Here is a 72,089-nt window from a genome sequence, read left to right as displayed (position 1 = left end):
GGATGGATTCCTCCAGAGTGATTGAAGGGAAAAGAAAATCGGAGATACGCCGGTTTTATAGACGGGAAGACATTTAAGATTTTAGAATCAGGACCACTGAACAGCTCTTGGTCAGCAACAAGCTTGTGAACCTATATGCCGTTCCTACAATCTCTAAAGAGATTAAAGGGAAAAGTTTGGGACAATTTACACGGACTCCAAATATATAGCTAATGTGGTGATACACACTTTTAGGGAAAAAATAATGGGAAGAAAGGGGATTAATCAACTCACAAGGAAAAGATTTGATTCACCAATGTAGCTAATAAAAAGCAGTTTTTAGTTTTGCCTTGCGGCGAGGACCTGTAAGGCTAGCTTGTAGTACACCTAAAAGGACACCCAAAAGGGGATAGACCTATAACAAAAAGCAAGGGGAAACTAATGCAAAGGCAGATCAGGAAGCTAATGCGGGCTGCATTACGAGAATTTGTGGTTAAAAGGAAAGGGAAAGTGGAGCCATTGATTGCCCGAATTGGAAATTTTCGTACTCACCCCAAAAGAAGAACAGAAACTCGCTCAAATGGGGGTGCACTAAAAATAAAGAAGGGAACTGGCATTTACCCTGATGGAAGAGAAGTTGTTATCAAAATTGAAATAGCTTTCCAAATTTTAGATAATCTACATAAGTGGACGCATTGGGGTAGCCAAGCCCTAATAGGATCATATTTGCGGGACTAAATATATGTTGGTATAGGGCTACAATGACCTGGCAAAATATATTACTCAGGGATTGCCCTACGTGTTCTACAAAGTTAATAGAGCTGTACGAAGACAAATGCCAATGGGGGAAGACCCTTAGCAGTAAGAACCATTTTCTAAAGTTCAAATTGGATTTTTACAGAACTCCCCAAGGTAGGGAGGTTAATACATACATTTTAGTTTCATTGTAGACCATCATACACATTTCATAGAAGCCTTTCCAACCACCAGGGCCACCGCACAGACAGTGACAAAAGTTCCATTAGAAAACATATAATCCCTAGATATGGAATAACCGAAGTTATTGATTCGGATCAAGGACCACATTTTTACATCCAAAAATCAATTAAGAAATCTCTGGCAGAAGCCCTGGGAATAAGATGGGAAGTAAGAACCACACTCTGTGGCGATCCACAAAGTGTCAGGCCTAGTAGAACGAATGAATGGGGAACTTTAAGAAGCAATTAACAAAATTGAATGCTTGAGACCAAGCTCTCATGGATTAAGTGTATTTCCTTTGGCATTGTTAAATATTAGAGCCCAACCCAGAGCCGACCATAGGAGTATCTCCTTTGAAATGTTATACGGAATGCCATATGATGCAGGAATCCCCATGAATCACCCGGGAATCTCAGATAAAATTACTTACACATACATCCATAAAACTGATGCAATATCGACAAGAACTTTGGAAGGAAAAAGGGGCAACTAACCCAGAGACCTCCTCTCTGATATTACATTACACCCAGAGTCAAGCCAGGGGATTGGGTGCTCATAAAAACATGGAAAGAAACCACTCTACAACCTCGCTGCGAAGGGACCTTACTGGGTGCTCTTGACTACTAACACAAGCTATTCGAACTGGCTGAAAGAGTGGTGGACTCATTGGCCAGCCGTATTAAAGGACCAGTGAGCAATTAAAGAATGGGACAGTCACTAGCCCTGCAGGAGACTTGAAAGTTTAAAATATAAAATATTTGTCTAAGAAACCTATGCAGCAAGAGAGGACATTATAGTTTGATGGAAATAGGAGTGATCTAAATAGAACTTTTGAGATTAAATATTTTAGTTGATTGTATTTGAGTCTGATGAACAAAAGACCATTTATAACAAAAACGTGAGCATTTTATGTACAGACATTGGTTGTAAGGGTAAATTGTTATCCCATTTGTTTGTGTTTTATTTGTTTAGTTTGCAAGGAGAAGTGGTGGTGGACCCATTGCAGGGAAACGGATATCCCCCCTCGAGGGGGGGTTTGTGCCACCGGCTGTGTTGGACCACTCCAAGAGAGCTAACTGATTGGGTACTAGATCAAAGGGTGGAAAGTAGGAGATTTAAAAAAAGGGAGTCAGCCGAGTGTTGGAATTATATTTGCAAAAGGGGTAAAATCCTGGACCTATAACTGTTAACACCCGAACGCGCCCCGACCAATTGTGGCCACTGCGATAGTGGCCTGGACTGTGTCGCCGAAGAGTGGCACTAGCGAGCTGCAAGGTCCCTGAAGTAAAAAATCATTAATTGGCACTCCAGTATAGACTGAGGCTCAACCAAACAGGGAGAAGAAAAGTTACCTCCTGAAGAGTACTCTTGCATGACCTAGAAGATGGCTCACCCCGTGGCTCAAAAGCCAAACCGAGTCGACGGTGCGAGGCAGATGGAGTAGTTTGAGCAGTGGAGGAAATTCTCCTGTTGTCAATCGTGGATTCACGATGTTTATGGTCCAAGAGATGCCCCAAGAGTGGGGAATATATTTTTTTTTTTTTTTGGGAGATGGGATCTCCGTTATTGGAATGGGAAAGCCAACGGGGTCTTTTGTTAATCTGGATTACTGTCCTGGAAATTTATTGGGAGTTTACGGGAAATGATGAAGTTACGCATGAACCCTTTAAGTGGTTCCCTAATTAGGGAAGAAGAGCAGAAAGTAGTTCAGTCGGTAATCACTTCAGGGGTGCCCACTTCATAATGCCGGTTTCTTGAGTTAATCTCGATAGATCAGCCGAGTGAACGACCAGTTTTTATATGCCCAGTCCTCGAATTTCCTGGGAAAGGATATTGCAATTACCCGGAGAGAATTCTATTGTGGATATTGGTGTTGTGAGAACCATGGCATTAGGATTTACGCCCCGGAGGGGGCCCCAGATCCATATATTTCTGTATAGGTGTGGGGAATTCAACCCTGGCACAGTCACTAATTTTGGTAGGTATAAAGTGGAGACTTGGGAGACTTGGGAGAAGCAGTTCACTTGTGATTGGTGATAGAAATTACAGTGAAATCTCAAACTTTAACAGATCTCGGTTGGTATTATTGGGAAGGACATGGGGAAATCAGACTGTGGGAACCTGGAAAAGATCGAGGGGGACACTTTCTTATAAAGAAAAGAGAGAAATTCCTCACGATTTACCAGAAGCAATAGGACCCAATAAAGCTTTAAGGACAACCGAAAGTAAAGCCAAAGAAAGAAAGGCCCTGCATCTAGTGATAATACCCACTATAACTATATCTAAAGAAAAATATGATATCAATGATGCTGCCCACAGAACATTCACCCCCTGGAGTATATGACACTTTCTGGAAGGGAAAGATTATTGCAGGCAAGCTTCAATGTTTTAACATCAGACCCCATCCTGAATTAACTAAAGAATGCTGGTTTATGTTACGACATTCGTTCCTCCATTTTATGAAAGCAATAGGGGTCAGTAGCTAATGTGAGAAGAAGGAACGGAAACTAACCCTAGGAGAATGTTCATGGAATCGGGAAAAAGGAACCCCAGGGATTACAATAACGCAAGTTACCGGGACAAGGGTTATGTAATAGGAAAAGCTAGACCTCTGGAACAAAAGTACTTGTGTAATAAAACTATAAAAGTACAAAAGAAGGAGGGTCGCCAACTGGGTTTAGTGCCAGCTTAATAAATAATAAGTGGATATGCTTCCAAGCTAGGGGTTAACACCGTGCTTAGTCCACCACAGTATTCAATGAAAAAATATGAATATTGTATACAGGTAATCATTGTCCCTCGAAAATATATATCATCCCCAAGAGTATGTAATAGACCATCAAGAAACAGAAAAACATCATTTAGTAAAGAGAGAACCATTTACACAGCACTTACGACTGCAGTATTGCTAACGGTAGGAGGAGTTTGGAGCAGGAACAGGTATAACCTCTCTAGTATCCCAAGGAGCTGGGCTAAAAACATTGAGACAATCAGTGGATGAAGATTTGCTAAAAATAGAGAAAAGCTATTGATGCCCTTACTAAATCAGTACGGTCTTTATCCGAAGTAGTCCTACAAAATAGGAGAGGATTAGACCTTCTGTTAATACAACAGGAGGATTATGTGTAGCCTTGAAGGAACAATGTTTGTACATATGTGGATTCGACAGTGAGTAGCAGTTGACACTATGGCTGAGCTTAGGAAGCAACTCGAACAAAGGGAACGAGAAAGAGGAATCTCACCAAAGTTGGTATCGCAAACTGGTTCAATCATTCTCCCTGGCTTACCACCCTCTTGTCAACAATAGCTGGACCAGTTATTTTACTTGTTCTAAAAACTTGTTTACTTGTTGTAAAAGATTTAACTTTTGGTCCCTGCATCTTCAATAAAATAATAGCAATTGTTAAGAAGATACTAGAAGCAGCTCATCTGATGCTAATACGAGCAAAGTATGAAGCCCCATCAACCCAGGCCCAGATGAAGAAGAGTTAGAATGGAGTAGGCAAGAACTAAAAAGGTTTAATGAACAAAGCAAAGAATTATCCTAGATAGAAAAGGGGGACTGAGTTATGAAGTATGTTTGTTCATTAACAATGGATGTGGTTATTGTAATAGAGTATGTTTGTTTATAAGATGTGGTTAAGTAATAGAATGTAATGTGCTTGTTAAGTAAGATGTGGTTAGAATTGTTTGTAAAGATAAACATGTTTTGTGTAAGTGGTACTTTCCAGAAACCAAGAGAAATAGAAGTGAAGCAAGAACAGTTAAATGCCCCAGCAACACCTCAAAGCATGCGCAGATTACTCCGGAAGTATCACAATGATAGGCTTGTGAGCGACTTAAAAGGACCGACTGGAACTCCAGTAGGCGCGGCAGTTGAGCAGGACGGAGATCCCCCTGTCACCCAGCACTGCATTGCCTCCTTGTTTTGCTTGCAGAATTAATAAAATTTGTTGATTGGCTTCTTCGACTCTGTAAATTAATAAAATCTATAACACTGAGCAACTAGTTAACCATATACTAGCCAGCTACATGCAATCAGAAAGACTTTTATATCAGGTTAACATAGATACATGAAGTTATGATTCAGGTTATATTGATATCTGTGATACAGATATATCAGGTTATATTGATATCTTGTAACTCTACCTATTATAAGCAGCTTGTAAACTTTGACTTTAAGTTCTATAGGCATCAAACAACCCCCCAAGACATGTGATATTTTTCTTTCTCATCCCTGTTTTGGGAGGAGGCGAGCTTTTGTCTTCCCTGATAAAAGCACAGTTTTGCTGCAAGGGAAACACACCCTGAGGACCAGTATGACCCAAGCCTTCCCTTTGCTTCCTTTCTTCTTCCCTCACCTGCTGCACAGCTCCTTTGTGCCAGAAGCGCAAGTGCTGCCTCACCTGAGGATTCAGAGCTGCCTCCAGGCCCTTCCAGGACAAGTCCAGATCCTCAAGAGCGTGAAGCTTCCCCAGCAAGTGCCAAGAAAGTGTTTGCCACATCTGGACTTGAGGTTTCATCAGGCGAGCCAGGCACACACAAATTTCAATTCCAGCCAGAGCTCATGATTCCACCATTTCCTGCGCACCATCAAAGCACTTCTGCGGCCTCTCCAGAGAGCAGCCAGCTGCATTTCTCCAGAGCAGCAGTTGCCAGCCAACATCCCATTCAGGTACGGAATGTGTCTCTCCCCCGGCTTTTCAGAAAGATCACAAAAAAGTGACTGAAGTATTTTGCCACGGTGCTCTGTCATGTGTACATTTGATTGTGAGAATCAGGTAGCAAGTGTCCAAGGGTACTAGGAAGCAGGATCATGAATATTAAAACAATCTCTGTCTGCTTTTCTGGTCCTTGCTGCAGATTTGGAGGGTGTTCTGGGCATTTTCCAGACAGCCTCTGTGTAGAGGTCAAAGGGCGAGGCAAAGAACATTTATCCATAACCGGTAGGTGTTAGGTGAACTCCCATTTTTCTTTAAATGAAGCCAAACTAGGACTCTGATAGGATATTGCAGAGTTTACAGATTGCCTTTTGTTGAGATGAAATACAAGGGATGGGACCACCATGCTTTGAGATGACTTATTGCTTAAGTAGCCCAATAAGATATGAGTCCCGAGGCATAGATTTACAGGCAACAAGTCAACCATAGCTCGAGGAAGTTACGAGTTTCTTCTTCCGCATGGCAATATATAACTTTTTAGTCCAGTAGACAGTTGACACAAAGTTTGTTTTCACTTATTAAACCCTATCACCTTTACTTGATTTTTCCGTACTGCATCTGTCTTTTAACCAATAAGCTAAACAGGGCACGTATTCACACACACTTCTGTTACAGTTTCTAGATCTCTAACTTACTTTATAAATCACACTATTTACCCTTTATACCTCAAACTATTTTACTTAATATAATTTCTTACTTACTCTAGGCATATTCTTACTTGCAACTGTAAAGAACATAGGTTTATAATTCCTCTACCTAATGTCTGTGTACTTTCATCACTACATCAATCCTGGCTTTTTCTAAGGCTGCAGATTTTCGATTTCCAACAGTCTCTCCCGCAAATAATGCTATTAAATTTCAGTGCACGCTGTGAGTCCCCAGAACAGTTGCAGCTGCAGACTATGGCCTCACCTACATGGTTGCTCTTTAGAATAAACTCGCAGTTTAAGTTTAGCATGTGTGTCTGCACCTCTGGCCTCTTCCTGGGTGAATGCACTTTCTGTGGTCTCTTGTGATGAGAAACTCAAGCAGCCAAATCCCAAAGCTGCTGGGAAGATGCAAAAGGCTGTGATTAAAGGTGATTATGTCTCTGTGTATGTCTATATCGGTTTTCACAAGCCATACTTTAATCTATGTACACGTCAATTAGGATAATACTTTTTAAGGGAAGAGCTCACTCTTCCAGTTCCCTGGGAAGTTTTTAATACCTTTCTGGAATTGAGGTTGCTGTGCGCTTCCTGTGATGTTTGATCCAAGGCAGCAATAAAGGTCTGCGTCCCAAAGCCTCAATGGAGCCTCACCGATGTTTTTGGATTCTTCCAGTGCCCCGGGCACTTCAGTCCCCAGTGCTCCAGCTGGCAGTGCTGGTTATGCAGCATGGACAGCCCCAAGCTGGGTATGGAGTACTCCTGGCGAAGAGGAATTGCCACCACTGGATCTGGACCTTGTTCTGGAGACACTGGAGGAGATGCTTTCACCTTCTCTGCCTGAAAGGTCTCCCTCTGCCTCAGGTAACTCCATTGGACAGGGATGAGATGGGGCTGGACTGAGAGCTTCTGAATGTTGTTGCATGCTGAGAAGCAAAGGCTTCTTGAATTCAGCTGTGAATGGACATGGAAGGATTTGCTTGGTAAAGCAAGATTTGCTAAGGAAGAGGGAATGAAAAGGGGGGGGATGCCCCTTAAGTGAGGATGAGAGATGTTTGCCAGGTTTGGATGCTCCTTTTTCTGGGAAGAATCCCTCGTGCAGGGCATTTGTGGGGAGGAAGTGGAAGCTTTGTGGGTTCTAACAGGCTTTGTTTGATGGGAAAGAAGGTAAGAGCGTTTGGAGAATTGCCACTGAAGGCAGAGTGGGAGGGGCATGTGAGAGGTGCCAGCAGCAGATGTGGGCTCTGCCTCTCTTGGGCTGGACGGCCAAGGCAAAGCAAGGGCTGGACTGCAGCTGCTGCTGTGTGAGCCCTGCTGTGCGTGTAGGCATTCGCAGAAGCTGTGTGTGGGGATGGGCTGGAGCTGCAGCTTTCTTGCCCTCTCAGTAACCTGGTGCCTGCAGTCCAGTTTTCAGCTGGGAAGTCCTCAGCTGGGCAAAAAAATGGCTCTCTTCATGTTCCAGAGCTCAGTCACCTTGTGGGAAGAAGAGATGTGTGTTCCCAGACAGCCCCTGCAAAGCTGCAGCCTGCATGAGACTGTTCTGCTTAGGGCTGCGGTGGGAAGAGCACATCCCTGTGCCAGGAGCTAGCAGTGCCCACTCCATGGGTTGAGTGTCATCCCCACGCGTCAGCCTTGGCAGCTCTTGGACCTGTGTTTGAGAAAGTCAGTGTTTTTGAATGTTGAAGGCCTCTGGAGCCCAGACCTCCTTGTTAGGAAGAAGGGATTAAGTGTGTGAGCCATGGAGTCTTCAGGGGGCAGATGTATTGGTTTTGAGGCCCCGATGACTTGCGTGATTGGTGAGAAGGACAATGTTGGTGCTGGACATGAAATGGTTAAGGACTCCTTTAAGCCCAAGGGGCTCCTCCTGTGTTTGAAGAGCAGTTCAATCAGGGCCCATTAGTCTTTGTATTTGACAGTGTGAAAAAACGAGGGTTTCACATAATTTTTACAGAATTTAAAAGTTTAATAAAAAAACAATTAGGAGAGAAAAAATAAAGTAAAACAAGTATACAGATACGGGCCAGGTGTCTCTGCATTCAGCTAAGAGAGCACACACTTACTAACAAAGGATTGTCCCTTAAAAACAGAATCCTACTAAATATCCATAAATTCTCATACATATTCATACATTCTTCTTAGGATCTTTTGGTGTGTTCTTCTGTTTAGTTTTCTCCTTGCCCCTTTTCCCAATAGATCAATTCTTCTTGGCACCATTGAGATTTACATTCTCTGATACCAGGATACGCAATAAAATCCTCCCCCAGAGCTCTGGTCACTGCTATCTTCATCTGGATAAGATAGTTTACAAATGCAGGAGTTCTCTAGGTATTTTTTTTTCTCAGTCTTTGGGGTTATACAAACAAAGACAGTTTTTATTTTTAATACTATGCCATAACCTAACATATATGTATTACACTACTATTTCTAAATTTCATCAATAACAGAAATAAAGGAAAAACTATATGAATACAACAAAATTTCTCATTCTTATATGTTATAAATTTGTATTGTGATATTGGCTTTCGCAGATGAATATTTATATGTTAAATACTTTTTAGCTATGTATGTACTTTTTTCTTGCTAACAAGTCTTAAGCTTAAAAAAGAATTTCCTAGGTACAGGCAAGGAAACCCCAGGAGGGCAAGGACAGTGGGGCCCAAGCTCTTATCAAGAGAACAATAGAGGCCAAACTGTTTATCAGCGTAAGATATGAAAACCCATCTGTCCTCAGGGGAAGGATGACGGCCCCCGACTGTTATCTGCCCTGACCATTTGCAAAAAGAAAGGAAACCAAACTCCAGAAAAATGCCTGACCAGCAAGAATAATGATGACCAGCAAAAAATATATGCGACCAGCAGAAAAATAAAATTTGAAGAGCATGATCCAAGAAGGCAGAAACACCAGGGAGAGGACATGCTTGAATATGCATTAACCCCTCACAGCAAGGGGGGGGTAAAAGGGGGATCCCTTGGGATACCAGGCGTGCTCTTGGCAGCGCGCCAAAGGCACCCGGCCGTTTTAACCCTTTGCTTTATTTCTTTTGTCTCCTAATTGTTTTTTTATTTATATAAATTTTTTTTTTAATTTATTAAGTGGATCTCGTTTTTAAGAATTTTTGGGGGGCTCGTCGGGGGAATAAGCAACCTCACCTCTGGGACCACCGAGAGATCCAGAACGGGGAAAACAGGCGCGCCCCTGCTGAGTTCAGCAGACCCCGCTCCGTTTCTCCTAGCGTGGGCCAAGCGGCTGCAGGTCAAAACCCCGAGGACAAGAAGGAGAGGAATAAAGCAAAGGAAAGGGGGAAAAGGCTCCCTAAAAACCGCGGTATTTTTGCTCCATAATTCTTGTGCACGAAGACCCAAAGAAGAAGACGGACTGTAAGTAATCTTTGGGGGAGCGGGAAGCGGGGGTTGCAAGATACCCCCGGGGTTACTGGGACTGGGTCCTCAGGGGAGGGTTAGCCCCTCGGGAAAGGGGAGCCCAAGGTTTTCCTGGCACAATCCACTGGGAAAAAACAGAGTAAAATGTGGAATTCTCTAAAACTTTGTCAAGTTGAGGATTAAATCCAAGAAATTTGGGACATAAAAACTGCCAAATTGAGGGAATAATCCAAGAAACTTGAGATATTTGACCATATTACAGTGCCCAATGGGCGTATATTAACAAGTAAATGGGAAGTAAAGAGCACCTTATTGTCTTGCTGTGACTGGGTGGAGTTGAATGAACAGATGTGAGAATGCGTAAATAGGTGTGATTGTTTGGCGTTAAAGTTTGTTTGTTTTTTTTTGGAATTGTGTTGCTAAAGAGGGAAAGGTATCCTGTGTGCCTGTGCTGGAGTAAAGATGTGAACACGGGTCGATGTTTCCACTGGGACTAGATCTCCGGTGGGGGACAACATGGAATGATTGGCTTCCTCCCTGCGAGCTCCTGTCATGGAAGCCCCGGACGGGGGGGCAAGCAGAAACTGGGGCTTGTAGCCCAGGAGCCTCGCGGGGGGTTTCGGGTGTTGTATCAAATATCTGTTCTCATCGCGGGTCTGGTCTCAGAGCAAAGCAAGGTTATTTTTAGTGGAGATCTTCCCCTCCGCACCTTTCCTCCCCCCCCCGGGCAACAAAGAGCTGCTTGCGGGGAGGGGAGGGGGATCGCTTTGGTGAGATGGTATGTGGTTCAGCGTTTTGAAGTTGTTTGTTTTTTGGTTTTTTTTTAGAAGTTGTTTTGGTGGTTTTTTTTTTTTATTTTTGCCCCACTGGTGGCGAGCGGTTGGAAAAAGGTTTTCCTGGGGAGGTCGGTGCTCCCAGGGCTACTCCCTGCCGAGCTATTGGGACGGAGGGGGTCGGGTCAAGCCTCAGGAGTTGCAAGGGGAACTCCTGGAGCTCCAGCCGGCGGTGAGTCGGGCCGAAACCCTGATAAGATCAGGCACGGAGGGTGCCCTGAGGGGATGAATTCAGCCTATCCCTTTTGATTGTAAAGGCTGAGGGCAGGGGGCCGTCTAAGTCTTGGTGCCCCTGGAATTTGGTTTAAACTTATTTTGGAGCTCTCAAGCCGCCAGAGCTGTGTTTTGGGTTGGCTGCCGGCAGGCTGGATTGAACCACAGATGCTGGTTCGGGTTCCATGCTCCAGGCACAGGGGGATGATCGGAGGAGCTCTCAGTGACTCCTGGAACCTCCTGAAGCTGTGAATACAGGCTGGGAACATGCCCAGTGGTGAGAGAGCCAGGCGAGTCCATCTGGGACCCAGGTTTTCTATGCCGGGGTCTTATGAGACCTTAGGCACATTAAAGTTCTGTGATTCGAGAGTAAGGACTGGTGTCAAACTGTCTCAGAGAGCTTTTTCTTAGCCAGATGTGTGTGAGTGAGATATGGAGCAGTATTGGCGGTATGGTGGTATCAGCTCCAAACCAAGGGAGCTGCAAGTTGCAAGCTTTGGTTTTAACGGGTTCTGAGAGAATTCCGTGTTATGATGGTGCTGTAAGCTTCTCTAGCAGTAAGCTGTGTCGGTGATTAAAATTTGAGATTTCAGGAAGAGCAGAGAAGCTTTAGAGAGCAAGCTTAGAAAAAATTCCAAGAAATGCATCCTGGAGAGAGAGAAGTGGCGAAAAGAAGAAGTAAGCTCTGTTTGTTTTGTTTTTTTGTTGAGTGACTGCAATATTTATTTTGTCTAGAAGAAAACAAACCCATTTCTTAGTATGCCTTCTAAGTTCTTTACTTTAGTGAAGATCGTAAAATTTTGTAGTTGATTTTAATTTTAAAGGCAAGTTACAGTTAATTTGCATAGTAGTCACTTCTTAAGGTGAAAACTTATCCGGTTGTCAAATAAGTGTGAGAGCTGTTAGCCTAATGTTGTTTGTGTTCCCGTGCTCATGGGTGCAGCCCATGGTTCTTAACAGTCAGAAACCTGTTCCCGCCTAAAAGCATAAATTCCTATGGATTGTTGTAAATCTTTTTACTGCTGCTGAAAATTATTTTTGTCTCTTCTTTTCACAATATGAATGATGATCATCCTCTTGATGATTTCTAAAAAGATGTTATTGTGATGGTGTGTGTTTAAGTGAAGATCAGGCTCAGAAACTGCCATGATTTCTTGTTCTTTTGAATTTGCAAAGAGAAAGCGCACATGTCTCTAGGAGTGCATTGTGTTGTTTTGCAGCTGTTGCTTATTACAGAAGCAGAAGTGGACCAGTTAAAATGATTAGACTTTAAGATTGTTGGTGTTTCGAATTGAGAAGAAAATATTGGTGGAGACTCTAAACTTGGTCTATTTTTAATAAGTGCATGTGTTTTTTAGATGAGTCTTATTTTGTGGAAAGAAGAGTTTGAAAACAATTTTAAGACTGGTTCTTGCTATAGATTGTTCATAGTTTATAAGCTGCAAGTGTTGTTGAAACATAAAGATATTGTCAGAAACTTGTCAATGTATCTAAAATTCTGTAAAAAATAAAGACCTGATCATATCTTGTCATAAAAAAAAAAAAGTTACACTAGAGTTTATTCACATTAAGCAGCTGTGTGAAAGATAGATTCCTTTGTACTTGTAGAAGAAAATTTTAGAAAGAATGATGTCTGTGTCTTCATTTCTAGCTTGACTGAAGATCTGTTCAAGGCAGGTAGAAAATAGTAATTGCAGGTTTGTTTTAGTTGGTTAAAAGTAAGCTGGCTTAGCTGACTGGTCTCTGTGTCTAGCGCCTTTGGGGTTTTGGAGAGGATCCCCAAAAAGGAAAGTGTTAGGATTTTGTAGTTGATTCTAAAGCAAAGTAATTTGTGTGTAGTGGAAGATTCTGGAAAGATGTGGTGTAAAGAGTGCGAGATGATAGTGGCAGAGAGAGAGAGAGAGGTTTGCGATGCCTTTCATTAGAGTTGTAAAGATTTTTAGAAAGAGAGTGAGAAGTGGTTTGTTGGCTCCGAAGAGTGTGCACTGGCTTGTGAGGAGAAAAAAAACTTTCAAGCGGGATTAGAGGTGAGAATTGTGCCCGAAATAGGAGATGTTAGGAGCATCTGGAGTGCTGGGTTAGGAGTTGCTAGGTTTAGGTGTTGTTTTATTGCTTTTATGTAAAGCGGCTGTAGCAGGACCCGGTCCCTGTAAGTGCGCGAACAGCGGGGCCCCGGGTTTTGGGTGGCGGCTCCCGGTCCTCTCCCACCCGATGTGAAGGGTGCAGAGCGCGGTTCGTGAGGGGAGCTGCTGGAGCGGGACCCGCTGTGTCTGTGCGGGGTCTCGAGGGGTGCGGGGGTTGCCGGCAGCGATCGCCGGCCCGGCAGCGGTGCTGGGTGAGGTTTGGTGCTGAGGAGCGAGCTGGCCCAGCAGAGGAGCCCCAGACCAGAGCACTGTGGACTCCGGGCTCTGCCCCTCGGCTGTGGTGGGAAAGCTGAGTGTGTTTGAACATGCCAGTCCTGTGTGTGAAGGGACGGCACAGCAGGGGAAGAGGGGACACGAGCTTTGCCCCCAGGGTCAGCACGCAAGTGACAGCCTATGGGCCCCTCCCTGCAGAGCGAGCTGCTGAAACAGCCTGCTTGGCCCAGAGCTGCGGCAGCAGGAGGGGGAGAGAGAAATAGCCTGAAAAACTGCTGTGAATGGGAAAGAAGGAACGGAACAAGGGACGAAGAAACAGACCGGTGTATGATGAGACCAAAGCAAAAGTAGTCTAGCTCGTTAGGTTCTGAAAACCCCATCAAAGTGTTTAATTTCTTGAAATAAGATCTCTTTTTCTCTTTTTTTTTTTTTTTTCCCTTTCTTCCTTTTACTCTTGTGTTAAAAGGAAGGGGTTTGTTCTAGAAAAAACCGAAAAAAGAAGTTTGTGAAGCTAAACAAGTAAATATTAACCAAAGGGTAAAAAAGGTAATGGAATGTAATTTATTTGAAGTCAAACAAAACCTAGCCTTTCTTGTTTAAACCTAATTTGAACGCGCAGAAAGACATTGGCTCCTATGTTAACTGTTAAATTTCGCTTAACCCAAGAATTTTAAAGAATACTGATGGAAAAATTTTGATGTGATGTTTTCATTCTCCCTGTGTTATTAAGAAATTGTTTTCAGGTACTACTGATAATTAAGGCAGAGAAGCTGCAATCTGGACCAAAGGACGGTGAAGTTGGATTCACACCAACAAGATCAAAAGACCTGAGGTTTGGACTGTAACACCCAAAACAGAGTGATACAAACTGGACTCTTGGATAGAGGCCAGTGGTAATGAACTGAAACAATCCAAATGACCCAAGGAATGAGCTAAGAATCACGCCTAACTGAGAAGTAAGACCAAGCCTGTATCAGTAGTTTCAAGTCCTGCCTGGACAAGTTTGGGACACTTTCGATATCCACCTTGGGGAGGAAAAATCCCACTCCAAAACAGGAGGACTGGGGCTGTTTTTAGTTGGGAAATTCCTCGTATATTTTTTGGCTTTTGCCTGTGATTTGTATAAAGGAGGGGGGGGAGAACCACAACTTCCATCAGTGCCACATCATATACCTTATCTAAATCATCCCAATACGGGACATGCTATCTGGATTAAATATAAGTGTTTAAATTAGAGAATAATAGGTATTATGTTTCACAAAGTTAAGCCTCTCGTTGCAGGAAGTGTTCGGTGCCAAATCTATTAAGAATAACTTAAAATGATAACTTTTTTTTTACAGATGGGAAATTACTAGTGCGTGTTGAGTGGGAAGTACCTGAGGAAACGGTGAGAAAACTGCTGTTAAAAGGTGTCAAAAGAAATTTGCTTGGAAATTACAAAAGAGGAAGTGACAAGGAGGGAAATAGGGGGCAAGACCAGACTGACCACTACAACTCGCCACCAAGAAGAATATAAAACACCTGCTGTGAGCTGCAAACCTCATAGGCAGGATTGGTGGGGGTGTAAGTCTACTGGGACCCCTATTATTCCTTCTTCTGTCACTTATCCTTTTCCCTTTTGGGGGGACACCAGCAAAGCCATGTTACAAATGCTATCAAAAGCTCTACATGGAATGACACCGGGTTTTCCTTCTTATTTACCCACACCAATATCAATAGTCACTGACTATAACCCATCCAAGTTAAGTGCCTGTATACATAAATGGGAAAAATATTCTTTTTGGGATCACAGAAAATTAAGAGTCAGTGGTTACTAGATTGGGAAGCACTTGCCCAAAAGGGGAAAAATGGATTTGCTTCACGGGGGGCGGTCAAGGGAAAGACCCAAGAATTGATAAAAGAGCAGAGTGATAAGAAAAAAGATAAAACCAACACAGAAACCTAAACCTAACTTAACCTCACGTCAGGACCTGTATGCAAGGCTCAAAACAGCAATTAAAAGGGGAAATAGATATCTCAAGACTAGGGAAAAACTGTTTGTGGATTTAGGGGAGAGGATAAGTATAAGAAACTTAACATAACGAACAGCTGGGTCTGTGGAGGAGCCTTGATGACGGAGGAATGGCCATGGAAAAGGTAGTAGCCATAGGCCCGGTGGAACTCCTTAAGTGGAACCGGACCAATATAAGAGGGGGGACTCGACCAGAAAGATGGATTCTAAGTTCAAACAGTGATAGGGGAAGAATGTTTATGGCGAAACTGGTAAGGAATTTATTAAAGAAATAAGGAAAAACTCCCTGTAAAAGGTATAAGGTTAGTAATGGAACTTCTACATGGTGGATCCCAGAGGAGCCAACTCTGTATTGGACTCAAGGAAAAAGTAAAAGAAAGAATTGTGTGTATAATTATCGAACCAGACTCTTCAGATGTAATGGTAAAGGGAAAATCCTTACTCTGGAAATCCCAGAAATATCTAAATTTTGGGAAAATATAAATCAACAGAAAAATGGACTATTGGAAGGCACCAGATGGCTTATTTTGGATATGTGAAGAAAAGTGCATACCAAAGCTCCTTCGCAATGGAAGGGGAGTTGTACTCTGACGAGACAGGGAAATCAGTTGGGGGTGTTAGTTTGGAGGTCCTAAAAAGAATAAAAAGAGAATGGTTTTGAGCACCTCAAAAATGGGGAGATGAGAAATGGCCCCTGAACGCATATTGGAAACATTCTTGGGCACCAAAGATGGGAAGTTGGGGATATCGAACCCCAATTTTTGCATATGAAACTCCAAGCTGTTGTAGAAATCATAAACCAATAAAAACAGCTGGGGCCTATGGGGAAACTAATAGCCAGTCAGAGATGAAAAGCCAGAGCTGCAATATATCAGAGTAAGGTGGCTTTAGACTATTTATTAGCTAAAAGAAGGGGTGTTCTGTCAAAAAAAATAATAAATAAGATTATTGTTTTCAATGACAATAAAAATGCCATTTTAGATATCGCCAAAAGATATCAGAAAAATGGCCTATGTGTGGTTCCAAAATTAAAAATCAGTAATGACCACTAATTGATGGGATAATGTATTGGGGATAGAGTAGTAGAAGAAGCTAAGCTTCTTCCCCTTGTAGCAGTGCTACAGCTGGTTTAATAGTTCTTCTTTGTTTAATCCCCCTGTTTAATTTGGCTGATCACCAATATAGTTCAAAGCATAGCCAAATGCCTATAGAGACCTGAAATTAGCTACATCTAGAATGGCAAAAAACAAAAACAAAAAAAATCATAGTATTAAGGAAAACAAAATAATGTGAAAAATCTGTTGGAAGAAAGCTAAATTGATTTGTGAATAAATGAACGAGTGCTAGAAGCTAGGAAAACAAGAATTATTGCTCAAGCCAAATGATTTATAAAAAAAAGAAGAGGAGGGGTTGTTATAAATTTGTATTGTGATATTGGCTTTCGCAGATGAATATTATATGTTAAAATCTTTTTAGCTATGTATGTACTTTTTTTCTTGCTAACAAGTCTTAAGCTTAAAAAGAATTTCCTAGGTACAAGGGCAAGGAACCCCAGAGGGCAAGGACAGTGGGGCCCCAAGCTCTTATCAAGAGAACAATAGAGGCCAAACTGTTATCAGCGTAAGATATGAAACCCATCTGTCCTCAGGGGAAGGATGACGGGCCCCCCGACTGTTATCTGCCCTGACCATTTGCAAAAAAGAAAGGAAACCCAAAACTCCAGAAAAATGCTGGACCAGCAAGAATAATGATGACCAGCAAAAAAATTATGCTGACCAGCAGAAAATAAAACTGTGAAGAGCATGATCCAAGAAGGGAGAAACAAGGGGAGGGGACATGCTTGAATATGCATTAACACCCTCACAGCAAGGAGGGGATAAAAAAGGGGATCCCTGGGATACCAGGCGTGCTCTTGGCAGCGCGCCAAGGCACCGGGCCGTTTTTAACCTTTGCTTTATTTCTTTTGTCTCCTAATTGTCTTTTATTTATATTAAATTCTTTTTATTAATTTTATTAAGTGAATCTCGTTTTTTTAAGATTATACACATAACATTCATCTTAATTATTTGCGAGAAAGCCAATAACATTAAAATGTATCTATAACAACAGATTCCTTCTTTGACTTTGGAATCCCTTTTTTTCTTAAGTCTTCTCTCTTCCCAGATGTTGAGGGTTGGGTTGTCCTTTTTTTTTTTTTTTTTTTTTTGTTTTGTCGTTCTGACCTGCCCGTGGAATTTTTACCCATTAGCTGCGGAGACAACCTAACTGTGGGTATTTAGTAGGTGATTGGTAAAGGACAAAGAGTGGTCGGACCCAGGGGGGAAGGGGGCAGGAAAGGAGGGTGGGGACAGTTTTTGGCTGGCTTTCTTCGGCTTCAGGAAAAGACATTTCGTTTTGCTGGGTCGCGGAGCTGCTGCGGTGGGGAGAAGGGAATTTTCGCCATCACCCAGACGGAGCTGCTGCTTCTTCTCCTTCTTCCCTCTTTGTTAGTGGCCTCGCACCCCCTGTCCTGCCGGGACGTGTGGCAGTGCCAGGCACCGCCGTGGAGCTGCTGATCCACCTCAGCCACCAGCCCAGGATCTCAGCTCATCCCTGCTGTTTTCCAGCCGACTGTTCCTCGGAGCCCTGCAGGAGCACCGGGACTGACTGCCTGAGGGGGTTTGTGAAAACAAAGCCCTCTCCCCCATCCCATCTCAGCCAAGAAAGCTGTCCCGGGGTCCCTGTTTCTGTTTTCTTGTTAATGCTGTAGTTATTGTTGTTTGTTTGCCTGGTTATACTAGTAAAGAACTGTTATTCCTATCCCCCAGCATCTCTGCCTGAAAGCCCCTTGATTTCAAAAATTATAATAATTCGGAGGGAGTGGGGGTCTACATTCTTTCATCCCAAGGGAAGCTCCTGCTTTTCCCTAGCAGGCACCTGTCTTCTAGAAACCAAGACACCAGACTGGCCTGGAGTGTCCAGTTTCTGCATTGGCACAGGCCTTTTTGCATATTATTCTACAACTTTGCCAAAGAATTTCTCTTATTTCATTTAATATGCAGACCCATTGCATCGGTAGATTTTATTATTGAGGAAGGGCAGGACTGGAGGTGGGGAGGGGGATTTTTTGGAACTGCCCAGATCTTATTGCCAAGCGCGATGACCCTTTGCCTTCTGCAAACTCCTGCATACCAGTTTTCAAAAGCAATTTGTTTGTGCACAGAAGGAAATACGGCAGGCTCTGATTGTATCCCTGCAGAATATATTGGTTGATCTTTGCGTTTCCTTCTTTCTGTTTTTCTTTTCAGGTCAATACTAGTGTTGCCCGTGGGTCTTCAGGAGGGGAGGCTATGAACAAGGCTGCAGCAGAGGGAGCTTTGCCTGGTTGCGGGAGCTGTGTGAACGTTTCCCAGGAGACCGAGGAGCTTGGTAAGGAGTGAGCCTGCCCTGGTTTAGAGAGATGTGAGACAGCTGCTCTGAGCCTGCCTCTGACAGGAAGGGAGATCAGAAGAGTTGAGTTTCTTGTCTGCAGGGTTGGTGCTTCCTGGTGCCTTTAGTTCAAATCCTGCACTGGCACACCTTCCCCAAGCCCTGCTCCTCCATGCTTTTCCAGAGGCTCTGACACCGAGTCCTCTGCTGTGGCAAGAGAGCCGGGGATAATAAACCTGAGCTGGTGGGAGTTGTGTCACCAACCTGCGTGGTCCCAATTGGGTCACAACTCACAGCAAACCTTCAGCTTCAGCCACTGCAGTGAGGACTGACGTCTCTGCGTCGGCCCAGAGAAAGAACAAGGCTGGGCTTCTTTGTGAGAGCTGGGACTGTCTGTGTTTCAAGCTCTCGTGGGTGCCATTTGTACTGTGAGTGTTTGTGAATTGATTGGCGTACTTCAAAAACTTCAGAAGACTGGAAAACTTGGAAGGATCCCTGTTCTTTTAAAGAGCAGGCTTCAGATTTCTCAAGTGGAGAGTGTGCCTTTTCAGGGCATCTTTTACAGCCTTTGCTAGCAGGACAGTTTACTTTCCAAAGGGAAAGACACACGGATGCCAGCATCGACTCAGAGTTGCCTTTCCTTCCCAGATATCCATGTGATCTACCTTGCCAGAAGAGCTGCCCTGCGTGGGAAGAAGGATCAGAGAGGGAGAGCCTGTGACCATATACATCTGTATAGTTTGTATGTATAGTTATGGGATGCGATAGGGTTTAATTTCTATGTATAGAGTTACATTTATAGATTTTTCAGATTTGCCATTTATATATGGTACGAGAGTAACATTTATATGCACACACAGTTACATTTATAAATTGTGCATAGTTATTTAGTTAGAGCTATATGGATGTTTAGGTACATTAGATTGAGCTGTGTAGGGCCTAGGCTGCATTTTTTATCTTTTCCCCTTGGCTGCCTTTTTCATCTCTTGTTTTTTCCCCTGTACCCCTTCTGTCCCCCTGTGCTGGGTCTGAGCTGGGGCCGGGCCAGGCAGAGCAGCAGTTCCAGCCCCGGCTGTCCCTGGAGCGGTGGGAGCTGCCGGTTGGCCCCAGGCACTGTCCCCTGAGGCGCTGCTGAGGGACGGTGAGAACTGAGGGGGCTGAGGAGGCGGTGATGCTGAAGGGACGGAAACCTTGAGGTGTTAGGGGCACTGAGGGCTGTGGGGGAGCAGAGGGCGATGGTGTGGCACTGAGGTGACAGAGGCGCAGGCTGAGGGGGTGTGCCGCCTCTGAGGGGACAGAACGGGTCAGAAGGGACTGAGGGGGGTGAGAGGCCTGTGAGGGGCCGAAGAAACTGAAGGAGGGGCTGGGGGTTTGCCGAGAGGACAGCGGGGCTGAGGGGATGGAGGGGGCCAGGAGGGAGCAGAGAGGGGTCAGGGACTGCAGCTCTGCCAGGCCTTGGAACCAATTCCAGAGCCTCCACTTTTGCTACAGCTGCCCTGAAGACCTTGAGGCCAGCCAGACACTGACAGGAGCCAGCAGGGAGAAGCTGAAGGCCACGAGTAAGAGCAGTGAACAGGGAGCTGCTGCTGCCACCCCGAGAGCCTGGGTGAGGCCACAGGGCCGGTCGCGGTGCTGAGGGTGGCATGGGCTTTAGCCGTGGGCGCTGCCCGGCTGGGCAGGAGCAGCCTCTGCCCATGCTGGGGCTGCTCAGCGCTGCTGCCCCGGCCGGCACAGAGGCTGTCCTTGGGCAAGGCAGCTGTGCCGGCAGGGCCCGGGAGCTGTGCCGGGCTGCCGGGGGCTGCGGGACAGTCCCGCCGCGCCTGCACTCGCCACACACTGGCCCGCTCGGCCTGCTTGTTCTTTCAGCCCTCCTGGGGAGGCTCTGAGGTTTTCCCTTCCCTGCTGGAAGGGCAGGTGCTGCCAAGGCAAAGGTCCCAATACTGACTGGGTGTTCCCTTTGCCTCCCAGATGTCCCCATCTGCTGTCCCTGTCCAGGAGAGCTGCTCTGCATGGGAGGAAAAGACCGAGGGAGAGGCTTTGAAGATGGAGCGGCTGGGATCCCGCTGATTACAGCTCTGTTTAGAGATGTATGGCCTTGCACATAGATAGTGATAATTACATGAATATTTACATATGTGTGTTGCTATTTGTATAGGAATGTTTCTGTACGTCTGTCGTTATATCTATGGATGTGTGGTATGTATATATATGTAGATATATGTTTGTAATTACATATATGGTCATATATGTAGCTAAGTATACAAGTTTGGTGTTATAACTGTCTTCAATTCTATTTCCTGTGTATAGAGTTGTGTAGGTACCTATTTCTATTGATGTGGTTGTAGGTATATGGCTGTTTAAATAGGTTTATTGGTATTTATATAGGTAGATACATCTATTTTTATATGTACATTGATCTATTTCTAAATATAATTCTTTTTACATGTGTATCCAGATGTATAGGTGTATATTTGTACTGATGCAGTTGTATGGATATTTAGATTGGGACAGTGACATTTGTATATTTTCAAATAGTTTTGTTTTATATATCTATATGTATATATATTGCATGAAATATGTAATATTTAATCTGTATTTCCATCTGTAGATTGTTATATATGTATATATAGAGGTATTTAGTTCTATTTAAACATGTATGAAGTGGTATAGTTGTATAATTCTATCTGTCGAATTCTTAGTACAGGGTTATTTAGAGGGAGACACTGATATTTTTGTATTTCTATATGGGCTGTAAGCTTGTAGTAATCTGTAATAAATTGTTAAACACCTCATTGATCTTTGTCTATAGTGACTTGTAGAGGTTAGCAATAAGTTAAGTTTTTGCTAACTGAAGTTGGTATTTGTATATTTTTACGTGGCATTGTTGTGCTAATATAATAAATGACTTTTTTTAAACTTAATTGAGATTTTTATAGTTCTGTATTGTCAGCGCAGGTGTAGCAATTTGTAGTAAATGACATTTTTCAACTGAAATTGATTCATGTGTATTTGTGGATCAGCTGTGCAGCTGCAGCAATCTGCAAGAAATGACATTTCTCAGCTGAGATGGGTGGTTTGTGATTTGTGCTATCCAAAGCAATGGGCAGATGTAAATGTGATGACGCTGGAGGATTTTGGTCATGAAAATCTCCAGCCACGCCCAGCACATGCCCCACTTGCGCTCAGGCTGGGCAAGGAAAGTGCAGATTTGGGATGACAGCAGAGCCACACGTTGGCTCAGAACTCGCTGCACAGGCCTGCTGAGAAAACTCTGGGACTCTGCTGCGCGTAGAACTCCAAGCAGGAGGCAGCAGGGCAGGAGAAAGCATTCACAATAAAAAAAAAAAAGAGAAATTGTGTCAAAACAGATGTGAGGATACTCTGGGAGTTTGATAAAATGCTCTAACTCACCACTGCCTAGGCTCATCTTCAGCAAAACTAGTTTGTTAAAAGCTGAACACCTTCCAGGAAAGACAGATTGCACTTTCCCCTTCACTTGCCGTGCTGTGTGAGTGGAAGATGTCCTTACCACAGGGAATTTTTGCCCTTCAGCACCTCCCTCACTCACATGAAATCAAAGATTATAAACCATAATAAAAACCATATAATATAAATAATATATACCATAATATAAACCATATAAAAACCATGAAGGCACCATAAACGAAAACAGCCCTTCCCTCATGACAGTGTGTGCAAAGTCTTCCCTTCCTCCTGTCCCCACATCGCACAAACTGAACCATCCCCTTCCTGTCCAAACTGCACCTGAGGTGAGTGAGGGCTCCAGGAGCTCAGGAGGGTGCAACACCACCGCAGGTGGGAAGGTTTTGCAAAGCTTCCTAAGCATCAGTGAACTTCGGGTTTGCCGGTCTTCCCCTGGAATATTGTCCTACTCATGAACGGTCTTGGAGGACACCGTGCCACCAGCTCAAGCAAGTGAAGTTTGTTTTCTTCAGGGCTTGAATGGAGGAAAATGCAAATGGTTATTTTTAGAGTGAAATTTGGGGTTTGGTGCAGCTGGGTGAGGTCCGTTATTTGCTGTGGAAAGTAGAGTAAAAGCTTTAAATTCGCAACAGAAGCTGACTGCCAGCCCACACAGAGATCTGAATGAGGCCCAGGTGTGCTTGCTGCATGCTGGTCCAAGGGAAAAGCTGGAACAAAGTCCCCTTTTATTGCGGATTGAGCCTCTGTCCTGATGGGACACTTGTGGTTGGGTTCTTTTTCCCCCTTGGACTGAGATTGATGAGAGAGAGGCAGTTTTCTCTTGTTCGGACTTGGTTGTTTATTCTTCTTTTATCTGCATTACATGCATACAGGGTACAAGGAGCTACGTGCACTAAGATATAGAAAGGTGCAAAATGGCTAACAAAGATCTTCAAGGTTTTTTACATGTCCATTTACCCAATTAACAAACGCCAAGTAAATTATTTTTCTTAGTGTCACCCAATGACCCAACACCTGCACGCTGCACTGCGGCATTCTTTATCCAATCACTTACTACTACCCAAAAACCTCTAGAAGAAGAAGATGAAGAAGGAAGAAGAAGGAAAAGGAAAAGGAGACAACGCCCTAATTCTGCCATCTTGCCTCTTATTTCTTAAACTAGCTTAAACCTTAAAGTTTAATTTTCTCACCCAGTGACTTAAGAAAACTTTCTAATTTACACACTTGCACTCCTAGTTTTTCTATTGAACTGTAGCAGTTGTTTTAATGGTGTTATATGAAATGCAGTGCTTTCTTGGATGTCAGAGCCAGGTATCAAAGGTAAGGGCACACACTCTGTGCCTCTGACTCCAACGAGCCTCTATGTACTGCTGTCTCCGGGGCTGTTTGTGGTAAGACACGGTAATGTAGGCAGAAACTGTGGCTGTATGAGTTCCAGCAGCAACCTGCTCCTCCAGAATGAGGGACGAGGCCAGCCCGAAAGCCTGAAAGGTTTCTGGGTACTGGAGAAGGCTGTCCTTGAGCAGGGCTGGCATTCAAAGGGGACCTTCACACCTTGTGCTGCTGACAAAGGGCAGCTGGCGGCCTTCCACAAAACACTTCTTTTGTCCAGCTCTTTGAAATGCTCCAGCCAACAACAATTCCTGCTGCTCATACCAGCCCCTTTCCAAGCAGGAGGAGTTTTGTATAGGCAGCCTGACAGTTCTCTTAGGCAAGAGACCAAAATACTCAGCTGAGTATTACCAACTCTCTGTCAGAAGCGGCATCCTCAGTCCCTTATCTCTTGTTGTTGTCTCAGACATGGAGGAAGTGGCAGGACATCACTGATCCTGGAAGGGAAAGCGGAAGGAGGAAAGGCAGTAGCCATCCCTGGGGCCTTGGGAGCAGCGAGAGCCATCCAAAATTGGACCTCTGCTGGGTTGTGAAGATAAGAGTGACCAACCCAGCAATGCTCTGTGTGAGACCGGAGCCATCTGTGAATATGAGCATGGAAAATATGACCTTGTAAAACAGAGAAAAGGGTGCTCTTGGATATTTGACAAAGCTTGGGCAGGGTCTGAGCCACCTGATCTAGTGGAAAGTGTCCCTGCCCATGGCAGAGGGGCTAGATCTAGAGGGTCTTGAATGTCCCTTCCAACTCAAGCTCCTCTCTGAGTCTGAATTACAAACCCATAATGACAAAGAGAACACAGCCAACTTGGGTCCCTCCACCACATTATTGGAGGTTTCTGTAGTCACTTGTTGGAGACTAGTTTGTATCTGGACAGATTTTCATGGTCCTGCAGTATTTATTTGTGACTTTTCCCTGGTTCAGTGCCCCAAAAGATGCCAGAACAGGTTATTTGCACAATAACCAAGCACAGAGCTGGTTAAGTATAGAGGAATGGCTAGCTAGCAAAGGTCACGTTCCCATGCAGCAGTTAGCTGGGAAAGAATTAGACAATAGAGTACAGTCAGTGTGAGATGTTGCAAAGTTAGGAAGACCTTAGTGATAACTGTTAACTGAGAACAGGATGCTGTGATCAGAAGAATGTGAATTCAGCATAGATGAGCGATCACAGGAATGTGGAATTAGGTGGAGTTTGACCTTAAATGAAATATCCAATAATGAGCTTGCTTTTGCACTATGTATGAGCCTAATTATTGATGCCTAATTATAAGTGGTTTTAGAGTTACCAATAAATGAGACTTGCTGATCATTCATATTGAGTGCTGCATTTCTCCCGCTGAACTCATCAAATGGCGCCCAAACAGCAGGGACCTTTGGGACCCTAGGGACCTTTGGGACATTCGGGACATTCGGGACCTTTGGAACCTTTGGGACCTTAAAAAGGAGTCGGCCAAGGGAGTTGGTGTCAGGGGACGGGTCCTCCGCAGCAAGGACGGCAAAAAGCAACAGCTGTGCCGCGTTCCAGGTGACCTCACAAGAGAGTCCTGATCAAAAGCAACGTTGCCGCGCCCAGGCGACCTAATAGAAGAGTCCTGCGTTAATGTGCTGCCGAAACCTTGTAGGGGCTGCAACAGCGCTGACGGTAAGATGGAAAGGCAAGCAGCATATGATTTATTTACCTGCTTTTTAGAAAAGCGACAGGTTAAAGACTTTGATTTGCGCAAGGAGCTTCCTGGACTTCTTGCTTATGGGTATGCTCAGGGTTGTTTTCAGAATCCCCATACAGTCCATGAATTAAGTGAGTGGCAAAAATTTGGAGATAAATTGTGGGAAGCTACTTTAGATGATGATAGAACTGCTAAAAAATTGGGAAAACTGTGACGGACATTTCATAATGTTCTTTTGCAGTATCAGGCTGAACAGGCAGCTGCCACAAAGGCATCTGCAGCTATGTCAAAAAATAGATTATTAGAGAGAATTAATGAGTGTCCATTGTCACCCGCCATGAATACAGTAATTTTGACCCCCCCCACGCAGTCACTGACCCCTGCTGCAGCTGCTAATCCTTTTGTGCCATCTCTAATTCCTTCACCTACTAACCTTGATTCTGGAATGGAGCCTTCGGCAGCATTACCATCCTCCCCTATGGGAAATAAATCTGTCCCTGGGGAAGGGCGTGAGTTAGGTGAGACTATTGCACGGGAAAGAAGGGAGACATGGGCTACGTTGGCACGGAATATTTTGCAAGAGGGAGATCAGGAAATAGCAGATGCTGCATTGGAAGTAGCATGTCCCGTAACCTTTGCACCGATGCAAGGGGGAGGAATACACGCTCAAATTACAGCTTTAGATTGGAAATGGTTATCACAGTTGCAATCTACAGCCAGTCAGTTTGGAGTGACCAGTGAACCGGTTAGACAGATGATTGATTATTTGTGTGGTACACAGATTTTGTTGCATGCAGATTGTAGGAGTATTATGAAATTGATTCTTAGTCAGCATCAGCAGTTGTTGTTTAATGCACACTGGCAAGCTTATTGTCAAGAAAGTGTAAATGTGCAAAGACAGGCAGGTGATCCACTGCATGGGCTAAGTTTGAAAGAACTTATGGGATTAGGAGCATATAGTCAAGTGGAAGCACAAGCTATTTTGGGACCAGATAAGTTGAGAGAAGGAATGCAGTTAGTGCGAGCTGCATTTGATCGGATTAAGGAGCCAGGAGGTATTCCATCTTATATGGGTATTAAACAAGGGTGAGATGAGCCATTTGGAGCATTTATTGATAAAGCAGCTACAGCTATAGAGCGGGCAGGTGTTCCTGAATATATGAGAGGAGCATTAGTAAAACAATGTGCATTACAAAATTGTAATCCAGCAACCAGGTCAGTTTTAAATTCCTTAAATGCTAACTGGACTATTGAAGAGGCATTAGAGAGGATGTCTAATATGTCAGTGGGCTCACAGGCAATGTTAGTCCAGGCAATTAAAGAACTAGCATCTAATCAGAGTCAGGTTTTAGCAGCTCTTGCACCCCTACAAGCGGCTACAACCAACAATGGCAGGATTCCAGCCTCCCGATTCAAATGTTTTCGCTGTGGCAACCTTGGACATATTCGGAAGGAATGTACTGTACCATCTGTTTGGTGCAATCAGTGTCGGTCCAATACCCACGCTGACAGTGCTTGCCGCCGGAGATCGGGAAACGGGAAAGCCAGTGCGAGGAGCCGCCGCGCCAAGACACAAATAGCAGCTGCCGGAACATCAGTGCAACTTCCCTCCAGCCTGCCACAGCAGGGAGCCTCGGCCTGGACCTGGCAGCCTCAGTGACTGTGGATTTATTGACATCACAGCCCTACAAGATTCCCACGGGAATTATTAGACCAGTGGTAATAAATGGAAAAGCTGTGGGTGCAATAGTGTTGGGACGTTCATCTGCTAGTCTAATGGGACTGTTTATTTTACCTGGAGTAATTGATGTGGACTATTCTGGTGAAATATATATCATGGCATATACACTGGCACCATCAGCCAGAATTGATAAAAGACAACAAATTGCACAATTGGTGCCACTACCATCAATTGACACCACTGGAAAATCAATCACGGGGTACAGGTGGATTTGGTTCTACAGGAGGACTTACATTACTTACTCTGGACTTAAACACTAGACCCAAGCGAACAGTTGTTCTCAATTATAACGGAGAATCCCACCAATTAGAAGGACTATTGGATACTGGGGCGGACTCAAGTATTGTTGCTCCACAATATTGGCCCCAGGAATGGCCTTTGTTGCCTAGTATGGTTACTGTTACAGGGGTGGGAGGCTTAACTTTAGCAAAAAGGTCTCCACAAATCCAGATTCAATTAGATGGGAATATTGAGAAACCGCCAGCTTATTCACCAGTCTTCACAGAAGTAATCGTGAACGCCGTTTATTTCGATCTTTAGCACACCTTTTATAGGGTTCTACAGGGTCTGCGGGCAGAGCAAGCTACTATTGGCTAACACACACAGTTTACATTTTTTCTCCTACACACAAGAATATTGTTTTGCTTTACTCTCTCTTCTGCAGGCAAGTTTCAAGGATTTTAGCCCTTAATATCACGACTTATTTCAAAGGCTGGTTTGTGCAGACAGGCCTTTACTAATATATAAAATATATCAACATGGGAAGGTCATCAGTTCTGTCAGTCAATTGTCCCATTACCAGACAAGGTTCAATGTCTAATTGGACGAGATATTTTGTCACAACTTGGTGTTATTTTGACCAATGAGCACCCTTTGGAATAGAGGCCATTGTTTGGACTTTCCCACTCCCACTTAAATGGATAATCCAGGAACCAGTATGGGTTGAACAGTGGCCTTTAAAAAGGGAAAGTCTGCAACAAGCTCATCAATTAGTGCTGGAACAATATCAACAAGGACATTTAAAGTTGTCAACAAGTCCTTGGAATACTCCTATTTTTGTTATAAAAAAGAAATCCGGGAAATATTGATTGCTGCATGACTTACGTGCAGTAAATGAACAAATGGAGCCAATGGGGGTGCTACAACCTGGTTTGCCCAATCCTGCAATGTTACCAAAAGATTGGCCCTTGTTAATAATTGATTTAAAGGACTGTTTTTTCACTGTCTCACTGCATGAACAGGATACTTGCAGATTTGCTTTTACCTTGCCTTCATTAAATTGAGCAGAACCAGACAAGAGATTTGAATGGACAGTTTTACCACAGGGTATGCGTAATTCTCCTACCTTGAGCCAGCTTTATGTTGATAATGCTTTGCAGCCGCTACGTGTTCGATGGCCTACAACTATTATTTATCATTATATGGATGATATTCTTTTTGCTCAGTCACAGCCTTTTGCAGATAAACAAGTTAAAGACATTCAAACACAACTACTTCAGAATGGACTGGTTGTTGCACCTGAGAAAATACAGCTGTCATCCCCATGGGAATATCTCGGGTGGACTTTAACTGAGCAGTATGTTGCCCCTCAGAAACTGTCATTAAACATATCACTTCATACTGTTCATGATGCTCAGCGATTGCTAGGGGATTTACAATGGCTTAAACCTGTTGTGGGTATTCCTAATGAACTTTTACAATCCTTACGACCTTTGTTAAAAGGTACCGATCCTACAGCACCTATACAGGTCACCAGTGAACAACAAGAAGCTCTCAATAAAATAACGGACTGTATCCAGACAGGTGTTGTTTGTAGGCGAGATCCAGACTTGGACATTAATCTTACTGTATGGTTTGGACCTCAACATCTCATCGGTGCCCTGACACAGCAACAAAAGAAAACAGGGGAGATATGGGTATTAGAGTGGTTGTTGCCACCACTACAACAGAGACATACCTTAATTCAAAAAATTGAAATTTTAGCAAATTTGATAAAACAAGGGCGGAAGCGATTGTGGCAAATTATGGGTGCAGATCCAGCTGAAATTCAGATACCAATAAAAAAGGACACTTTAGATTGGTATTTAATTCACAGCTCCACATTGCAAGAAGCATTGCTTGACAACAGCAGTGTAGTCAGTACTGAGGAAGTGCCTCGAATACCACTACGATGGATAGGTCAGCAGAATTGGATTGAAAAGCCCAAACGATCATTTGTGCCATTACCAGGGGCATCAACTGTGTTCACTGATGCTGGAAAGAAATCTTGCACAGCTGCTGCTACATGGCAAGATTCACAAGGACAATGGAATCATCATATTATTCCAGCTCAAAAGGAGGACACATTACAAACTCTGGAATTAGTTGCTGTTGTTTGGGTTTTGGTGCAGTTTAAGTGTCCTGTTAATGTGGTAACTGATTCTTTATATGTTGCAGGAGTAAGTGAACGTATTGAAAATGCAGACATTAAGGAAGTAAAAAACCCTCGTTTATATTAACTGTTTTTGCAGCTTCAAAGAGCAGTAAAGTTGAGGACTGCTGCCTTTGCTATTATCCATATTCCTAGCCACAAATGGGATGTGGGTTTAGGAGAAGGAAATGCTAGGGCAGACCAATTGGTTTCATTGTCACAAAATAGCCCTGTCCCACCACAGACATTAGCCAGAGAAGCTCATGCCATTTTTCACCAAAATGCAAAAGGTCTCCATTGGGAGTTTCTGATACCTTTAGAGGAGGCTCGGGCTATTGTCAAAGCATGTCCTATTTGTAGTTTTCATAATCAAGGCAGTGGATTGGGTCTTGGGGTAAACCCTAGAGGATTACAGGTTAATGAGTTGTGGCAAATGGATGTTACTCATGTTACAGAGTTTGGGAGAGTTAAACATGTGCATGTCACCATCGATACTTATAGTCATTACATCTGGGCTACAGCTCAATCTGGTGAGAAAGCACGGAATGTTGAGCGACATTTAGTAAGTTGTTTTGCAGTCATGGGAGTTCCACGTTCTATTAAAACAGACAATGGACCTGCTTCTTGTAGTAGTAGAATTAAGCAGGTGATGCAATCATGGGGAATCAAGCACATAACAGGGATTCCACATTCCCCCACGAGTCAGGCAATAGTAGAACAAGCAAATGGTACCTTAAAACAATATCTGAATAAATTTAGGGAGATCAAAGATCCACAAGAACGATTATTGCGTTGTTTATTTGTTTTAAATTTCCTCTGTATTTTTGGAAACAGTGATTTGCCTGCAGCAATACGTCATAGTGCAGCTGAAGCAGAGAAAACTCAAAATTCGATATGGGTTCGCTATAAGGATCCAAAAACAGGACTGTGGGGAGGTCCTAGCAAGGTACTCTATTGGGGACGTGGTTATCTTTGTGTGTCTACCCCCACAGGGCCTGTCTGGGTACCGAGCCGATGGACTAAACCTGCTGATCCCAGTGATTTACCTTCAGCTGATCCAGAAAATTTAGCAGATACTTCTCGCTCTCTACCATCAACATAGAGACGGGATCTGATGAACTCTCACATGAAAATTTTGTGTACAGTACCAAATTGTGAATGTTATCCTTTTGTATGTTACATTTGTAAAGTGTGTAAAGAAAAGTGGTGGATGCATTCTAAGTGGGGTCGATCCCCAAGAAGGATTTGTACAGAGTGTTACAACTTTGAAAGAAATTTGACTGAGATTGCATTACAGGAAGGTGTGCAAACAGGACAATTTGAAAAAGGATCTGATAGATGGTGGGAGATTTATGCTTTTGGGATAAATCCAGAAAATTGTTGTTATCATCCTAATACCCTTTTACCGTATATTATTGAAATAACCACAATACGTTGTCATAAGACACTTACACAAGTCAGGTGTGATATCCCAGGGGTAAAAAATAAAAACTGGGAGCAATTCTTAAAACGGCAGTCTCGAGAAAAAGGGTCTTTCCCTGAAAGTTATCCCTGCTGCCGAGAAGATGGAACCCCCGGTGGTCCAAACCAACCGAAGCGACGGGCGAGGCGGAGGGGAAAAAAAAAGGGGAAGCAAGATCTCACATGGGATCCAGCCAAGATGCTGGCTGAACTGCCACAATCCTTTTAAAGTCCTTAAAGGACTATCTCTGATCAAGTTGTTGTGGTTTACCATGATAAAGGGAAATGAAGGGTTTTTGATTGACATGGATGAGAGACAAAATATGTGGGTAACGTGGGCTAATCAAACTGGACAGGATAATTTTTGCCTTTCAATGGCTACCCCTTCAGATCCTTTTCAAACTTGTTTAGTGGGCGCACCTTTAGATGATTCACTCAATGCCACAATGTTTAAAAACTGGACAAAGAATTGGAAAACACCCAAGGAAGCAAACAAAACATTATGTGAAATTCCATCAGGTAAATTCATGATCAATATCTGTGACACAGGTTTAATTCCGGCAAATCCCATTGGTGCTCAAAATTGGTACATTGCTACAGGTTTAAATGTTACTGGGTCACAACCACAAGAGTTAAGACTATTAGGTTCAGCCCCTAGCAATTACTGTTTAACTTTTGTCAATTGGGCTAGGAGCAATCATGCAAAAAAGTCTCATGGGCCAAATGGTACAAATGTTTCTCCACAAAATTTGTTATATTTGCAAAATAATGATGCGTACCGTGGCAATTGGTCTCACAAAGTAAATTCTAGCAGTACACCTCTACAATTACCACCTGGTATTTTTCTAATTTGTGGAGATCGTGCATGGCAAGGACTGCCAGCAAACATTTATGGAGGGCCTTGTTATTTTGGAAAATTGACATTGTTTGCACCCACTATACAGCAACTATTAGGAGCCAATAGAACTAGGTTACGAACAAAGTGTGTTCCAACTGGGGCCAGAATGCAAAGATCAGGTTGAACTTTGGGAATGTCCTACAGTGATTGTGTCATCTATTTTTACACCTGGAGTATCTAGTGCTCAAGCCTTAACACAGTTACGACGACTGGCATGTTGGACAGGAAAACAGTTTAACATTACATCAAAGGTTTTGTCTGATTTGCTTTTGGATATGAACAGTGTTAGGCATGCTATATTGCAGAATAGAGCTGCTATTGATTTTTTGCTATTAGCACAGGGCCATGGCTGTGAGGATTTTGATGGGATGTGTTGCAGGAATCTTTCTGACCATTCAGTGTCTATTCATGCTCGTCTTCAACAACTACAGAACAATATGAAAAAATTAACCATGGAAACAAATCCATTAGAGGAATGGTTTCAATCCCTAGGTCTCACAGGATGGTTAAAAAAATTTGGCACAAATGGCAATTGTTGTTATATTGATCATTGTGATTGTGTTGTTGTTTATTCCTTGCATACTGCAATGCTTGCAAAACATGGTAAAGAAGGCTACTTCTACAGTTTTGTTAGTACAAAAAGAAAACAGGGGAATTATAGAGGAATGGCTAGAGAGCAAAGGTCACGTTCCCATGCAGCAGTTAGCTGGGAAAGAATTAGACAATAGAGTACAGTCAGTGTGAGATGTTGCAAAGTTAGGAAGACCTTAGTGATAACTGTTAACTGAGAACAGGACGCTGTGATCAGAAGAATGTGAATTCAGCATAGATGAGCGATCACAGGAATGTGGAATTAGGTGGAGTTGACCTTAAATGAAATATCCAATAATGAGCTTGGTTTTTGCACTATGTATGAGCCTAATTATTGATGCCTAATTATAAGTGGTTTTAGAGTTACCAATAAATGAGACTTGCTGATCATACATATTGAGTGTTGCATTTCTCCCGCTGAACTCATCAGTTAAGCTGCCTGTGAATCTGATGGCAGAAGTGTATTCATGTAACTGCAGTGTTTCCCCTGTACAGGTGATATTTGGTTTTCATTCTGAATATGCAGTGTTCACGTACAATGCTTATATATGCATAAATACTGGCTTTAAGTCCTCGTTCCCTCTTCACACAGTGTCGCCCTGAAAACTCAGCTTCTGAGCTTGCTAACATAGTTTTCTAAAGACTTTCCCAGGACAGTAACTGTAAACATAGATATGCGTACATTCTTTCTGTTACACGTCTTGTGATGGGCATCTCTCATGGCCAGTGCAGTGAGGAAGTGTTATCCTGACCATCCAATCCCTGGCCATGGTCAAAAGCCTATAAATCCTGGGAGGAAAAATAAACTTTCTCTTTCTTTCACCACACCTCGACCTGTGTCCGCGTGATCTATTCATCTTCAACGGTAACAACACGGGGATATGTAATCCATCAGAAATATTTAACAAGGAGCCATATTAGGTTTGGGCTTGATGGTATGGGTTGTTTAAAGTGTGCGATGAGTAATGGTGTCTCTAACAAACACCACTCTTGTTAATTCAGGTTTGTCCTTTCTCAACCTGATTGCATAGAAATCACTTATTTACAGCAGACTCTAAGTGAAATTCCTTAATACAGCTGAGAATTGTCAATCCAGGCTGATTAAAGGGGGAGTCTCCTGTTATTGTGAAAAGACAATCCAGATAACCTTTTTGCTGTACATCTTGGAGGAGGCTGTGCAGTTAAGAATGAAAAGACATTTCTTTTAAGAAGGATCTTGAAAGAGCTTTTTGTGTTATCAGAAGCAGCTACACTGATATTGACCTCCACAATTAAAAATGCACAACCATTCATGTGTCTTAATCTGGCCACAATTCAGAGCTACAACTCCAAAATCTCATAAAATATGTTGCTATACTGTAAACAATGAAGGAGAGCAGGAATACCAACATTTCTCATCAGTCTTTTGGGTTGGAAAGACCATTTAATTTATGCTCCCTTAGCTGTCAGCCTAAACTCTGCTGTGCAAACCTTAGGTCTATGTTGGACTGTATAAACTTCTTTAGCACCAACTTAGGTGCAAAGTTGGTATAAAACCCTTGAGGCATCACCCTGATTTAGGGTGACAGAACTTCACTGTTCCAGCACAGAATTTACTTTACTTGCTCTTGCGAGTCATTTGCACAGTGGAGGTGAAATCAGTGCCGTGCTATCTGGGTGTGGTGGGACTTCACACCCATCCTGATAGACAACAGGGAAACATATTTGTTTCTATGATACCATTACATCTAAGTCTCTGGTTTGAGAGCAAAAGGAAAATGTTACTTTAAGAAGTCACTTTTGCCTGGATTTTTTGACATGAGAACAAACTCTGGTCTGCTGGCAGGAGCAACACTGTCCCTGTGGGTACACACCCCTGCAAAGGCTGAGCAGACTGTTGTCACAGGGGCCATATCTGCAGGATGGAAACCCACCGTGCCATTAATTCGAGGCAAACTAAACACAAGTGACACAGCTCTTGATCCTCAGCAAGGACTTGTCATGGCAGAGATGTTATTGACAGAGTCAACTCTTGTTTACAAGTGTTGTTAAATTGTCAGACAAATTAACCACCCCTCTCTCTGTTGTGCTTCTTGGCATCCAGCTGCTGAGGAAAGGAAGAAGCAGAGTCCTTCAGGGTAAGCAGAGACTTTCCAATGGGTAGAAACGGCCTCCTTTCTTTTGTTTCCCAGCAACAAGAGAGGGGTTTGTCTTCAATCTCTGTGTCAGCAGAGAAATTGTGCTTGCCCATCATGCCTAGCATCTGAGCAACCTGGATTTTTATTGGTATAAAACCCAGAGTGACCTGACCTTCTGCAGGAATATGGAGAGAAGAGTCAAAAGGGATTCCTGGAATGTTGTAATAAGCAGATAGTGGTATTAAACATATATAGATAAAAAGGCATTAAAGCTCTTAAAAGCATATGCAAACCTAATAAAAATAAGTATTTTATTGTAATAAACAGTGGGGATTGCAGATCACAGGAAAAGAAGTTTCTGGTGGGAGGAATGCTGTTTTTAAAGGTAGGACCAGCTCTTGAGGTTTGATTTGTTCCCTCTTTCAGATTACAAGAAAGACGTGGTGTTCCAGAGCAGAATCTGGTGCCAAAAGTTTGAGATCACTGGAGTATTTTACCTGTATCTAGGAAGAAGCCCTGAAGAGCTTCTCTTTGGCTTTGATTGAGAGTAGAAGTCTTGTTTTTACCAAAAATTTTGATCCCTTGGTGTTTTGGAGGGAGAAAAAGAAAACAACAAGCCACTTGAAGTCTGCACTGAGGTGAAATGTATCACAGAGGGCTAAGAGCTTACCAAGGCAAGAGACCCTCATGTGATTTAAACTGTTCCTTCCCTAGCAGAAATATTTTCCCATTACATATTTGTTGGAGTCTGAGATACAGATTGTGTGCCCTTGTTTTTAATACTTAGTTCTAGAGTTCAAAAAAACACTGAATTTCATATAATATGAAATTCATGAGCATGTTTTCATGGTGATACATGAAAACAAATGCTAAAGTTAGATAAGAAAAGTGTAAGTGTGTAGATTAGAAAGTTTTTTAAATCACTGGGTGAAAAAGTAGTTTAGAGAACAAGAGACAAGATGGAGGATTTAGGGTGTTGTCTCTTGTCCTTCTTCTTTCTTCTTCATGTTCTTCTCCTAGGGGTTTTTGGGTAGTAGTAGGTGATTGGGTAGAAAATGCCGCAGTGCAGCACACAAGTGTTGGGTCATTGGGTCAGTAAGAAAAATAATTTAGTTGGCACCTGTTAATTGGCTAAATGGACATATAAAAGACCTTGAAGAAGATCTTTGTTGGCCATTTTACCCCTTACTATCATAGCGCACATAGCTCCTTGTACCTTGTAATGCTGATAAGAAAAAATAAACAACTGAGACCGAACGAGAAAAAACTAGCCTCCCTCTCATCAATCTTCAGTTCAAAGGGATAAAGAACCCAAATCCAAAAGTCCTATAACGAGACACATTGATTTCAACAAGCACTAGCAGAGTAAGTCAAATTCTCTTTTCTTGTTCTGGCCTTTCACATATCATTAAGGAAAGGTGAGGCTGTGTTATTCTCGGCTAGATTTTAAATTCTTCAGAAGTCAAAACTGAATTCAAGTCAGAGTCATTGACACTGTAACTTACATACTGTTAAAATCTTGTATCCTTTTATATTTGCCTGGAGATTTGAGCCTGTTCCTTGACATGAAGAAAATACTGCATATGGGACTAATCCTTTTTTGGATATGAAACAGTTTTCAACAGAAAAGGGGAAAAAGGCCTTTGAACACATCCTTACTTAAAAGAAAGGTGGCTGCTGCAGCAAATACTTATCAGGACAAAAAGGCATGGGCTTTTTATTGTTATTTTTTATGTTATTGGGTGTGCATGAAACACTATTATTGAGCCTCTGTTTTCAAGACTATAAAAACACACAGTACAATGTGAATCTCTATTTAATCTCTTTAATAGTGCAACTTCTGCTGGATTCTAAGAGTCCTGTTTAATTACTTTAATGCTTTGATCATTCCTGTGAATGTTCAAAAGCCATTAACCATAGCATTCAGTCTTTGGCAGATATTTGGTCTTGAAGGAAAACTTTTTACTAATTTTTTTCTTATCTATTTTAAAACTGACTGGGTTTAGTTACTATCAAGAGCTAGAAAACTAAAGCATGTGGGAAAGGGCTATGTATTGTAGCAAACATGTATGTTTTCAGAAAATGTCCTTTAGATAAAATCAGAATTTCCAAGGACTTTATCCTCTCCCTTTCCCCTTTCCCCTTTCCCCTTTCCCCTTTCCCCTTTCCCCTTTCCCCTTTCCCCTTTCCCCTTTCCCCTTTCCCTTTCCCTTTCCCTTTCCCTTTCCCTTTCCCTTTCCCTTTCCCTTTCCCTTTCCCTTTCCCTTTCCTTTCCCTTTCCCTTTCCCTTTCCTCTTTGTTTTTTTTTACCTTTTCCCTTCCCCTTTCCCATTTCTCCTTTCCCATTCCCTCTTCACTCTTATTGTCTCTTATTTTCTCAGATAGAGGTTTTTATAATCTGTCCTCTTCCAGGTGATTTACTACCTTCTTGCTCTCCATGTGGTTAGGCTACTAGAATGTTTGTCCCCTAAGGTTATATACTGTGGTGCCTTCCTTAGTTCTAGTCTTTGGTTGGTCACCCCCACAGACCTCCCCCTGGTTATTGTTGCTCGGCTTTTGGGCATCATCCCTATTTTCTTTTATTCCTTATTGAAGTGTTATTTTCCTGGTGCCAACCAATGCTTCCGCTCCTATTTATTCTCTCATCACCCTCTGCCCTGAAATCAGGAGACCTAAAGATTTGTCACAGCCACCCTCACTGCAACAAGTGGCGCCTGGAACAGGGACCCTGATAGTCAGGGTTTTCTGTGTCGGTTCAGTCAGCTGGGGTTGCTGACCAGAAGGTGCTCCCCTTTTATTTTTTTTTTTTTTTGTGTGTTTCCATATTGGGGCCTGACAGTTTTAGTCATCGATATCAAGGGACCTCAGCCAGGGGCATCGAGGACGACTGTGAACTGTTTTGTTCACTTGTGGAGGATTGCAGGTAGGTTTTGGGGAAGCATGGGACATTAACAGCCCATTTTGCCACTTTGCCTTGAAAAAAAAAATAATGGCTCAAGTCTTTAGCAACTTTGTGCATTCTGGTGGCTTTTCTCCCTAAGGTGGTGAGAGAGAGAGAGAGAGATGTGGGTGGCTGTATGTCTCGGGTACAAAAGAGTGTATATGGACATTTTAAATTAATTTCAGTGGATCAGGACAAGAAATTTTCAAAGGAGGAATTGAAATTTATCGTGAGCTGGATTTCTACAAATTTTCCAGACGGCTCTGCTGATAAAATTTGCACCACCAAACTTTGGGACTCAGTGGGGGTTAAATTATATGATTTGTCAATAAAGAGGGACTCCATTGCACCCTGCATGCTCCCCATTTTCCACACCATCCTTGAAACCCTTCATCAGCAAGAAAAGTGTTGATCACCTGGTCTGTCAGTTACCCCTAACCCGATACCTTCCCTGGAACCTTCCCTTTGCGAGCCTTTCACAATGTTCCAAGATGGTGCTATCGCCTGGACACCCAAGATGGAAAGAGTCAAAATGCGACTAGGGACCTCCTTCTCAGCTCCTCAAAATCCTTCCCCTGCGGATGCCTTTTCTGCCCAAGACCGCTGCTCTAACTCCACCCCCGCACCCACAATCTCAGACTATGCCTCTAACATCAGTCAATCCACTTTGCCCTTGGGCCACGCCCCTAACACCGAGCTGGAATCCAGAACTCCACCCTGGAAGGCCGCCACCCTAAATTAAGGCCCTTCCATTTTAACATCCAGCAAAATGACGGCACCCATTGCCTCGTGCTCTGGTAATGTGGCAGCTCCCAGGGACAAGACCGAAAAAACAGTGCTGCTGCTCTAATACTAGAGCAATGTTATTGCTCTGAGTTGTCCTTCTTCCTCAGAAGAGGATTCAAACTCCCCAGGCGTTGATGAGCTACTACCCATCTTCCAGCTCTGGAAAACCCCTGGGACTGCATCCGGAAGGCTGCAATTGAGAAAGGGGACTGGGAGAAGGTCTCAAAATTTGCAGTTGTCCTGGTACAATATCCAAGAGGGGGAACAAATGCAAATCCAAGGTATGACCCAATGGCTTATGGGGAAATCAAGGAGCTACTTAGAGCAGAGAAAAACCATGGGAGAGGGTTGCCGTACTTTAATAATCTGCTATGAGCCACATTTACCATCCATGTGTTCACCCCCCATGATTTAAAATACTTGATAACTATTTTACTATCACCCACTGAGTATACCCGGGGGCAGGGCAGGAGCGTATGCGGACTCAGCTGTTAACCAAATATGCTAACGACCAAGCAAGGGCAGCGTTAACAATGGACCACCTAGCCGGGGAAGCACAATACAGCCAACCAGATGATCAGGCTGAGCACATCCCCAGTCAAGCAAAAGTGAAGGATATGGCCTGGAAGGCAGTAGTTCAAGTGCTCAATGGCAGTATTCCCAGCCTTGAATATATAAGACAGGAACCCGGAGAGCTCTATATGAAGTTCATTGATTGCCTCAAGCAGGCAATAGAAAACTAGATCCGGGATGATAAAGCAAAAGATGAGATCTTGAAGTCATTAGCAGTTGCCAATGCAAGCCCAGAATGTAAAAAGGTTCTTTCTACATGACCTACCAAAGACCCACAATTCATGCTCTTACAAGTGATTGGGACCTGTAATCGCCTTGGGACAATAGAGCACTTGGCAACTGTACAAGCCCAGGCCATGGGGCAAGGAGTTGGAGAAACCCTAGTGGCTATGCAATTTCCTCTTAATGGTCCCCAGGGCCCTAACACTTGCTTCCAGTGTGGCCAGCAAGGGCATTTTAGAAAGGACTGTTCCTAGAAGGGAGGGGGATATTTGATTCCAGACAGAGTTCAACACCAGTTTGGGCAGAACTGCCTGAGAAGTCACAACAACAAACAGCTATCAAAAAACTACCAGCAGAGCATGAGACGGTCTCGCGCTGTGAGAGAAATACTCAAGCTGACAATGTCCACAATCATTAAAGGCCAAGTGATCCAGTTGTCCATCAAAAAACCAGGTGGCACCGAACTTCAACATCTGATCTCCAAGCTGCCAGCCACCTTGCCACCACGTGCAAAATTGGAGCTGGTGAGTGCCAAATCTGTTACTTTAACTGACTCTTTTGCTCACGTGACTTCCACAGAACAGCTTGGGCCTGAAGATCAGCCTTGTGAATTACTGATTCTAGGGAACTGCAGGTCGAGGACAGAGGGATTTTTTGGTTTTCCCTTGGTATTGTCTGTAATATTGCAACAAGAGATAATCATTTTAGCCATAAACCCAGACCCTCCCTGCTTTATTCCCCAAGGACTGACAATCGCTTAAGCGATTCTATTACCAGATGTGACAGATGATGAGGCCGCAAGGTCCTCTGTAATGTGAACTCAGATCATTGGCAAAAACAGACCTCAATTAACCTGTGTTATGCAATCTAAAGGCAAGAAGATTGCCCACAGGTCATATAGACACTGGAGCAGACATGATGGTGATTGCAAAATCCAAGTGGCCTCCAGAATGGACTCTTATGCCAGCCTCTGGGATTCCAGCAGGAACTGGGGAAGACAGTAACAGCCTACAGAGCACAGAGCTGGAAAAGACTGAAGGATTCAAAGGACATCTTGCTACCACCAAACCCTTTGTGGTGAGTGCACTTATAATCCTTTGGAGGAGGGACATTCTAACACAATGGGGAATCCACCTAGAGACGGATTTTTGGTTGGGGCCATTGAGCAGCACAGCACCCTTCGATTAACCTGGAAGACTGATGACCCCATATGGGTGGATCAATGGCCCCTCGCTGAAGAAAAACTGGCTGTGCTCCATTCTCTAGTAACAGAACAGCCTGAAAAGGTAACAACATAACACCCACCACCAGTTCCTGGAATACCTCCATTTTTATCATCAGAAAGCACAAAAACAAGTGGCGGCTCCTACATGACCTCAGGAGTATTAACGAGGTCATGGAGGACACGGGCGCTCTCCAACCAGGACTCCCCTCACCAACCATAATTCCTAAGCACTGGCATTTAGCCACCATTGACCTGAAGGACTGTTTTTTTGATATACCATCACATCCAGACGATGCCCCTTGTTTTGCTTTTTCTGTACCAATCATTAATAGACAAGCTCCTCTTTGGAAGTATCACTGGACTGTACTGCCCCAGGGCATGAAAAACTGTCCTACCATCTGTCCGTGGTTTGCTGCCAAAGTGTTAACACTGGTTCGTGAGATTCACCTAGAGGTCATGATTTACCACTACCTTGATGACATTCTCCTTGCTGCTGAAGGCACCATAGCACTGGATGCGGTGTTCAAGACCACCATCGCTGCCATCCAGCAGGCAGGATTAACCATCTTGGAGGAGAAAATCCAGCAGGCCGCACCTGGAGGTACTTGGGGTTCCAAATTCCTTCCCAAACCATACAGCTACAGCCCTTGCAGCTTAACAAGAACCCACGGACATTACATGATATGCAAAGACTTTGTGGAACTATCAACTGGGTGGAAGAATTCAGTAGATCCCAGCAAAAAACATCAAACCATGCTTGCAGCCGCTGGACAAGGATCCACCAGAGGGACCCCCAGGTGCACCCGAGAACAAGAACCACCAGGTGACAGCTTCTACACCCAGACCGGACAGCTCTGCAGAAGATGATTGATGAGAAGCTTCTGTTCACCTTCCTCAGCCATGGTTTGAGACCGTGCTCCTTGCAGGTGGCTGGGTAGTCACACAGCCAAAGCAGAACCTATGGGTAATCTTGGCTAAAGCCATAAATCAGGATACCCTATGCCTGTCAGTTGCTAGCCTTGATGACCCCTTTTCCACTTGCCTAGTGGGGTTGCCTATGGATGTGTGGCTGATAACTGAGGATGCCATCTGTAGTATGCAAGGTGATGAGGCAAATGGGAGCACAGCCCTGTCGAAACCTGGGACTACTGGACCCAGAAGCTCCTGCATGCACCACTCGAACCCCAGGAGCTAGAAATTCTTGGCTCTGTAAGAATGGATTTTTGCATTACATTTTACTACAGAATGTTGCGGCTGGTCCAGGGGTCAGCCCGACCTCTGGCTGCAGCAGACTTCCCAGATAGGGGTCCCGCAAGGAATAGCCATCCAGGGGTAAGAGGGTGTCTGGTCCAGTGTTTCCTCATTTGCCTCATGACCGTCACAAGAACAGAGACTAAGACCCCAAAGACCCCAAGGGACTTTGTACAGGGGTTCTGACCTGGTTGAGGTGGATGCTGGCCAAGCGATTATTTGCAGGTGTGCTTGCTGTGTTACCATGGTACACTGCCTTCATTCCTGCTGGTGAGCAGGGACTTGTGAAGAGCGGCCTGTTCTGTACCTTACACCTGCTTCCCAAAGCAATGGGTCTCATCACAATAGCCTATGGATTTATAACCCACCTCTTGGCCAACTGTCCCTCGCTTTGAAACGGACTATAAAAGTGACTTTTCTAAATTACTTTCTTGGAGAGACATCTCCCCATGGAAGAAGACACCAGTGTCCCTGTCTCGTCCATTGGTAGCTATAACCCCCCCTTCTTTCTCTCTCTACTTTGTCTCTTCATCCCTCTCTCTCTATCTCCCTCTCATCTATCGCATAGCCCATGTTGTTGGCACTAAAATAAAGAGGCATTATTGCTGTTGTGATTTAACTGAAATCCCTTGGTGTCCTTTTTGCACTCTGAGATCAAACGAACCTCTCACAACTCCTGCTTGTCTTAGCGGATCGTGACAGGGTCCCAGGCAGTTTCCAGCCAGGGGTAACCGATATGAGCTCGGCCTGAGGCTTCAAGCAATCAGCTCTTTTAGATGTGATTCCAGCTCAGCTCAGCTCAGCTCACTCATGGATTACCCCAGCCGACGGGTGGACGAGAGACGGGAGGCCGTCTAGCATTCCACAGAGTCCTTTATTGGCAGGCTTCTGCGAAGGTGGCCAGTGATGGCCACATCCACTGAACTGGGCAAAAGCTGGGGTTTTTATAGGGAAGGGGAGAATTGGGAAAAGGACCAATGGTTTAAGACCGGGGTAAAATGACCAATAGTTTACAAGGAGATAACATGGGGTCCCGAAGCAGGAAGGGGTCCACAGTTTGGTCACCATGACTAAGTAGTTTTATTTTATCTTAGGGAAGAGACCTCCAAGGCGGAAGCCTTTTGGAGGACTGGACCTCCTCTACAACTCCCCTCTCTGTATTTAGTAAAAAGGCTTCTCCAATAGCTCTTTCAAAGCAATGGAGAAGGCACGAGAACATAACTAATACAATAACGATCACAATAAAAATCCACAAAATTCCCTTAACTAAAGATGACACCCATCCTGCTAGTCCCCATTGACCGAGAAGGCCATTGACCCAGTCCGGGTTGTTTTCCACTTTTGAGTCTTTCACTAGTTCCTTCAGTTTCTGGATGTTTGTGTGGATGGATTTTGAGCATGAAGAGAGGTTGAAGCAGCACATCCCTTCAAAGTCTTGTCAGCCATGTCCTTGGGCAAGTAGTAGGAAGTCAATCACAGCTCAATTTTGTAGGGATGCATGTTTCCTCATCTTTTAAAAGATCACTCAGGGCAGCAGATGTCCCTTTAGCCTGTTTGCTAAGTCAACACCCCAGGTAATTTATCTCACCAAGGGCCTTAGCTGCAGCTACCCATGGTAAGAATAGGGAGACAGCAGCTCTCTTTGGTTTGTTCCAATTGTACAGTTTAGGATCACAATTTTCATCAAATTCAGTGTAGGATCTCTTTTGACGTTTTAATTTGCATTCTTGTTTCAAATTATGTACTAAGGTGATATTTGGAGTGAAGGTAGAAAGTTTGCCAAGGCTACAGGGACCCCCCTGGAAGCACGAGGGGTTCCCAGCCCATACTTGGTCACCACAGATAAGAAACATTCTCTGGGGCAACACTTTGGGGTGGAGAGAGGACACAGAGAGTATGCGACAGGTGTAATTACACCAGTCTGGATAATTATAGGCTTTGTTAATTGGTGATGTCTTTTCTGTATGTGTTTTTTGTCTGGTCAATCTCTGGCCAATGTTGGCTTGGTTGTTTAAAGTAAAATTTGACACGGTATGTTGCTTTGGAGGACCCCAGCAGGTCCAGTTCTTGGGGTTCCTCTGGAGCATTTGACAACATTTTTGTCCACTTGTCCCAGGTATCTACCGGACTGGGCCTCTTGCCTGTGGTGCAGAGGAGCTCTGAATTATAGATGGGTCAGTCATCTGCTGGGAATCCCTACCAGCCACCAAGGGAATCCCCACCAGACACATGGAAAGTGGGTTGTCAATGCTACTCATGGATAGGCACATGTTATCTTGTTTCAGTGTCCTTGCTAAGGTCACCCAAACATTATGGTTAGGCTGTGGGCTAATCCAGCTGAAGGCATATGGCATGGCAAAGAGCATCCAGGCAGCAGTGAGGACAGCACCAACGGAGGTAATTTTCATCTTTGGACAGGGATGGGGCTTCTGATAGGGAATATCAGCAAAATTTGTTACCTTTATGGTGGGAGGGGAGGTTTAGGGTTTTCTCCCTCATCCCTTTCCTCCATTCCTTCCCCCACCCCATTTTTTGTTGTTGTTGTTGATTTTTTGTTTGTTTGGTTTGGTTTGGTTTTGGGGTATTTTTGTGGTTTGGTTGGTTTTTTTCTTTGCTTTTTTTGTGTTTGTTTTTTTTTTTTTTCTTGGGGGGACAGAATGGATATGAGGTATGAGGGTTTTGGCAAGGGTTGAAGGAGGGGAACAATAGGGTTTTCTAAGGAAAAAGGGGTAACAACCTGTAATTTTGGCAGTTGGGGCACATCGCGATAATAGCCTTTGCTTGATCTTTGAGAGCTTGAACATTCTGATGAGGGCAGGTACATTTTGATCATAAAATGCATGTGATAACTTTGCCTGAGCAAAGATGTCAGGGATGTTAGAAGTTTTATTGACACGGCCAATGCATCCGCCTTCTTGTTCCCCTCTGTGATGGCACCTGGCAGATTGATGTGTGACCTCACATGCATAATACAGTAAGGTTGCTTTCTGTGAGATATTAAACAAGTTAATGCAGAGATCAATTGGTCTGATTTTGGATTGGAAACGTCTTTGAGAAAACCGCGTTCTGCCCTCATAGCTATACCAGCAACATAAGCTGAATCCGTGACCAAATTAAAGGGTTCGTCTTTGAATTTGTCAAAGGCTCTGATGACAGCTGCTAACTCAGCTGTTTGTGGAGATCCCTCCACTATTTGGACATCAGATCCCCATTTTTGAGTCTTGGGGTCCTTCCAGGTCATTACAGACTTGTGGGATGACCCTGAGCCATCTGTAAAAATGGTTAGAGCTTTGAGAGGTGTCCTACTTTGGATTACTTTTGGGGTCAGATTAAAGGCTGTTTGTGCTTTGGTATGTGAATGGAAATTTGGCCTGTATAGGTATCCAGGGTGAACTAGGAGGTTTTCATTAGTCTGGCGTAAATGTTCCAGGTCTCCAGTAGTCGGTGGCATGTGAACTCACCCTGCAAGAGAGTGGAGGCGAGTTCTGGCCTTTTTAATTAGATGTGCCATGATTACTTGAAAGGTGGTTGTGGAGGAAGCCCAGTCTGACAGGCATCCTCCCTGGAGATGTACCCTCTAAGATGAGGAGAAACTGCCTAGTCATGGTGATTAAGCTATGGACCCCTTCCTGCCTCAGGACCCCATGTTATCTCCCTGTTAACTATTGGTCATCTTATCCCAGTCTTAGACCATTGGTCCCCTTCCCAATCTTCCCCTACCCTATAAAAACCCCAGCTTTTGCCCAGTTCAGTGCTTAGATCATCACTGGCTCCCTTTGCTGAAGCCTGCATTAAAGACTTTCTGTGGAATGCCGTATGATCTTCCCGTCTCTTGTCTGTGCCGGCTGGGGTAACCGCTGAAGGGAGCCGGCTAGGCTGAACAGAGCTGATCACAGAGCAGAAATCACCTTCTAAAAGAGCTGGTCCCCTTGAAGCCTTTGCTCATGCTCCTAAGGGTTATCCCTGGCTGGTGACTGCCTGGAAACCCCAGATGGCGGCTCCGTCCCTGGGATGTCTGTCTGGGCTGTTGCTGGCAGAAGCTGGGGGTCAGACAGGCCCCCAGGCCCCAGCCACAACAGGTGGTAATTGTTTTTGTAGGTTGATTGTAAAGATCCATTCAAGTATCAACAGAGGGTCTCTGAGTTGAGGGTCCCATTGGAAAATCAACCCATGGAAATGGGGGGGCCTTTCCCAGAATAACAAACTGGAAAGGCAGGCTGGGCTCGAAGCGATGGACTTGGCGTGAAGACAGGGCTTCTTGGACTTTGGTGATGGTATCTTGGGCTTCTGGTGTGAGAGTGTGTGGAGAGTCCAGGTCTCCACTGCCACGGAGAAGATTGAAGAGGGGGATGAGGTCCTCTGTTGTAATTCCTATGAGGGGACGTACCCAGTTGATGGACCCGCACAAACTGTCTCTCAGGGTTTTTGGGTCATCTCGGATGGCAAGCTGCTGGGGTACAATGGTTCTTTCACAAATTTGGAGTCCGAGATAAGTCCACGGGCTGGTGTACTGCATTTTGTCCTCATGAATCTTGAATCCTGCTTTTTCTATGGTCTCAATGGTCTTTTTAACCGCTTTGTCCAAATAAGTTTTTTCTGAGGCACACACCAGGATATCATCCATATTGTGGTGGATGGCTGCATCTGGGAATAGCTTCCGGATGGGGGACAGATATGTGAGCAATGTACCACTGGCATATAGTTGGGCTGTTCTTTAGGCCTTGAGGGAGATAAAGCCAATGGTATCTTTTGAGTGGAGCCTCTCTGTTAAGAGAGGGAACGGAGAAGGCAAAGCAGGGGGGAGTCTTGGGGGTGCGGCGGGATGCTGAAGAAACAGTCTTTGATATCTATGGTGGCAAGAGTCCAGTCTGATGCGGTCAGATAGGGAACGCCGATCGGAAGATCTCGCGTTGTACGTGAAGATAGGGTCCCTCTTTCTCCAAAGTTCCATAACCCATAATGTCTCGGTGATGACGTCATCATATCTCGGTCATATAAAACCTTGCACACCGGAAATAAACGCTCTTCACCGTCCACCACATCGGTGTTCGCGTGTGATTAGCCCGACAGGCCTGTAAGTTTAGCCATCGTGTCGCTCACGAACCAGGTCGCTACACCTCATTCTGAGGCAGCACCAGTCCTGAGGCAGCATCAGTGGTGAGGGCAGGCCGGGCTGGAGGGGACCCATGTCTTCAGTGACCTCGTCGATCTTGCGAAGATCGTGAAGGAGTCTCCATCTGTCCTTTCCAGGCTTTTTCAGCACAAAGACCAGGGAATTCCAAGGGCTGGTGGTCTTGACGATGTGGCCCTTGGCAAGCTGCTCTTCAACTAGGGCTTCCAGTGTGCACAACTTCACCTTCAAGAGGGGCCGCTGCTCGACTGGTTCCTTGCATTTCCAAGTGAGCTGAGGGGTAGATGGTGGTGCGTGCCCCTCAGTGGCCCCAGTCAGAAATTCCGGCTGGGAATGCGTAAGGCAGCCCCCCCATTGGGATAGAAGGTCCCTACCCCATAGGGTGATGGGGGCCCTTACCACGAATGGCCAGATGGCTGCCAGCTTGCCTTCAGGTCCTTCAACGATGACATTCTGCTCACTGCGCATAGACACTGTGACTCCACCAATCCCTGAAATAATGTTTGTTACCGGCTGCAGTTCCTAGTTTGCTGGCTACTCTGAGTAGGTGATGATGGTCAGGTCTGCACCAGCATCCAGCATCCCTGGTCGGTAGATCTTCTCCCCCTTATGGAATAGGCCACACTCAATGGTTGGCTTACTTGAGCCTACAATCTGTGCCCGCATGATTGTGGGATTGAGGAGGAGAAGTCATTCCATGCGGTTCAGTGGGACGAGAAAGGCTTGTGCAATTGGGGTTCTCTGTGAAAAATAAAAGGGTAGGTCCGTTCAGCACAGTTGGACAAAGATTTCTTGTTGTACATTTCTCGTTTGTACTTTTGGAAAAACAAACATTTACTTTGGACCATGGAAAGTGTCACCTATAATTAGGATGTCCCAGGGACCATCTTTCGGCCCATACTTTCCTACGGGAACACGGTAAACACTTTCATCTGTAAAGTCAATGGACAGTGCAGTTACCAGCTGGAGCCGGGTTCCCATCTGTATCGCTCTATGTATTGGATCTTCCTCGTGTGACTTGCTATCTCCCGGGATGATACTCTGTGATGTTTCCCATCTTCCTGGTCCTGGCTGACCAATGTGAATCTCATAGTTGGGACAGAGCCAGATGGCTTTTGATTTGTTGTCTCCACACAGGGCCTTACCGTGCTATGCTGGAAGTTTCCTGAGCACTTCTGGTACGCCTGTGGTCTCTGGGGCCTTTGGTAGACAGCGTGGGGGTCTTGGGTGGGTGGCCTTTCTGGGCAGTCCTTTATAAAGTGTCCAAATTCTCCACAGTTGAAACAGCCGGCATTATCTTTGGAGGCCACCACTGAAAATGCTCCAGAAACCCCTTCAGCGATGCCTTTAGCAACTGCTTGGGCAACTGTGTTTTCAGTGGACAAATGGTGTGTACAGCTTTCCACCATTTGTTCAATGTGTAAACACTTTGTGTCCAGGAGTAAAACCCTCCGAATAGTTTTACATTGTTCATTAGCATCCTTTATAGCTAGTTTACTCCAAAGTTCCTTTCATGCCTCTATACTCTCTATCTGTTTTCCAAGGCATCCTTTAATCTATCCAAAAATTTAAAAAAACTTTCATCTACCCCTTGTTTGATATTAGTGAAATACATCTAATTTCAGGGTAGGGTAGGAGTCATCTGGTGGAAGGAGTAAGGATGTTTTTGATGCTATAGACACGTCTGCAGTGTATCTTCAGGTAAAGTGTTGGCTTTGGTCTGAAGGTTTTTGTAGATCATCTTCTCTGGCTAGTTGTTCAACAGTGAAATTTTGCCTATTTGCATCTTTAGAATAATTGTCAGATAATGTTTTTAAATGTTTTCTCCAATGCCTTTCCCATAGCATATTTTCAGCAGGGGAAAGAAGGCATTGAGCAATATTTTTGACATCGTGTGGTACTAAGGTATGCGTGGAGAAGATGGCCTCTAAGTAATTTCTAAAAAGATGTGCTTCCTGACTGTGTTCTTTTGCTACCTTATGAAGATTTGCAAGTTCTTTGTTAGTAACGGGCTGCCACACTGTTTCGTTTGCGGCCCCACCCCTCCTCTCTTTTTTATAAGTTACTGGGAAGGCTGAAATCTTTTGAGCCAATTCCTAGTCACCTTCCTGGGCGGCTTCCTTCTGTGTAAGGGGCCATCGATCTTCAGGCTCAGTCTTAGAATCTGAGGTGCTACCACTGTCTTCCTCAGAAGAGGATGCAGGGCCGTGCATCTGCTGTGCAATGCTTCCTCGAGTGCACTAAGGGTGCCTGGAGCGGGGCAGCGGGGGACCGGGGACACGCAGCCCGGCCGCGGGGCGGTGGTCCCAGCACTGCCACTGTGCAACAGGCGCAGGTCTCAGGGGTGGGGGGTGCCGGGTTTTCCGGCGCTGCGGTGGCAGAAGCTATGGCTGCGGCGGCAGGAGCCACAGCGGGGGAAAAACCGCGGGAGGGGAGAAAGCTGCGGCGGGGGGGCCGGGGGAGCCATGGGGGAACCCGGGGGCCGGCGGCGGAGCCACGGGCATGGCGGCCAGGCCGGGTGTCCCACCCCACAACCACTGTTGTGCAGCAGCCGGGAGTGGCAGGGTGGCTGCCGGTGGGGGAGGCTCCGGGAGGTGGGGAGGAACTGACGGGGGTGCCCCATGCAGCAACATAGGGTAGACATAGGGGCCGAACATAGTGGGGTGTTGGGGAACGGCCTCTGTGTTTCCTCCTCCCCTGAAAGGGAGGAGCGGGGGTGGGGGAGAGGCAGGCACGGGGGCTGTTTTCCCTGTCCTGGGGGAAGGGAGTGGGGCGGCTGGGGCTGGAGTGGGAGGGGAGGGGCAGGGTGGATCCCACACTACCCCCCACCCAGCGGAGGGGCGAGGGCGGCGGCCACGGCAGTGCTGGGCAGGGGCAGGGCAGGTCCTACACTCCCCAGTTCAGTGAGCGGGGTGGGGGTGGTGGCAAACACCACAGTGCCCGTAGCACGGAGAGGGATTGGGGGGGGGGGGAGGGGCGGAGGAGGGGGGGAGGGGCAGAGGGGGGAGGGGCGGGGGGAGGGGCAGAGGAGGGGTGGGCCCCGCAGAGCCTGCCTGGAGCGGGGTGGGCAGGGGTTGGCCTCCGGAGGAAGCGGGGAGACAGAGAGTAGAGGAGCTTCAGGTAGAAATACTGGTTTTGCAGGTTTTAGCTCTGAGGCAGAGTCAGGGTAGTTTGCAAATGTATAGGAGGGCAGTGGTAGAACCAGCTCCCCTGATTCTGGCTTCGAGGTACCCTGAATAATATTTGTATAGGAAGGAAGAGATACAGAGAAGCAAGGGGAGTTACAGCGGGAGATTTTAAACTGAGATTTTTGTTCTACTAACTTTGCAATAGTATGAAATAAAGGAATAAAATGAGTTACTGAACAATCTCTGTTAGCTTGAAAGGCATAAAGTTTGGTCCCTCCTCTCTCCCAGAAAGAGCTGAGGCAGATAGAGTCTCCGCTAAAGTGAGGAAAATGTTTAAAGTCCAGCGGATAAATGATTTCAGGTTTCTTTTAGAAAGATATCTTTTAGAGAGTTTGAAGTTACCAGCAGAAAGGGTATTTAGAACTTGGGAATATAGGTCTTGCTCAGTATGGGATAGCTGTGAATTTCGTAGCTTTAATCCCATACTGGTAGTCCAGGTCCCAGCCCAGCAGAAAAAAAAAATAAAAAAAAAAAAAAAGAGAAAAAAAAATAGAAAAAGGACCCAAAAAACTCCAAGAAAGCACACAGAAAAAAGCTGGATATTTCAACTTACGATCCTTCAGCCAATGAGGGTCAAAAGAAAAGCTGCTGGGTGGTGATCAGGCCAAGTCCTTCAGGAGTATGTTGTCCCAGATGTCAATTATGGAGGGTGTTTGGACTGCCTCTTGAGATAGTTCTGCTAAAACACAGAGGCTATCCACTGAGGGAATGGCGAGGCGAAGGTGGGACAGTCCCAAAGAACACCGCTCTCTCCCAGGACTCCGCTGCTTGCAATGGTCCAACACAGGACGTTCGGAGCACCACTTGTTGTGGCCGGTCCAGGGGTCTGTCCAACCTCTGGCTGCCACAGACTTCCTGGATAGGGGTCCCGCAAGGAGCAGCCATGCAGAGGTCCCAGGCAGTTTCCAGCCAGGGGTAACCGATATGAGCTCGGCCTGAGGCTTCAAGCAATCAGCTCTTTTAGATGTGATTCCAGCTCAGCTCAGCTCACTCATGGATTACCCCAACTGATGCACGGACAAGAGATGGGAGGCCGTCTAGCATTCCGCAGGGTCCTTTATTGGCAGGCTTCTGCGATGGGGTCAGTGACGGCCACATCCACTGAACTGGGCAAAAGCTGGGGTTTTTATAGGGAAGGGGAGAATTGGGAAAAGGACCAATGGTTTAAGACCGGGGTAAAATGACCAATAGTTTACAAGGAAATAGCATGGGGTCCCAAAGCAGGAAGGGGTCCACAGTTTGGTCACCATGACTAAGTAGTTTTATTTTATCTTAGGGAAGAGACCTCCAAGGCGGAAGCCTTTTGGAGGACTGGCTTCCCTCCACAATGGAACAAGATGGGATGCTAGTAAAACAACTAAAATTATAAGGGATCCAGCAATTATAAGGGACAGGGTAATTGCCAGGCAGGATGTCTCTCCATATGATCCTGCCTACAGAAATCAGAGCCAATGGTGTAATTACACATCCTCCATCGTTTCATCCAGTAGTCACTCTTACAACTGTCGCAAAGTGTGTTTCTTATTTGCGGAGACAGAGCATGGCCTGGTATCCCTTGCACATCTGAGTTAAGAAATTAGGAAATTAAGGTTTTAACTAAAATAGGAGCAGGTTATGAGAAAATTCTAAGTTAAAGGAATGAAAAAGAATTTAAGATAGAAGCGATGTAGGACTAAGTGTGCTTAGTTAAAGTCAAGCCTATACAGGTCCTGCTTGCAAGGGGAATACAATGTAACCAGCAATTGCCAAGATGAAATGAATGGTCCAAGGATACATATATCATTTCTCTTGTCTTAAGTTGTATTTGTAGAAGGAGACAAGGAGGATGGACTACTGTGAAAAAGAAAGAACCGCGTCTACACCTGCAACCAAGGGATCTGAACAGTGTCCAAGTGAAGCAGGAGAGCTGCCAACAGGACACAGTGGAAAAGTTCAAGCTCGAGGAAAAGAAAGATTTCATTAAAAAGACCCCAGACCCATTTCAAAAGAAGAACTGAGGAAGCACGGAGGGGCATGGAGCACATTATCATACGAGATGAGAGCAGGCGGAGTCAGACAATGAACAGGCGTACTGTGTAATCCTATGCATATGTAATACTTTGGGGAATCAATTGAGAATAAGGGGCAGTGGGGGGTGCGCACATCTTTGGGAGATGACTCTCCTCTTGGGGCACCATTTGTTGGAGGCTAATTTTTCACAAACGGGATGGGAATGCCGGGTGACACATCATGAACTTTTATTTCAGGCACCAGTCTCAGGTACAGATACAGGAGATGGCACAGGCTCACGTCTACCACAAGTAGCTCAAGATCTCTTTGTTACACAAATTGTTCTGCAATTCTACAATCGGTGATGCAATTCCCCCCCAGGTCAAGCTCCTCCTCTGGAGTCCCCCCTCCCCCCGTCAGCACTGGCTGTATTTTCTCTATGAAGATGTATGACTTTCTTCATGAAAACGTATCTCAAAGAGCTGCTCTTGGCCTTGGTTCCCAGGAAGAACCAAGATAGCCCTGGCGCCTTGTACCCCCCCGGGGCTTGGAGCTCTGGAAGTTTGCTTAGGGAAAGGCTATGGAAAAATACTGGGAAAACTAATCATTAATACAATAGGCCACAGAGCTACAAGTATATGTGTGAAGAATATAGAAAACACATAAAAGAAAAAAGGTAAAACCCAAATGGCATCAGCAGGGTCCTGGCCATGAGCACTTAGGTCCAGATGGTCTCAGCCCTATTTCTGTGTCTTTCTGGGAACCAGAGGAATCCTGTGCCTGTGGGGAGATGGCTTTGGGAAGTAAATGTTCATTTATTTTTTTCTCCTTGGGGCAGCTTCTGCTCCTAACATCAGCCACGCCTCTCTCCAGCCTGATGCCTCTGATTGTTGCAGCAAAACAATTTATGGTAGATAGGCTTTCTCCAGTGCCAGCTGTGAGTGGGAGTCAGAATAAAAACTTCATAAACCACAACTCTGTTGGAAGATTCCATTCTTTTTCACTCTGCCATTAAGCGCTACATTCACTTCTGAATTGTCAGTTGTTTGTTAAGGATGGGAAGTTCTCTTTTATGTTTTTTTTAAATGTGGTTTGGAATTGGATAAAGGTCTCCTTCATTCACAAACTCCAGACCAAACTGCCTTTGGAATATGACCCATTGGGCAGTTTTTGCCCAGCCATGGTACTTCTAGGTAAGAAAGCAAGGGTATTTGCAGCCAAAACCCAATAAAGCATGGGATAGCCAAAACATCCTGAGGAGATACAGGCCTCCAGCTGTTACTAGAAATCAATAGAGTTCCTGCCAAATGATTATGTATCACTAAGTGAAATCTCTTTGCCTGGACAAGAGTCTTGCTCAACCAAAAAAGCAGAAAGGGTGCTCCCAAAGGCCCATCACATCATTTTTATTTTGCTCATCTGGCTTAAGTTTGCAACTAAATGTGCGTCTGCAGTTGAGCTGATAGGAGGAAAAAAAAAAAAAAGAAAAAAAGAAAAGAAGAAAAAGAAGAGGCTCATGGCAAGGCCATGACATTCCACAAGAGGAATCACTGGTGTACATTTCATGGACCCCTCTCAATCCCGTTAAAGTATTGTAGTCCTTTAAGATAGGCAGGTATGAAACAACTTTGAGAGACAGAGACCAAAATGGCTTGTGGATTTTTTTTCCAAGAATCAAGAAAACTACACAAAAGGTGTTGTTTTATAACATTTTAAAATATACTACATAAAAATTATTAATTGCCATAAATAATAGTTAAGAAAATAAGTGTTTTGGTGTACAAGTAATTTAGAAACACAGAAATGTGAAGATATGTATGCACATTTTCTAAAAATATGAAATTACAGACAAAAAACCACATACACTGAACTACAATACAAAGGTACAATAAAAACTGTACTTTAATTAGCTCTTTTTACATTGCTGGAGTTTTTCCTTCTGAAGAGAAGCTAGGATATTGCTTAAGAAAACTGACATGACCAGGACTCCAATAATTAAATTCCCTGATTTCTTCTGGTGCTGGATAAGACATCCTCGCTGAAAGATCTGACTGAAGGCAAAGAACTGGTTCTGTGTGGTCTGAAACACAAGGATGTGTTGACTGAAGACCCAGTACCAGTTCTGTTCCCTGTCAGACTGGAGGGCGTGTTGACTGAAGACATGGTAAAAGTTCTGTTTTGTGTCATGCGGGAGGATGCATCCATTGATGACCCAATATTGGTTCTGATTGGTATCAGGTTGATGAATGTATCCAGTGATGACCCAATGCCTCTTCTGCTGGGTGTCACATTAGGTGTGTTGGCTGAAGACACACTGTAAGTTCTGCCAGATATCACGTGGGAGGATATGTCCATTGATGACCCAAAACCTGTTCTGCCTGGTGTCACACTGGAGGGTATGTTGGTTCCAGACATACTGTAAGTTCTGCCAGGTATCACGTGGGAGGATATGTCCATTGATGACCCAAAACCTGTTCTGCCTGGTGTCACACTGGAGGGTATGTTGGTTCCAGACACAGTGTAGGTTCTGTAGGGTCTCACACCAGCAGCTGTGTTGCTTCCAGACACAGTGCAAGTACTGTGGCATATCACATCGGAGGATAGGTCAGTTTCAGGTTGCAGCAGCCAGAAATCTTGGCCATAACTCTGGCGTTTTGGTGCACAGCTAAAATGTCGTTGTCTAGGCTCTCTCCATTGTGCTGAAATAAGAAAAAGAATGGAAAACAAGAGAGAATCTGCATTTGCTGTTAAATACACAGTACGTCACAAAGGTACGTATGTGAAGTACTTGTAAATGTTTGGATCTTGTCTTAAGTCCTTATTTGAAACACAGGACACCTGATTATAGATATTATTCTTTAACAGACAAAGGACATTAGCGCAAGTATCCTGCCTTAGGTAGGGTTGGAAAACAATAGCTGTTTATTTGAAGTGCTACAAATACTTACAGATGTAATTTACCCTCATGATTGCTAGGGTGTGCTTTTTAATCAAGTAAACAAACTTATTCTACAATCTCTCTGTCACTGTTATTGGGGAACACTTGCCCTGTAAGCCACAGAAGGGACTGATTTACTTCTGGACATGTTTCACCATCAGTTGAAATCAACACTTAATACTCTTCAAGTATTAGTTAGGCATATTGTTACAGGCAACATGTAAAATAACTGTATTATTCAAATATGTTGCAATAGTCTGACAAGTTAAAAGGTCACATAACAAGAATACTGAGTATCGAACAATTTTTTCATAGAAAAGGCCATTTCTTTACCAAATATACTGTGTTTTTTAACACCTTGTCCAAAGTTATGTAATGTGATTTATAATATAAGTTTCATATTGTTATCATTTTAAGCTGTGTGATTTCTACTATTTGGTTCCAGCTATTACTTGTGTAAGCAAAGCCACATGACAAAGTGAGCCTTTGTACTGGGATACCTGCATTCCTTGGCTATGCCGTAATGTTGGCAAGTGATGGCCAGTTGATTAAAATCAGGTAAGGATTGCAAATACTCCAGTATTTGTTGTAAAAAAGTAGTTTCTGGGAGACATCACAGCTTGGTGTGTTCAGCATTATAAACCCTTCCAGCTTAATAAATGTTGTCAGTGCGCTCTTCTGGTTTTGTCTTTACTGGTATCTCCATTCTTTAATGTCTGCAATCATCTCAATAGTTGGGAAATTCTCTTTTGTGGCCTATCTATGTTGGTTTTGCAAGGGTCAGTTTTTGGTGAGGAGGGAAGAAGCCAGCCATGGAAATGATTTTTCTGTGAGGAGCTGCTAAAAGCTTTCTCCGTGCCCAGCAAAACCAATCACCAACTGCCTCTTAGAATAGGCACACTGCTAAGCCAATTAAAAAAGCCAGTAATGTCTCTACGATAATTTATTTACAAAAGACAAAACCTTGGGAACTCCCTTTTCCTTCCTTGGAGGGGTGGGTAGGTGCTGGGGCCCTCCCGGCTTGGGGCTGGCCATGTGGCCAGGACCGTGCAGCCAAGATTGGCATTGCTGGGGCAGCACCATGCAGTTGCAGCTATCTCAGCATGGCTTGAAATGAACTTTATTTGTTTAGCTGCTTTTAGCCAGCCATGCCGCGAACAGAAGGGCAAAAGGCTGTGGCAGCGGCTTTTTTTTTCCTTTTCAGTGCTCTGCATGAAGAGAGGCGCTGAGTGGAGCCAGCAAGGCCCATGTGGTGTCCGTGGGAACCACATGATCAGCAGTGACAGGCATGGTGAGCAATTCCCCAATGTGGAGCCTGGACCGGATCAACCTTTCAACGCTGAAGAACTCTGTAAAACTTTTCAGTTGCTAGAACTTGAGAACAAACAATATGAACACTAATTCTCTCCCAAGTCAGAGAAAAGGTGAAGACCTGTGAGGAGAACAACATGGTGACACTAAAGTCAGTGCAGAAAGATGGAGGGGGAGGAGGAGGTGCTCTGGGCCTCAGAGATGAAATTCTCCTGCAGCTGTGGTGAGGACTATAATACAACAATCTATTTCCCCGTGGTTCATGAAGTGCGTGGGGGAATGCAAAATTCACTCACAGCCTTTGAGAAAAAGGTGCTCACGCTGGAGTGCGTGGATGCCGAGAAGCTGTGATCTGGTGAGAGACTTGAACAGAGAGAGAGAGAGGCAGAGAACCCTTGCTTCCAGAGAGAGACAAAAAACCCCTTGCTTTTATACTAGAACAGCTTAAAACAAAACCCCTATGAACTAAATGGCCCAGGAAAAAAGCAGTTGTGGGCAGAATGCTGTCCATGGGAGAGACTCACACTGCAGCAGATTTGGGCAGGGCTGCTACTCTTGAAAATTAGAACCATGTTGGAAAAGTTCACAGAGAACTGTCTCCCATGGGAAAGACCCCATGGCATAGCAAAAGAGACTCCTCACCCTAAGCAAATTGAAGAAAGGTTTTTAGAAGTGACAAACTGACTGAAAACCCCATGTTTTTGTCTCCCTGTGTTGTCAGTGGGAAGGAAAGAAGGACTGGAGGAGGAGAAAAGTGGTTTTAGTTCCCATTATCCCTTTTTAATTCTGTTAATAGATTTTTCTTTATATATTTGAAAGTTTTGAGCCTGTTTTGCCCTTAAAGTGTTTTCCTCCTAATCCTTATCTCACCTCATGAGCTTTTTAATTGTTCTTTCCCCCTCTTCTGCTCAACTATGGCAGAGGAGAATAGGTAAATGATTTTTTTGTAGTTACAAATAAACATTTGCCAGTATCAAACCCACGACACGATCAGATTTTACTTTGCTTACTACCACTGTAAGAACATTCACACATTTCAAAGCAAACCATCCAGTATAAACAGTACTAAGAAAAAGTTAAAATTATTTGAGGTCCAGATTTACCGAACTCTGTTCTACACTATTTCCAAGAAAAAAATGAAAGACAGAGGGCAACAAGAAAAAAACCCAGTCTGATGAACTTCTACAACTTTGGAGAAAGTAAAGTTTAAAAAGCAAGGAAATGCAAAGAAGTGAAATGCTTATTGTTGCAAGGAATGCCTATTACAAAATTGTTAATGGGTTGAAACAGAAAGAAAGGAAGCCACCTTTGGTTAAAAAAAAATAAAGAAAAAAAAGAAGAAAGGAAGTATTTAAAAACAGTAATAAAAGAAGAAAAAAAACCTAACACTGACCCACCTGCCAACAACACTACCCAAAACCAAAAAAATCCAACTAACCAAGCAACCAAACACAATAAAAAATAAATATATGCAAGCTAATGCGGATGACTAGAAAAAAGAAACTACAAAAATTTAAGTACAAAAAATTACAAAAATATTAATCTCTGTCTTATAACTTTCTGTTCTGAAAAATGTCTCAGAACGTTTCTGTTTGCACTAGTTGTATTGCTCCACTATGTTTAGCTGTAAATATTGCTGTATTGGCCTGCAGAGTCCGTGCAGCATGAAAGGAGATGCTGGCTCTGAACCCACATCCAAATGACTCTAATTGCTTGAAAAGCAGATTCACTGTCAGGAGCAGGACCACGAGGTGTACTGGTTCCTTGGGGTACAAAGTGAGACCGAAAAGATTCTGCTCGGAGAAAGTAAATTTGATTCAGAGGAAATACATTTTAAAACCAATGCAACGCACAGAACAGAAATGGTTGTGGTTTCAAGGAAAGGCTATTATAAAAAAGTTAATGGTTTATAAGAGAAACAAAGGAAAAAGCGTTTAGTAAGAAAGAAAGAGAAAGAGAGAAGGGGAGGGAGAGGGAGGGAGGGAGGGAGGGAGGGAGGGAAGGGAGGGAGGGAGGGAGGGAGGGAGGGGAGGGAGGGAGGGAGGGAAGGGAGGGAGGGAGGGAGGGAAGAGGAAATTAAAAAACTACAAAACAAACAGCCACCCACTGACCTACCACCATTTCCCAAGACTCAAAAAATTCCACCAACCAACCAACCCCAAAATAAAACCATTTTATCTCACTGTGATTTTTTAAGATGGAAGAAGTTGAGGGGAGAAACTTCAACTCTGAGGAAAGGAAGTTGCTTTGCAACAACTTCTCACCTGAGAATAAGCAGTTCTAAGGCTTTGGTGTGTTTGGAAACACAAATCAGAGGGAACACTTCAAATTCTTTCCGCATTCAGGGTGGCATCAACAGCTTTCATATGATTAATCACTAACTCTTTGTCTCTATTATAAAATAAAAATAAAACAAAAAAACAACCAAGAACAATGGAGTAACTTTATAGAACTGAAGGTCTACCAATGTAGAAATTAATCTTCTGCTATTTCATGGCTGTCACGTCTTGTAAAAGAATTGTTGATAATTCAAACTGTTAGGATTTTCTTTCTTATTCATATCTCCAATGCAAACCCTAAAAATAGTTCATGTTCCCCTGTTTGGTGCATTTCCATACAAAAGATGCTTCCGTTGAGGATAAGCAATTAAAATAGATGAAATTATAGGCCTATCAATGAACTGCCACGGTGACGGAGGGGCCGGAGCGCTGCGACTTCTCTGGAGAAGCAGCCCTGAAAAGGGCTGGGCTGAAGCGCGTGTATGGGACTTCGGGCAGTCGAGTGATTTCCAGCTCAGCTCAGCTCAGCGGCGGGCAGGCGACACAGGGAGAAGGGACGAGAAAGCTGGTCCAGCGTTCTGCCAAGCACAAACCTTTATTCAGGCAGAGCTTTGGCAAAGGGAGCCAGCAACAGATATTCTCTCGAACAGGGGAAAACATGGGATATTTATAGGGGAGGAGGGGGGGGAGCCTGAGATACATGTATCAGGGTGGGACAGCAGGGGGGAACACCAATGAAGCGCAACAGTTTAACATAACTAACTCAAAGACCTGTGGGAGCAATACATTTTCTCTCTCTTACAGAGAAGTATCTTGTCTCCAGGGGAAAGACAGGATCTCGGGCTTGGTGGGCTCCTCCGCACCCACAACTCCCTCTCCTTTACTTATTAAAAAGGCATCTCCTAGAATTAGCTAATAGCATCTTAAAACATGAAAATATACTTAGGAAGATAATAACAATTAGGAAAACCCAAAAAATGTTTTTGAGGAGGGAGGCAACCCATCTCTTGAGGCCCCAGCTCACAAAAAGGTCCTCAAGCCACTGGGACTCCTTTACAGTCTGGAGTTCTTGGACTGCATGTTGGAGTCTCTGGATGCGGGTGTGGATGCCTTCACTGGGGCTGGAGAGGTTAAAGCAGCACAAACTGCCCAATTCCTCACAGCCGTGTTCATGGGCCAGGAGTAGGAAGTCTATGGCAGCTCGGTTTTGTAGCGTGGCGTGCCTAACAGTCTCTTCATCTGTCAGGAGGTCACTCAGGACAGAGGAGGTCCGGTTGGCCTGCTTACCAAGCCAACAATCCAGGTGAGAAGGCTCACTAAGGGCTTTAGCAGCAGCTGTCCAAGGCAAAAATGCTGACATCACCACCCTCTTTGTGTAGGACCGATCTTTAATTTGGCTATCACAATTTCCAGCTAATTGGGTGAGATCTTTCTTTGGCAGGCCAATTCATTCTTTTTCAGCCAAACATGTATTAGAATTGAATTTGGAGTGAGGATGGTAAGCTGTCCAAGTGTGCAAGGACCTCCCTGGAGTGGGGAAGGGATTCCTGCCCACACTCTATCCCCACAGATGAAGAACACTCCCCAGGGCAGCACTCTGGGATAGTGAGAGGAGGTGGATCGTGTGCTGCTGGTGTAATTGCACCATTTGGACTGATTGTAAATTTTACTGTTGGGAGTCACATTTTTCCTTGATTTAATTGCCCTTTGGTATTTTGAGGCAGGCCATGCATTGGCTACTGGGTGATAATTAAAATTTATGCAATAGGTAGCTTTGGAGGATCCCAAAAGCTCTAATTCCTGGGGTTCCTCTGGTGCATGGGGCAAGATCTTTGTCCACTCATCCCAAATGTCTACCGGGTTGGGTTCTTTCCCTGTGAAAGGATATTCATGGGGCTTTAAAGGAATCCCTACCAGGCAGGATGACAGAGGGTTGGTGGCGCTGCCCATGGACAAGCACCTGTTCTTGTTGGAGCGTCTTTGCGAGGGTGATCCACACGTTCTCCTGGGGCTGTGCTACTAGCCAGGCCTCCACAGCTGATGTTTTCAGGAGCATCCAGATGGTCAGGAACATCAGGAACCCAAGGATGGTTTTGCTCTCCATTTTCTATAACAGGACATAACAGATTAGCTCTGATTTTTGGAGGGGGCGTTATTTCCTTTTTCCCATTCCTCACCTGTCTCCCCCCTCTTTAAAAAAAAAACAATTATAAGCAGGGTTATTCTGTGTATTGGGGACACGTGACCTGACACTAGCAGCAGCACAGAGGTGCATTTTGGTGTAAACTGGCAATTTGAGCTAGGCAATGAGGGCAAGAAGGGGAAGGGAGAGAGGGAAAAGGGAGGGGGAGGGAGTTAAGAAGACTTGTGTAATGTCACAGTGTCAGGCGTGACATTGGCTGTTGTCTTGTTGTGGCCCTGGTAGCAGGATGGTTTGGCCTCTGTCTGGTTGTTGGTCTGGTGGCAGGTCAATATGGTGGACTCCAATGACTTCTCCGTTTCCAGGCTGCAGTGGACTGCTGTTTTTCTGGACCTGTGTGGGTCTCAGGAGACTTTGAAAGTTCTGAGTCTGGTGCAGGGTTTGTAGGGCCTAAATAAGGTTTTACATTTTTCCCTGGGAGCCATTGAGGTCCTGATGGTGTGGACACACATGCATACCCTCTCCCCCAGGTAATCAATGGGAAAGGTCCTGATGTCTGTTGTGATTCAGGACCCTTGATCAGCACTGGCGGCTTCTCCGTGAGTTTGGCATGAGTTGAATTAGAGAAGTGCCGTATTACAGGAGGGTCAGGCTCTGTAGACGAGCAATTTAGAAAGTTCATGACATATAGAGCCTTACAGAGCCTCTCAATGGGAGGAATGATCTCTGTTCCTCCCTGCTGGTGATCAAGGACTCTTTTCAGGTTTTGGTGTGTCCTCTCCACTATTGATTGCTGTTGAGGGTTACACCCGATACACCCGACTGTTCCTCGGAGCCCTGCAGGAGCACCGGGACTGACTGCCCGAGGGGGTTTGTGAAAACAAAGCCTCTCCTCCATCCCGTCTCAGCTGAGAAAGCTGTCCCGGGGTCCCTGTTTCTGTTTTCTTGTTAATGCTGTAGTTATTGTTGTTTGTTTGCCTGGTTATACTAGTAAAGAACTGTTATTCGTATCCCCAGATCTCTGCCTGAAAGCCCCTTGATTTCAAAATTATAATAATTCAGAGGGAGGGGGTCTACATTCTTTCATCCCAAGGGAGGCTCCTGCTCTCCCTAGCAGACACCTGTCTTCTAGAACCAAGACAGATTTTGGCGCCCAACGTGGGGCACTGAGAGAAAAGGGTATAAAAGGAATAACAGTTCTTAAATAACCTAACTTTTGTGTGCTGGATTTAGAAACCTTGTTAGGTAGAACCATGTTGTTGAACTTACCCAGGTTCACGGGGCATGTGGTCACAGCTATATTTCTCCCATTTGCTGTACCTTACCTAAATATGGGTCCTATAACTAAGGCTACTGTGGCTATTATCCAGCTTGTTTTGTGGATTGATAAGGTGAGGAATTCATGGATGTTTAACGTCCTCTGGGCGGCGGGCTCATGGATTCAGAGCTGTCACACACTAACTGGATGGTTTTTGGGTTACTGTAATAATGGTACCTACTGGGAGAAAAAGACAGCTGGGGAAATTTTCTCCCAACCTTTCACCCAGTTCCTTGGGCCTACCCCGCCAGTTTTCGAAGGGTTAAAATCTTCTCTGGATGCTAATGACATCTTACAGTGGCTGGTGGTACTGATAGGCCTGTTCTACTTAGCCTTCAGAGACAAAGGGAAAGAGACAGGGAGTGGTGCCCCAGAGCCTGGCACAGCCCCAGAGACAGGGTGTGCTGCTCCAGAGCCTGGCACAGCCCCAGAGACAGGGGGTGCTGCCCCAGAACCTGGCACAACCCCAGAGACAGGGGGTGCTGCCCCAGAACCTGGCACAACCCCAGAGACGGGGAGTGCTGCTCCAGAGCCTGCCCCTGCCCCACAGCCCACCTCAGAAATGAACCACCCAGAGTGGAAGAGGGTTCTGGTGAAGGAGATGCATGAGATGGGCCAGATGCTAAAGGAGTGCATTTCCTCAGCTGCTGAGAAACCCTCCCCCTGCCCCAAAGAGGGAGAGTCTGATGGTGCTGCAGTGGAACCCACAGATGTTACAACTGTCCAGGTTCCAGCTGAACCACAAGGGCAGTCCCAGCCAGCAGCTGTTGCCCCTGTGGAAACGAGAAAGTCTAAGATGAAATCACAGCACCCTGTTGATAAGGATAAGAAAGGAGGGTCCTCACAACCCACAGGGGAGCCAGAAGTTGAAATCATCACTGAGTCTCTGACATACGACAGTCTCCGTAAGTTACAAAAAGAAAGAAGTGGCCAAAGCTCTACCTCTACACTGATTCATGGATAGTAGCCAATGCTCTGTAGAGATGGCTGGAAAGGTGGAAAAGAGCCAACTGGCAATGCAGAAGAAAGCCAATCTGGGCTGCTGATGAGTGGAAAGACATCGCCACCAGGGTAGAGAAACTGTCTGTGAGGGTCCGCCATGTAGATGCCCATGTCCCCAAGAGTAGGGCTAATGAAGAGCACCGAAACAATGAGCAGGTAGATCAAGCTGCAAAGATAGAAGTGTCAAAGACAGACTTAGATTGGCAACACAAGAGAGAGTTGTTCCTCGCTCGATGGGCCCATGACGCCTCAGGTCATCAGGGTAGAGATGCCACCTATAAATGAGCACGAGACTGAGGGGTGGACCAATCCATGGACAGTATTTCCCAGGTTATCCATGACTGTGAGACGTGTGCCACAATCAAGCAGGCCAAGCGGCTGAAGCCCCTCTGGTACAGCGAGCGGTAGTCCAGATACAAGTATGGGGAGGCCTGGCAGATTGACTACATCACACTGCCCCAAACCCGCCAAAGCAAGCGCTACGTACTCACAATGGTAGAAGCCACCACTGGATGGTTGGAAACCTACCCTGTGCCTCATGCCACTGTCCGTAACACCATCCTGGGACTTGAAAAGCAGGTCCTTTGGAGGCATGGCACCCCTGAGAGGATTGAGTCAGACAATGAGACTCATTTCAAGAACAGCCTTATAAACAGCTGGGCTAGGGAACATGGCATCGAGTGGGTGTACCATATCCCCTACCATGCACCCGCTGCTAGAAAAGTTGAACAGTGCAATAGCCTGCTTAAAACCAGCTTGAAGGCACTGGGTGGGGGAACTTTCAAGAACTGAGAGATTAATTTAGCAAAAGCCACATGGTTGGTGAACACCCGAGGTTCCACTAACCGAGCAGGCCCTGCCAAATCTGAGCCCTTTAGAACGACAGATGGAGATAAGGTTCCAGTGGTACATATGAGAGGTATGCTGAGAAAAAACTGTTTGGGTTAATTCTGCCTCCAGCAAAGACAGTCCAATCCATGGGGTTGTCTTTGCTCAGGGACCGGGTTGCACTTAGTGGGTAATGCAAAAAGATGGAGAGACCCGGTGCATACCCCAAGGGGACCTGGTTTTAGGGTGAACTACCCATGACACTGTGCTTGTATCTGTATCTGCATGTACATATGTATATAGTTAAAGTAGTATGTGTTCGTGTATAATTTAAAGGTTTAATATTTGATGTAACATTTTGGTATGGGAAAAAATTCAGGGTGGATAGTGTTGAGGGTTAGGTGTCCTTTTTTTTTTGTTTTGTCCTTCTGGCCTGCCCGGGGAATTTTTACCCATTATGTGCTGGGACAACCTAACTACCGGTACTTAGGGGTGCTTGACAATGGACAAAGAGTGGTCGGGCCCAGGGGGGAGGGGAAGGGGGCAGAAAAGGAGGGTGGGGACAGATTTTTAGCTGGCTTTCTTCGGCTTCGGGGAAGGACGTTCGTGTGCTGGGTTGCAGAGCTGCTGCGGTGGAGAGAAGGGAATTTTGCCATCACCCAGACAGAGCTGCTTCTTCTTCTCCTTCTCCCCTCTTTGCTGGCGGCCTCTCACCCCCTGTCCTGCTGGGACGTGTGGCAGTGCCAGGCACCGCCGCGGAGCTGCTGATACACCTCATCCACCAGCCCAGGATCTCTGCTCATCCCTGCTATTCCAGCCGACTGTTCCTCGGAGCCCCGCAGGAGCACCGGGACTGACTGCCCAAGGGGGTTTGTGAAAACAAAGCCTCTCCTCCATCCCGTCTCAGCTGAGAAGGCTGTCCCGGGGTCCCTGTTTCTGTTTTCTTGTTATTGCTGTAGTTATTGTTTGTTTGTTTGCCTGGTTATACTAGTAAAGAACTGTTATTCCTATCCCCAGATCTCTGCCTGAAAGCCCCTTGATTTCAAAATTATAATAATTCGGAGAGAGAGGGTCTACATTCTTTCATCCCAAGGGAAGCTCCTGCTCTCCCTAGCAGACACCTGTCTTCTAGAACCAAGACAATTGCCCTGTAGGGGAATGAGGAATGCCCATGGTGTGTTTCACTCCTCACTCATTGAAAAAGTCTCTTAATTTGTGAGAGGTGTAAGCAGGTCCATTGTCTGTTTTAATTTGTTCTGGGACTGCCAGGGTAGCAAAAGCAAGGAGGAAATGTTGGATGGTGTGCTTGGCATTTTCTCCTGCATGGGCTGAGGCAAACACTGCACCAGAGAAGGTGTCTACGGAGACATGTACGTATTTGACTCTCCTGAAGGACGGGACGTGAGTCACATCGGTTTGCCATATCTGGCAGCTGTTAAGTCCTCGGGGGTTAACCCCAGAGTTAACGACCGGTATTTGGAAAGACTGACAATTAGGACAGGTGGCAACTATTGCTCTAGCCTGGTCTCTGGGTAGTCTGAACATTCTCATCAGTGCAGGCATGTTTTGGTGGAAGAACTGGTGGGACAATTTTGCTTGTGTGAAAATGTCAGGGACATTGGCTGCTCCAGCAGGCATGGCTAAGGCATCTGCCCTCCTGTTTCCTTTGGCAATGGCACCTGTGTGATAAATGTAACCTTGGATAAAAATTAGTGAAAGAATAAATAAGTATATAACTAGATTTGTAACAATGTAAAAATTATATAAAATATAGTGTGGCCGAAGAATTTCCCCAAACCCAGCAGTAACTACCCATTCAGGCGGTAACGACCCTAGGCGACGTTCATCAGCCTGAAAGAAAGAGCAGGACACGAACAATTAAGCTAAACAAAGAAAGGAGCCAGGCCGAGATGCCCATCGACTCCACACTGCACCGGGGCACCCCTCCCTGCAAGCCCCAACTGAAGATGCAATCAGGCCAGACAATAAGTGGAAGCCCAGCCGAGATATCCGTCGACTCCGCACCGGACTTGGACACTTCACCCTGAGAGTCCAACCGAAGATACAGTCAAGAAGCACTCAGAACCTTTCACATGCGAGAGGACTCTGCCCAGTCGTCTATTGATTCAGTTCCACGGTTCCAGGAAATTCATTCAACCAGCCATCTAAACTCTTTGTTGAACAGTAACTGCTCGGAGTTTTGGCCTCAGGACACAAAATCCCTATAAAAACTCCGGACAGTCTACCCTCCTTTGTGGATTTGGGTAAATCTGTACCTCCGGGTATAGACGTCTCCCTCTCCACCCAGCGCTGCGCTGATTTATTGTGGTTTTTTTTTCTCTCATTGTTTGTGATTGAAATTGTTTTATAATAAATCGCTTTTTATATTAACATTATTTTGCCATTGCATTTATAACACCTGGGAGGTCAGTATGTGCCCACGCATGCATGACATAGTAAGGTTGCTTTCTGTGGGAGATAAGATACACTAATTCAGAAAGCAATTTGTATAAATTTGGGTTAGAGACCTCTTTTAGAAATGCATGTTCTGCTCTCATAGCTATTCCAGCCACATAAGCCGAATCAGTCACCAGATTGAAAGGTTCTTGGAATTTCTCAAAAGCTCTGACAACGGCTGCTAATTCAGCAATCTGTGGTGATCCCTCAACCACTTGGACATCAGACTCCCATTTCTGTGTCCTCGGGTCCTTTCTAGTCATGCCTGACTTGTGGGATTTCCCCGAGCCATCTGTGAAAACTGTCAGAGCTTTGAGTGGTGTTTTGCTCTGTAATGATTTGGGGACCAAATTAAATGTCGTTTTGAAAAGTCTGTGGCCAGGTGGGTGTATAGAAATTTGGCCTGAATAGCTATCGAGAGCGAACTGAAGGCTCTCATTGGTTTGGAGCAAAGGCTCAAAACTTCCAGTTGCCAATGGGAGGAAGAGGCATGTGAACTCACAGGCTGCAAGAGTGCGGAGACAGACTCTAGCTCTTTTAATAAGTTCAGCCATGATTTCCTGTGGAGTGGTAATAGTCTTAGTAGGCTGGTTATGTGTCAAGATCCACTCGATGATAAGGAGTGGATCCTTCAATGCCATGTCCCATTGAAAAATGAGTGTGTGTAAGCGCGGGGCCTTACCCAGGATAACCAGTTGGAAGGGCAGGCTGGGCTCATAGCGGTGGGTTTGCCGTGAAGACAGGGCCTCCTGGACCTTGAGGATGGATTTTCGGGCCTCTGGCGTGAGGGAGCGCGGTGAATCGAGGGCCTCGCTGCCATGGAGCAGGTTGAAGAGGGGTGCAAGGATTTCTGTCGTTACCCCAAGCAGAGGGCGTATCCAGCTGATGGACCCGCAGAGCTGATGTAAGTCCCGCAGGGTCTTGGGGTCGTCTTTGATGGTCAGCTGCTGGGGCACGATGGTCCGTTCACAGATCTGGAGTCCTAGGTAGGTCCAAGGGCAGGTGTGCTGGATCTTGTCTTCGTGTATCTCAAATCCAGCGTCCTCAATTGTCTGGATAGTTTTTTGTAAAGACCGGTGCAGATAGTCATCGTCAGTAGCACAAACCAGGATGTCATCCATGTCATGGAGGATGACGGCATCTGGGAACAGGGTCCTCACAGGTGACAGAATGTGGGCCATGTACCATTGGCAGATGGCAGGAGAATTTTTCATCCCTTGGGGAAGGACCAGCCAATGGTATCTTTTTAAAGGCACTTGTCTGTTTGGAGAGGGAACTGAGAATGCAAATCTGGGGGCATCTTGAGGATGGAGGGGTATGTGGGAAAAACAGTCCTTGATGTCAATGACAGCCAGCTTCCAATCCTGGGGGAGCATAGAAGGGGAGGACATGCCAGGCTGAAGGGATCCCATGTCTTCAATGACATCGTTGATCTTCCGGAGGTCATGAAGGAGTCTCCACCTGTCCTTGCCTGGTTTGCATAGGACAAAGACAGGGGAGTTCCAAGGGCTGTTGGACTCAGTGATGTGGCCCTTGGCAAGCTGCTCTTCCACAAGGGCTTCCAGTGCGCGCAGTTTGGTCTCAGATAGGGGCCACTGATCAACCCACACTGGATGGTGCTGTTTCCAGGTGAGTTGGGGGATGGTAGGTGTGGCGCACTTCTCAGTGACCCCCACTAAAAATCCCTGCTGGGAATCCACAGAGAAGCCCGGGGACAGGAGATCCCGTCCCCAGAGGGTGATTGGTGCTCTCACCACAAATGGCCTGATGGTTGCCTTTTTCCCTCAGGTCCTTTGATGACAATATTCCGTTTGCTCCTCATGGAAGCTGTCATCCCTCCAATTCCTGAAATCATGCCTGCCACAGGTTGTAATTCCCAATTGTCTGGCCACTCAGAGCAGGCAATGATGGTAACATCTGCTCCAGTGTCTAGGATTCCTGGGTGCTGAATCCTTTCCCCATAACAAAACGGGCTGCAGTCCATGATGGGTTTGCTGGAGCCCACAACCTGAGTCCACATAGTGCTGGGGTTGAGGGGAACCTGATCTGGGCAGTCACTAGGAAGTAAAAAGGCCTGTGCCACAGGAGTCTGTTCCTTTAAATAATAAGGAGGGTCTATGCAGGTCAGGGAGATGGAAATTTCATCTCCAGGGTATATAGTCTGAACCTCAGGAACAGTATGAATTTGCCCTGGAAAGTTGGTTGGATCCCCAAGCATTAAGATGTTGGAGGGACTGCCTGGTGGTCCATGTTTCCCTGTGGGGATTTTGTAAATACAGTCACCCTCCATATGTAAAGAGAGTCTAGTTACCAGTTGACACCAGGTTCCCATCTGAAGCACTCCACCTGCTGGGCTTGATATCAGGGTCCCCGTGGAGGCAGGATGGTGGGTTTGGCAGGAGGGGTGGAGCGGTGTGGCATTTGATTTGGTGTCGAAGCATGGGGCCGTTCCGCGCTCTGCTTGAAGTTTCCCGAATGCCTGTTTTCCCAAACCCAGTTTTGTCTGGGTAACTGTTGGTGGGCTGGCGGTTGTACAGAATGTCTCTCGGGACAGTCTTTGAAAAAATGTCCAGGCTCGCCACAATTAAAACAACGATTTGTATTGGGGTCTGCAGCATAAGCTCCAGATATCTCCTCTGCCACTCGTTTAGCCACTGCAAGTGCCACTGTATTCTCACTTGAGGCAGAGAAGTGCTTGGTGCAGGCTTCAACCATCTGATCTATGGCTGGTTTGGGGTCAAGTGGGAGGGCTCACAAAACTGCTTTGCACTCCAGATTAGCATTGGCCATTGCTATTTTTACTAATAATTCTTTTTGCGCCTGAGGGCTCTCCATCTGCTTTTCAATGGCCACTTTTAACTTATCAATATACTTAATAAAAGACTCAGTTGCCCCTTGCTTAATATTGGTGAAGCACTGCGTTGGCACTTTGTCATCAGGGGTGGCAAAAAGAGGTATCTTGGCAGCATTAGCTATATCCTGTAAAGCTGCTTCAGGCAGATCCCGGGCCTGATCTCGGGGCTTTTGGAAATCTCCTTCTCCTGCTAATTGCTCTAAAGTAAAATTAGGTCAGTTAGCATCTTTAGCATAAACATCTGCCAATTGCTTTAAATGTTTTTTCCACTGCCTCTCCCATAACATGTACTCTGCTGGGGAGAAAAGGCAGTTCATAATATTTTTGATGTCATGGGGGACCATGACGTGGGCAGAGAAGGAGGCTTCCAGCAAGTGTTTAAAAAAATGTGAACCCCTGCCATGTTCCTCGGCAGCTTTACAAAGTTCCTGCAGTTCCCTATAGTGGAGGGATTCCCATGTGGCAACTTGTGCCCCTGCCCTGTCTCTCCTCATTATTACAGGAAAGGCAAGTATTTTCAGGGACAGAGCTGAGTTCCCCACTCGTGTGGCTTCCCTCTGCACCTCAGCCCAGCGGTCTTCATACTCAGAATCTGAATAAGAAGATTCACTGCTCTCATCTCCTAGTGGAGATGGGGGGCACTTGGTGGCAGTGCGGGGCTGGCTCGGGTGCCTAGAGCTGGCCCTTTTGTGGCCAGGTGGGGAAGCCAAGACGGACCCGCTCCGGCCGGAGCTGTCCTGACCTCTGGGGCACTGGGACCCTGGAGCGGGCGTGCCGCTGGGGGCGGGGCCCCAGAGCGAAGGGGTGGGACCGGGGTCCACAATGGGGAGGGGTTTCCCAATGGATGGGGCGGGGCCCGACGCGGTTACACCCAACGATGCAGTGGGGGGGGAGGAGGAACAGGATGCGGCAGGAAGAGAAGGGGTGAAGGCGGGAAAGTGGCCATTTTGGGCTTCGAGGGCGGGAAAACCAGGGTGGGAGTGGGACAAAATGGCGGGGCTGGCCACACTGCTGGCACCATCTGTGCTAATGCTAGGAACTGGGGGGGACACAACCGGGTGTGAAGGCATGGGAGAGAGGTTAGAGGAAAGACCCAGAGCGGTATGGCCATTGCCATCCTGGTAAGCGTAGATAGTAGGGGGGTGTCAGGGAGACGGCAGCAGCCCTGTGCCCGGGGGCAACATCCACCCGCTGACTGGCTCTCAGATAGGGAAGAGGGTTTAGGGACACTTGGAGAGGTTGACGGGGTTGGGGAGTTCAACTGGGGACCCAAAACTCCCTCTTCTTTTTTTCCCTCTTTTTCCAATGAGAAAGTAGTATTTTGAAACACAGGAAAAAGTTTTGCAGCAGAAAAATCTCCCTTAGCTTGAACTGTATATAACTTTCTTCCCACATTATCCCCAAAAATTCCCAATTTAGCAGAATCTGAATTAATCTTAAAATGTTTAAAAACCCAATGATTAAATCTCTTTAAATCCCCTTTAGAAAACTTAAATTTTCCCACTTTTAGGGTGATTACAACTTGGATGTAAAAGTCCCTCTCAGGTGGGGTCAGCCTTGATGTGGAGGACTGATTTCCCATCCTTTTTCACTCCCCTCCCAGCAGTAAAACAGCAAAGAAAAAGAAAAAAAAAGCCCGAAAAAACCCTTCACGGGATTGACTTACAATTTCTCTTCAGCAGATGCAGGCGGGTGAACAAAAAGCTGCTGGGTGGGTGGTCACCTGGGTGGCCGGACCTCAGGGGCTCTTCCTTGCCCCAGATGGTCAGACGAGGGTCCCAGTCGCAGCCTCTTGGATAGCCTCTTGCTAAGAGGATAGCCTCTTGGGGCGGTGGCTCGAACAGCGGCGCAGTTAAAGCTGCGGGCGGACGCTTCCTTCAGGGTGTCTTTGAATGCCCCATGGTCAGGTGCCAGTTGTGACGGGGACGGAGGGGCCGGAGCGCTGCGACTTCTCTAGAGAGGCAGCCCTGAAAAGGGCTGGGCCGAAGCACATGTGAGCGACTTCGGGCAGTCGAGTGATTCCAGCTCAGCTCAGCGGCAGTGGGCAGGCAACACGGGAAGAAGGGACGAGAAAGCTGGTCCAGCGTTCTGCTAAGCACAAACCTTTATTCAGGCAGAGCTTTGGCGAAGGGAGCCAGCAACAGCTATTCTCTCCAACAGGGGAAAATCCAGGATATTTATAGGGGCGGGGGGAGCCTGAGATACATGTATTGGGGTGGGACAGCAGGGGGGAACACCAATGAAGCACAACAGTTTAACATAACTAACTCAAAGATCCCTGGGAGCGATACATTTTCTCTCTCTTACAGAGAAGCATCTTGGCTCCAGGGGAAAGCCAGGATCTCAGGCTCGGTGGGCTCCTCTGCACCCACAATGAACAACTATCATGGCTTGGATATAGAGTCATAAAAGACTTTAGCAGGATGGTATTATATTCTTGTCCTGGAAAACACTGACAGATTCTGTTTGGAACATATAAGCAAAGCAGATGGAATAAAGGGAGGAAAAAACCCTATTTGTTGTGAAGGGTTGCTAGAATAATGAACGGAAGGGTGGATTTCTTTGTTGCTATTCAGCTACTATATAGAGGGGGGAAAGGCCAGTTTTAAAGCCACGTCACATTAAAATAATCTTTTCTGGATATATGTATGGCCATAAGGAATGATCATTACAAAAATGTCCAAAACAGATTAGAGCAGGATGAAAAGGGCTATCTTTTTAGAACAAATCCTTCTGCAGGTCACACCTGCTTTGATGAAATCATACCAAATAACATTTGTCATTTTATTTAGCTTGTTAAACATTTCATTGAGGACTATATGAATTGCACTATTTCCCTGGAGCATAAAACCCTTAAATCTTCTCAGATGTTGTTCTTCAGAGGTCAAATGATCCCAGGTACAATGGGAAATTTTAATTAACTGAAATTTTTTTAGATCCTAGCCATGGAACAACAATATTCATAATGCATACTTCATACTATGATAAGTATTGGAAAACAAAGTCTGCAAAGATCTAATTTTTTATCTGACCATATGGCTGTAAGAATAAGTTAGTAATAAGCTTCTTCAAGTCAAGGGGGCTCCTTTTAACTACTAATATTTTCAAGACCAGTGCCTGAGCCTTTCCTTCCACTCCAGGTTATGATGTAAATGGTGTGGGGATTAGGTCTAAATCCAAAACTCCCTGAAATCAGCTGGAAGATCTATCTTGTCCCACAGGAAAAGCTAGGTCCAAAATGGGATTCAGTCCCTTTGGCAGCTAAGACCTGCCCCCTAGCTGATGCTTCTGTATTTACTGTAAATTAATTGTCTATAAAAAGATGGCATGGAAACACAGAGAACAAACAATCATTTCTGAAATAAACACAACTTTAAGGATCTGCCAAAGAGATGTTGTCAGATCAGTA

The 72,089-nt window shown here is 45.1% G+C and overlaps 1 protein-coding gene and 1 pseudogene across 1 annotated transcript; both read left to right on the top strand.

Annotated features, from left to right (window-relative positions):
* The first annotated feature begins 25,366 nt into the window (after positions 1–25,366).
* On the top strand, positions 25,367–26,689 carry LOC148184444 (endogenous retrovirus group K member 8 Gag polyprotein-like). Its single transcript, XM_088054609.1, is given in 1 exon segment — positions 25,367–26,689. A coding segment is annotated over 1 exon segment (1,323 nt).
* A 2,924-nt stretch (positions 26,690–29,613) lies between these two features.
* Positions 29,614–32,283, top strand: LOC148184443 (syncytin-A-like; annotated as a pseudogene).
* Positions 32,284–72,089: the final 39,806 nt, after the last annotated feature.

The sequence above is a fragment of the Pseudopodoces humilis genome, chromosome 4 (assembly GCF_049639895.1).
Source record: "Pseudopodoces humilis isolate 2021_Gansu_Grassland_sample_001 chromosome 4, ASM4963989v1, whole genome shotgun sequence".
Taxonomy (NCBI): Eukaryota; Metazoa; Chordata; class Aves; order Passeriformes; family Paridae; genus Pseudopodoces; species Pseudopodoces humilis.
The sequence above is the reverse complement of the archived record's forward strand: the minus strand, read 5'-3'. Positions and strand labels throughout refer to the sequence as shown.